Genomic DNA, 65,254 nt, shown 5'->3' on the forward strand with positions numbered 1-65,254 from the left:
AACTAGAGAGCAGTCCTGAACTACTATCTACCTCATTGGGGAGCCTAGGACTATCGTTGATCGGACTTTACTGGCTTTATCTTGCACTAAATGTTATTCCCTATCATGTATCTGTACATTGTGAATGGCTGGATTGTAATCATGTATTGTCTTTCCACTGGCTGGTTAGCATGCAACAAAAGCTTTTCACTGTACTTTGGTTCACATGACAATAAACTAAACTAAACCAAACTGAAACTAAACAATATGCATCTGTCTGAAGAAGGGTTTCGACCCGAAACTTTGCCTCTTTCCTTCTGTCCGTAGATGCTGCCTCACCCGCTGAGTTTCTCCAGCATGTTTGTCTACCTTCGAGACTTTAAGACTTTTGCCTTCCATCACAGTGAGGAGGTGCCTGGTGAACTCACTGTGGTGGATGTTAAACTTGTGTTTATTGTGTGTTTTTGTCATTTTTATTATATGTATGACTGCAAGGCACGAAATTTCGTTCAGAGCGGAAGGTCTGAATGACAATAAAGGATACTTTGACTTTGACTTTTAAACAATATGCATCTGGCCCTTTTATAGAACTACTGATCCACCTGGCTCCAGTAAATATCCCTTCACCATCAAAGAACTTACTTCTGTTCTCAAAGAGGCACTTGAGGCTAGATTCTGGTTGGCTGTGCTCATCGAATTTACCATCCTGTTCCCATTTAATATCTGTCCTTAAGCAATTTTAAACATACTGTCAGGCTGCTTTGTAGTTAATTAAAGATAGACACAATGAGTAGTGGGCCGAGACACACTCGGCATGCAGCGGTATGTAAAAACAAAGAATTTCACTGCACCTAGCTGGGTACAAGTAACAATAAATTATTATCATCATCAAGTACTGCAATAACTCAGAGGGTCAGACAGCATCTCTGGAGAAAAAACGAGAGGTGTTCTTAGACGTTAGAGATACAGGCCCTTCGGCCCACAAAGCCTGTGCTGACCAGCGATCACCTCGTACACGAGCACCATCCTACACTCTAGGAATAATTTACAATTTTCACCAAAGCCAATTAACCAACCAACCTGTACGTCTTTGGAGTGTGGGAGAAAATCGGAGAAAACCCACGGGGTCACAGGGAGAATGTACAAACTCCACAGTCAGAATCAAACCTGGGTCTCTGGCACTGTAAGATAGCAACTCTACTGCTGGAGCTTGCTCATCGACTGAAGGAACCTGAGGACATTATCAGAAAAAGCTGATGATTTTTCCTGTCTTTACCGTATCCTAGTCTCCATTGGATTCTGTGGAAGGGATCGAGGCTCCGCTGTGGGAAATGCACTACCTCAAACCCCTCTTGGTGCCCCTCCCAGCTGCTGTGATTCTATAAATGAGGCTATTACATTCTCAAGGCAGCGCCCAGACATCTGTCTTAAACATTTCAGAGGTGATGATGAGGAGAAACCCGACTCGCGAGAAATCTCCTAGTATAGCTCCATATTTAGAATGCAGGACATAGCAGCTGCTTTTTTTACGCGTTGCTTCAGCAGGCGAATGTTTGTTAATTTTCAATCACACAAATTTATGTCACAATTAAGTCTGCTGCAAACATTTTGGCCATTAAGGAGTCGGCTCATGTTGGACAGAGTGGTATACAGATGGCAGTGCCCGTTACTAACTGGATTTTTCCTCACCACTTCATCTTCTGGACTGGCAATGGCAGTGGAATGACACTGGTGGCCCTATGAATACCGCCAACCTTCTCCTCTCCAGTAACGGCATGTCTGATATTCTGTAGCAATGGGGAGTACACATCCCGCTGAGGTGCCAGGGTTAGATTTCCAAACATCTATCTCATAAGTTAGAATTAGGCCATTCGGCCCATCGCATCTAACCCGCTATTCAACCATGGCTGATCTATCTTTCCCTCTCAACCCCATTCTCCTGCCTTCTCCCCATAACCGCTGACATCCTTACTCATCAAGAACTTGTCAGTTTCCACTTAAAGAAAACCCAATGACTTGTCCTCTACAGTCGTGTGTGGCAATGAATTCCACAGATTCACCACTACCTGACTAAAGTAATTCCTCCTCATGCCCATTCTAAAGGTACGTCCTTTTATTCTGAGGCTGTGCCCTCTGGTCCGAGACTCTCCACTCCTGGAAACATCCTCTCCATATCCATCTCTCTACCTCCTCTGTCAGTTCAGCACAATAAAAGGAGGACTCGATGACGTTATGATTCTAAAATAAAGGCCTGTTTTGACTGTGAGAAGTTTTGGATACCGACATATTAGCCTTGAAAGGGATACAGGGACCAATCAACCTACAAGCCTGCATATACTTGTAATGTAAGGACACCCGGAGAAAACCCGTGCGATCACAGGGAGATTCCACACAAATTCCAATCAGACAGTAACCAAGGTCAAGATCAAACCTGGGTCTCTGCTGCTGTGATGCAACAGCTCTAACAGCTCTAACAGCTGCGCCTCTGTGCCATCTGAGAAATATTTTTAAACAAGGAAATTTTGAATGAATTTCCAGAAGGAGTAACGGATGCAAGTGTGATATTGATGAGTTTGATTATCAAAGGAATTAAAGGATATAAGGTGAAGCCTGGTATAAAGAAATAGATCACAGATCAGGCACAATCTCAGTTAATGACAGAATGTGCTGAATGGGATGAATAATCGATGTCTTTTGGAAGCCCATATAAACAATAACCATAGGCATTCTCTTCAGTATTTACTAATAATCTAAAAAAACTGCTAGGTTTTGGAAACATGACGTACTTTACAAAGTCATAAAGGGTCTCTGTGATCAGTCAAAGTATATACCGCAATGTTACTAATCTCCCGAAAGTAAAATCACTAAAACATCTCAATTTATTTTCCGTTTTTCTAACTTTTCTTAATTGCTACTTTTCTGACATTGTAACTTCCTCCCTTTGGGTTATTATTCATCTTCCAGGCATTTTGCATCTTGAAAAAGTAAGCAAGTTGCATGAAAACATCCAGTTCCAGAGTACAAAGACATATTTATTTCCAAAAGAGGTTAGCGTGTTTGCACATTTACTTTCAGAAAGTTACCTGCATTCTTTCTGAATGCACGTCTTCATTGAGATGAAGGGAAGTGATGCTGGGAAAATGATTTTCTCCTGCCATTTGGACCAGCACAAAATGGACCACATATCAATCAGAGCTTCCGCGGTAACATATCCCCTGGCAACGCAAGAAGGAGTGTCTATGTATAATGCAGTCCAACCTTACGCCACGAGGAATGAGGCTACTGGATTAGTGCCAACCTACTCTTACCAGGTTTGCCCTGTAAGCTTCTCTGTAGACTTCAGACTTTAAAAATACAGCACGGAAACAGGCCCTTCGGCCCACTGAGTCCGCACCGACCAGTGATCACCCCATACACTAGCACTATCATACGCACTAGGGACAATTTACAATTTTTACCCAAGCTAATTAACCTAGAAACCTAGAAAGTAAGTGCAGAGATTGGTGTCATGGCTCCTCTAAAACATGTTTTAAAAAGAAGTTCTGTATGTCAAAACTGTGTAGGAAATAACTCCTATCATTTTTAGGTTTTAAAATCTGAGATCGCTCTGAGAACATAAATCTGCTGGTCTCTTCCATCTTTAGGAAATATGAAAAGATATATATCCTATATTTAAAGTCTACTTTCCTCAGACCAAGTGAAGTGGTACAATATACACATGAGATTGCAAGCTGATAAATGAGGCTTTGAGTTAACTTTAATGATAATTCCAGTTCAAAAGCTACTGTTCTTAGGAACCATTGTGCCAGCCTCTGCTAATGCCAGTCTGTGCTTTTCATTGTTCAATGCATTTCTTATGCCTCTGGTATGATCAATGAACACTTGGAAAAAGCTTTTGGCTGGAGGATAAATCAAAAACTTTGCAAGTCATTGTGGAGATGGGGAGGGACCACAGATGGGCCGAATGGCACTTATTGTCTATTGTCTATGATTTGAGTAGCACGCCTCATTTGTCATCCTGCATTGATCTACTCAAGTCATTTGAGATATAAAAGACAGGAGCAAGGCAAATAGCTGTATATAGTCACCCAATTAACCCAGTCTAGTTTGCAACAGTTCAAGCTAACGTACTACGAAAATAAAAAACAGAAACTGTCAGAGATGCTCAGAGAATAGACACAAAGTGCTGGAGTAATTCAGTGGGTCAGGCAGCATCTATGGAGAAAAGAAATGGGTAACGTTATGGATCAGGAGCCTTCTTCTGACCCCATCCTTTTTCTCTGGAGATGCTGCCTGACCTGCTGAGTTACTCCAGCCCTTTGTGTCCATATTCGGCATCTGCAGCTCCTTTCTACACAGAGATACTCAGAGGTCAGGTTGATTTCAGATTTCCAGCATCTGCATGTCTTGTTTCTCAGTGACGTGTTCTTGAGCAGGCTTTTGTTCTTTCCCCTTTTGATTGTTTGTTCTCCAAATGCTAGATATTTTAGATACCTCCAAACCAAACTCAAGGAACATTGTTCCGGCTGAAGTAGTGGATTTAATTATTTTCCTTGTGCTGTCGAAGAGCTTGTAGGAAGACCTGCTTCACCTGGCTCAACATGTCGTGGTACAATTTCAGATCTTCTTCTTTGGCTTGTAAGCTGCTTTGCAAACCCATCTTTAAGGCCTTGTTCTCATCCATCTGTATGGCGAGTCTGAAATCAAACAGATGCCACAGTTTTAAGTTGGTGGATTCATTTGAAAGCATTATTTTGTATAGATGATTCTCCACACTGGTGCTCCACAAGGATGCGTTCTCAGCCCCCTTCTTTAATCCTTATACACCCACAACTGTGCAGTCAATTACAAATCCAACTCAATTTACCAATTTGTGGACAACACCACCATTGTGGGCCAGATATCAAATAATGGCGAGTACAGGAAGGAGTATAAGAACCTCGTAACCTGGTGTGAAGACAACAACTTTTCTCTGAATGTCAGCAAGATAAAGCAGATAGTAATTGACCTCAGGAAGTGAAGCAGTACATGTCTACATTGATGGCACTGAAGTAGAGTTAGTTGAAAGCTTCAGATTCCTGGGAATAAATATCACCTTCTCCTGGAATAGGCATATTGAAGCAATGGCCAAGAAAACACACCAATGCCCCTACTTCCTTAGACGGCTCAGGAAGTTTGGTGTATCCTTAACAACACACACCAACTTCTACAGGTGCGGCGTAGAAATAATTTTATCAGGATGCATCACAGCATGGTTTGCGAAAAGCTCCATCCAAGACCGCAGGATATTGTGGAGAATTGTGGATGCAGCCTAGACCATCACACAAACTAACCTCCCTGTAGAGAAGGGTGGACCCAGCTTGGCCCATCATGGACACAGCCCTTCCCAACATCGAAAACATCTACATTAGGTGATATGTCAGGAAGGTGGCATTTATCATCATGGATCCCCACTGTCCGGGCCATGCTCTCTTCGCTCTGCCACAGAAGCCTGAAGTCCCACACTACCAGGTTCAGGAGCAGCTACTTTCCTACAACCATCTAATTCTATCTTGACGACGGAACACCATGAAACACTTCTTGCACTATCGTGGTCTTATTTTCTTTTCTAATTGAGTTTTGCACGACTGTCTTGTTTTTTGCAGACTTTTTTCTTTTTTACTGACTTGCAAATTTTTTTTGCAATTTATGTATTATTTATGTATATTTATGTTTTGGTGTGCTGTCTGAGTCTAAATGCCTGGGATGCTGTTACAAGCAAGACTTTCGTTGTACCTCAGCTTCACCGGACTTTGTGCATATGATAATTATTCATTCTATCATTCCATTTGTTGGGTATTGGCCAAAACTCCGAGGCAGCCTCTACTTCCTGTGTGTGATTATTGCTTGGCTCCATCAAGGTATCAGGCAATCAAACCTCGCATTCTTCCTTGAGTTTCTATCAGTACGAACAGATCAAAGATTTGAAGGGCCAAACTTCCACCCTAAATCAAACCCCATTATCATCACCAGAACAGTTAAAAGCACCAGACTCTGCAATTGAAAACATCTATTACAAATCTTTGAATCACACAAAATCCCTTTTGTTGATCCAGTGATGGAACACTTGCCCCTTGCTGAGTGCCATACACTGCATAAAATGAAATGATGCGGTCCTGTGCTATTCTTATCGGTATGTTTTGAGTAAAATACTTGTTTTAATTGTTTTGTACATTGTTTAAACATATAAACAACAAATTATATATTGAACAATTTTGTTTTAAAGTAAATATAATATACAGTTCTGTATATTAATTGCTGTATTCTAAATTGCAAAACACTTTAGAATGGGTTGTTGGTAAATGTAGAGTGAAGGGCAGCTGCAGAGCTGAGTAGGGTTCCTTTATTAACTTCTGAACAAAGGAATCTGTGAACATTAGATACATTGACTTGCATTGTCACATTGCCAAACTAATTCAGCAATAAAAAAATATTTCAAATTTTATTTTTTATCATATATATATTTATATTTTAAAGTTAAATAGATTTTCCACATAAGGTGAGGGTTATTATCATCAAATAGAATACAGGTCCACCACAGATTTTCAGCCAACAGGTGGTCCGGTGCCTCCTTTAATCCAGGCAAAATTATGAGAATGCATTTGAAACCCCCTCCCCCAGATGTCGCCCCCGTAAATGTGGCGCCTAGGCCGGGTGAGGGGGCTAATCTCGACCTCATTGGAATTTTCCCCAGTTGTATTTTCCTCATGCAGCTAGGGCTCTGGAACCAGCCGAGCTGGAGCCGGCAGATTAGTTCCTATAGCCGACCTTCAGTGGCTGATCGACAGGTCGAATTTGCTCCCTGCAGCCGGGGCTCTAGAACTTCAGCACAGCCAGAGCCGGCTGATCCGTTCCCATTGCCGAATTATGAGGCCAACTTTGAGGGCTGGTATATCTCAGCTCATCGGCAGCCTAGGTGGATCGTTCCAGTACCTTTGAACTCCTCTCAGAGGCTGTGACCTCTGTTAGTCCGCCAAAACTCTGGAACCGAATACTGGAAAATCAGTGGTGTACCTGTACTATTTAAAAACAACTCCGTTTGATATGTACCTAATCATGTGTAACATCGAAAGAAGTAAAAAACATCTAATTGTTCTGACATAGCCACCATGCAAAAGGATTTAAACACCCCAAGAGAACAGTGCAGATCAGCAAGAATGAAGCATCTTATAGTCAGCCACTGGTCGCCATGGATCTCTCATGGTTCACATCGATTTTCCCAATGCTGTCCAACATGACAATGGGACAGAAGGTTCACTATCCATCCACATCTCCTGATTGCAACTCACTTGATTTATGAATTGGAGATCTGGAAATATGCCTCATCACTTAAACTTTTAATACTATCTTTGAAAAAAAAGTGTCAAACAAATCTTAAAACTGTAAGATATTACCAGCATGAATTAAATAATTTTAACTATGCACAATGCCTTAGTGAAGTAGTAATTTCAACAGTGCATAGACCTTAAGTGAAGACTTCAACATGTAACCATTTTTTTCTGTCCACAGATGCTGCTTAGGTTTTCCAGCATTTTCCATTTTCTGTTTATATCTTGTAGGTAAATTTTTTTGTATCCAACTTGTTTACAACTTTAGACTTTAGATATACATCGCGGAATCAGGCACTTTGGCCCAACGAGTCCACGCTGACTTACAATCACCCCATACACTAATACTATCCTACACACTAGGGACAATTTACACTTTAAAATAGGTAAATTAACCTACCAACCTGTACATCTTTGGAGTGTGTGAGGAAATCCTCTGGTGCTGTGAGGCAGCAGCTCTACCAGCTCGGGTCCTGTCTGTGCAGAGTTTGCACGTTCTCTCTGTGACCGTGTTTCCTCCTGCTGCTCCGGTTTCCTCCCACAACTGGGAGAAAACCCATGTGGTCACAGGGAGAATGTACAAACTCCCGACAGCCAGTACCAGTAGTCAGGATCGAACCGGGGTCTCTGGCGCTGTAAGGCAGCAGCTCTACTGCTACGCCACTGTGCCACCTCCAAGTCTCGTCTGCCAGGCAGGTAATCATGGTTTGCCCACCACCCAATCATTAATAACTCATTGCACAACCGAGAAGCTTAATGTGGAAGTGACTGCTGCCATTAAGTCATTTGGACTCTTAAAAGTTAAACAACTTCTTACCTTATATTCAGTTCTTCCAGTTGTGTCTCCAAACTTAAGGCTGAAGATTTCCCTGGAGACAGGTCACCACTGCCACATAGAAGGCTGGTATTGATGGACAAACCTTCATTTAGTGAAACAGAGAGCTGTATGAGTTTTAGTTTTTAGAATCATTGGCAACATTTGACAGATCACCTGTTAATCCTGCTCACAGATTTAAAACAAATCAATACAAAACAACATAAATTACATCTATGCTCAAGGCAAAACCATTATTCTACTATGGGGTCCTGACCATGATTGGTCGGAGCATTGAATACAAGAGCAGGGAGTTAATGGTCCAATTATACACAACGTTAATCAGACTTTATTCATCATCAGCGGGCATAGCTGGTAGAGCCGCTGCCTCACAGCACCAGAGACCCGGGTGGTTCAATCCTCTGGTGCTGTGCGACAGCAGCTCTACCAGCTCAGGTCCTGTCTGCAGAGTTTGCACATTCTTACTGTGACCAGGTTTCCTCCTGCTGCTCCGGTTTCCTCCCACATCCCAAAGACGTACAGTTTTTGGGGGTTAGCATATAAGAAAGTTGTAGAGGAGCGCTTGAAACAATTAGACGTAGAAGGCTATGGAATTGCTGGAAGATGGGATTAATATAGATGGGAGTCAATTAACCAATGGATGTAGCTAGCCGAATGGCCCGTCTCCATGATGTATGACTTGTACAACTTGATGAGATAAACCCAAGCTTCTCTGAACACAGAAGAGGTGCCAGGTGACTGAATTTATTCAAAGGAACAGCAAGGAATAAGCAGGAATTTACAAGCTAATATGGACGGTAGGGAAATTATTGAAATCTTTTTAGATCAACCTGCATCTGGACAGGCAGAGATTGTTGGAAAAGCTGTAGAGAAGATTGGTTGGCAGACAGGTAGGCAGAAAGAGTAGGGATATGCCAACGCTTAAGGGCCTGAGCTATAGGGAGAGGTTGAGCAGGCTAGGACTTTATTCCTTGGAGTGCAGGAAGATGATGGATAATCTTACACAGTTAATAGACAATAGACAATAGGTGCAGGAGTAGGTCATTCGGCCCTTCGATCCAGCACCGCCATTTAATGTGATCATCGCTGATCTTCCCCAATCAGTACCCCGTTCCTGCCTTCTCCTCATATCCCCTGAGTCCGCTATCTTTAAGAGCCCTATCTAGCTCTCTCTTGAAAGTATGCAGAGAACCGGCCTCCACCGCCCTCCGAGGCAGAGAATTCCACACACTCACAACTATCTGTGAGAAAAAGTGTTTCCTCGTCTCCGTTCTAAATGGCTTACCCCTTATTCTGAAACTGTGGCCCCTGGTTCTGGACTCCCCCAACATCGGGAACATGTTTTCTGCCTCTAGCGTGTCCAAACCCTTAATAATCTTATATGTTTCAATAAGATCCTCTCTCATCCTTCTAAACTCCAGGGTATACAAGCCCAGCCGCTCCATTCTCTGAGCATATGACAGTCCCGCCATCCCAGGAATTAACCTTGTAAACCTTGTCACTACATCCACTGGCTCTCCATTGTCCATTTACATCCTCAAAAAATTCCAGAAGATTAGTCAAGCATGATTTCCCCTTCGTAAATCCATGCTGACTCGGGCCAATCCTGTTACTGTAATCCAAATGTGCCGCTATTTCATCTTTTATAATTGACTCCTGCGTCTTCCCCACCACCGATGTCAGGCTAACTGGTCTATAATTCCCTGTTTTCTCTCTCCCGCCTTTCTTAAAATGTGGGATAACATTAGCTACCCTCCAATCCACCGGAACTGATCCTGAATCTATAGAACATTGGAAAATTATCACCAATGCATCCACGATTTCTGGAGCCACTTCCTTAAGTACCCTGGGATGCAGAACATCAGGCCCTGGGGATTTATCAGCCTTCAGTTTACCCAACACCATTTCCTGCCTAATGTGGATTTCTTTCAGTTCATCCGTCACCCCAGATCCTCAGGCCACGGGTATATCAGGAAGATTGTTTGTGTCCTCCTTAGTGAAGACGGATCCAAATTACCTGTTCAACTCATCTGCCATTTCTTTGTTCCCCATAATAAATTCACCTTTTTCAGTCTTCAAGGGTCCAGCTTTGGTCTTAACTAATTTTTTCCTCTTCACATACCTAAAGAAGCTTTTACTATCCTCCTTTATATTCTTGGCCAGCTTACCTTCGTACCTCATCTTTTCTCCCCGTATTGCTTTTAGTTATCTTCTGTTGGTCTTTAAACATTATCCAATCCTCTTGCTTCCCGCTCATATTTGCTACGTTGTACTTCTTCTTTTTTATTTTTATACTGTCCCTGACATCCCTTATCAGCCACGGTCACCCCTTACTGTATAAGATCTTGAGAGGAATAGTTCAAAGTGATGTTCAAAGGAAAGACTCTGAACTCTTGAAGTGTTCCCAACACACCTGACACTTGCGTCGGCTCCGCACTCGATTCAGGTCCAGAGCCGGGCTCCTTATTTATTTGTAAACTCTGTAAACGCACAGAGACTCTTGCCCAGAGTAGGGGAATTATGAACCAGAGGACACAGGTTTAAGGTGAGAGGGGAAACATTTAATAGGAACCTGAGGAGCGACTTTTTTTTTTTACACATAGCATGGTAGGTATATGGAACGAGCTGCCAAATGAGGTGGTTGAGGCAGCTACTATCACAACATTTAGAAAACATTTGGACAGGCACATGGATAGAATAGCTTTAGAGGGATAGGGGCCAACACAGACAGGTGAGACTGGTGTAGATGGGGTATGTTGGTCGGTGTAGGCAAGTTGGACCGAAGGATCTGTTTCCACACTGTATGACTCTGTGACTCTATCCAAATGAACTAGCTACTCAGACAATAACAATGCACTTAACTTGTTTTGTTCTTGTTGGTGAGTTTGTTAACGTCATGACTCTTTCCCATATCGAGCTTGGCTTTTCCAAGTTGTTGCTCTAAAGTCACAGACCACCGTCGCTGTTCTTGAAACTTCTGCTCAACGTCCAAAATCTTGTCATTATTATCTTTTAACCTAAAACATAGTCAGTGATATTGGCATCGTCCCTTTAAAGCTACACAGAATTCACAAATTAATCTTGGATTCAAAACAACTACAACGATAAACACCAGTGCCTGTAAAGTGGTAAAAGGCACTTCACAATAACCATCGCCAACATAACCTCAAACCAATACACATTACAGCAGATAAATGTGTTGTCTGGCAAAAAGCTTGGTTATGGGCAGGGCAGCATTTGTAGTCAGAAGTATGAACTGTGATACACTGGGTGAGATAAATACGATAACAAATGGAGAATTATAGGATTAGCATCTTTGAAATTAGATACTGTAAATTGCTAGGTACAGATGATATATATTCTAGGCTGCTAAAAGAAGTGAGAGAGCAATTTGCACAGAATGACAATCATTCTTAATCTATTTTTTTTCTAAACTGTGTGAAAGGTCACTGATCTGAATCACAAAGTCTGATTCAACCTCCACAGATCCTGCCTGACTTTCAGAGTATTTCCAATAATCAATATTAGAAGTTCACCAATAATATTAGACACCTATTTCCACTCATCCATGCAGCTGCCGATGACAAGGCCACATTTATTGGCCATCTCTGAATGCCATTGTGAAGGTTGTGGTGTGCCATCTCCCCGAATCATTGTAGTCCTTCTTGTGAAGGCAGCCCTCATTGTTGGGCAGGGAGTTCCAGGATTTAGACACAGTGACGGTGACAGAACCACAATATGCTACCAACTCAAGATAGTATGCAACTTGGAGGGAAACCTGCAGATTGTGGTGTTCCCTTGCACCTGCTGTCCTTCCTCTTGGTATTGGGAATTGATGTTGGAGTCACCTAGGCAAGTAGCTGCAATGCCGTTTTTAGGTGGTATGTACTTTGAAAACATTGCACTGGTGGTGCAGGAAATTCATGTCAGGGTGATGGATTGGTGATACTTTGTCTTGGATCGTATTGAATTTCTTGAGTGCTGGACAGCCAAGCAAATGGATAATATTCCATTAGTTTAGTTTAGTTTACATTCCTGATTTGTAGATTGTGGATTGAGGAGTCAGCAGGTGAGTCACCCAGTGTAGGTTATTTAGCCTTTGATCTGAACCTATTTTATAGCCCTGGTATAGATGTGCTGTCCCAGTTGGTTTCCTGGTCAAATGTGCCCCCCCAGGATGTTGATGTGAGACATTTGGCAATAGTAATGCTATTGAATTTACAGGGCAAGTAGTTATATTCTCTCTTACTGGAGCTGGTCATGCTGGATTGGGATATTTGTGGTCTTGATCTTACCTCTTCTGCAGGATAGTTACTAGCTCTGTTAGTTTATCCTTTTCCACTTCTGCAGTGTGATATAAAGCCTTGTACTCTGTGCACTGTAACTGCAGAGGTTTCACATCAATCTGACTCACACTGTGGAGGAAAAGTAACACGTTAAAAAAAACATCGTTTCATTTGCTTTAAATTCATACTATTCTATTTAAATTCGGACAGCTCATTTGATGTTTCTACCTAGTAATAGTATGGTAAAACTAAATGGAGAGTTGAACATCTCTGCATATTGTCCTAACAATTGACCTAAACATCTCCTTCTATGAAGTCTCATGTTGAACAAATCTCAATGTAGTACTCCAAGATGCTCTTTCACCTTTGCCAGGACTTGAGGGCCTAAGCTATAGGGAGAAGTTGAACAGGCTAGGACTTTATTCCTTGGAGCACAGGACGATGAGGGATGATCTTATAGAGGTGTATAAGATCATGAGATTGTAGGCAAGTTGGGCTGAAGGGCCTGTTTCTACATTGTATGACACTATAACTCTTTCTCAATCCAGCCTAGTCACAGAATCAGCAGCAATGCCTTATTTTTCAGCTCCCACAATTATCTTTGGAGTCCCTCAAGCATCTTTTCACAATTCCATCATTTGTAGCAGCTACTTGTAGGCTGCATTTGTCATATTACACATACATTGTGGGCTGAATGGCCCTTATTATGCTGTACTTTTCTATGTTCCACAAAAGCAGCAGTTGTAAGAATAGCCAAGATTTTCCTGAGTGCTGAAAAAGACTCAAGCGACCAAATATCTTACTGCCCCCTTTCCTTGTGTTCTAATTTTCAAAAAATATTAATTGACTGTAATCAGTCAATGCACAAGTTATTTTCATCCCATGCCTTGATGAGCATACCACTCTGTTGGTCCTAGCACTTATATAGTAACAAGCTTGACATTTCAGATCTTTATAATCAAAGCACAAAACTCTTTGTTAAAGAAAGTGAATAAACCTGTTAGTTCTTCCTATAGGAGTTCCTGAGCGTGATCGCATAGCAGCAGACTCGATCAGGATGTGACCCATTTTGGATACCGAACTGGTTGGATTAAGAAAATAATAATAAATTCAGTTGGGGCATGACAATCTCAATTGGATATTTGTCAAAAGACAATGGAAGCACCCGAAAGGGCATAGCAAAATTTTAAAAGGATGATAAGAGAAATGAGACTGCCTCCCTATCAGCAAGACTGGGTCCCTCACCCTTTGTGAAGAGAAGATTGGGGCTGATCTAAAAGTGGTCTTTGAATTTATGAGAGGTTTTCAAAGAAAGGATACAGGGACAATGTTTCCAAATATGGAAATGTATAACTACAGGCCATCAATATAAGATAATCACCAAGAAACCCAGGGGGAATTCTGATGAAACAGAGTTAGTTCCCATCGTGCAGAAGTGGTAAGACAGAGAACACAGAACTGCCTGGCAATTATACCTTTCTCAAGAGAGAATATAATCACGTTCCTTTGATATTCAACGGCATTACTAATACTGAGTCCGCCACCATCAATATCTTGAGGGGCAGCCATTGACCAGAAATTCAACTGGACCAGCTGGCATAAGTACTATGGCTAAAATACCAACTCAGAGACTGAATAAATGGCTCGTCTCCTGACCAAAGACAGTGTTGAGAATGTAGAGCTCATTACCATAGCAAAGCAAAGACTTTAGATGCATTTACGCAAAGGTTGGATATAGACATGAGACAGAAGGGACAGAGGAGTACACTGATACATCTCAATGAGGAAAGTTGAAGAGTTGAAATAGAGCATAGACACTATGGAGGTTCCTGTGCCATAAATCCTATGTAGTCTCAGAAACAATTACTAGATTTTCAACTTGAAGGATCCTAACCTGAAACGTCACCTAACCTTGTTCTCCATGAATGCTGACCTGTTAAATTATCCAGCACTGTATCTATCTTTGTAAACCTGCATCTGCAGTTTATACATTTTTAATTTTATTGATGCTGAGCCTCCCTCCCAACTTTACTCTTTTTCACCTTGTCATAGGCTTCATTTTATGTAGACACAGTAAGTCAAAACCTCCTTTTCACTGACTCTCTACTTCTACTGTGAGGCACATGACCTGAACCGAGAAAGAAGTGTTTGTCTAATCCGAAGATCACCCAAGGCTACGATTTCACCCTCAGTTAGTTAAGTCCAATTATCCACTTCATTCTGGGCACTTAAGGACAGACTCAGCAGGAAACCACTGATGATGGGCGGCTGTAATTTGAGTTACTTGACCTGGGCTCTCAGCTGGAAGCACTGACGTATACTCTTTACGGGTTTGATAACAATGTAAGTATTATCTTCATAAAATAAACACAGGTCAATACTTCTAATCTATCTTTAAGCCTGGGGACATGGTGCTCTTGTTCTTGGTCCTCCAAAATATTCCAAATGGAATTTAAACTGGAGGTGGCAGAGGGTGGACAAGCAAAAAAGAATTCTTGGAGAAGAAGAGCTACCTTAAATTTAGTTGCGTCTGGTTGAGTAACTATGGTAGGGTGAAGACTATTCCATGCTGTAATTGTGCGGGGGGAAAATAAATTGCTGTACACATCTGTCTTGGTAGCTGGTATCTCAAATTGGATCGATTGCCCTTGTCTGCTCCTAATAGGTTTGGGTTTGGTATAGGTTTGGTAATCTATGTCGAGCTGACCATTTAACATGCTGCCTGACCTGGAGTAACTCAGATGCTGCCTGACCTGGAGGAACTCAGCAGGTCAGGCAGCATCTCTGCAGAACATGGATAGGTGATGTTTCGGGTCAAGACCCTTCTTTGGGGTGTAGCAGGAGTCTGGTGAGCTGGGCTGCACCATCAGGTTGTGGGATTCACATTCAATTGCACACTCCCATCATGTTTCCAGCCGCGAGAGACTGTGTAACATAATAAGAGAAATGCGACCAAATATCTTACTGCCCCCTTTCCTTGTGTGAATCAGCCACTCTAGTATTATAAACCCCTGTTTCCCTCCTACACGAAAAACTACAGAACGTAAATTGCAATAGTGGAGAACTCCTTTAAGTAAATAGTTCAGATGAACAATAGGAGTAACAAGAATGGAGTAACAATTTTAACGTTACTTCAGGTGTTAAAAAATGAAAATTTACAAATCTCACAAGGAGGTAAAGGGATTTCAAGGGATGCTGGCAAAAATCACAGCAAAAAGAAATGAATTCGAGAAAATGTGAAAAGCTTAAGAGATGCAAAGTATACTCAAACCCAATAGCAAGCAGAAGGTGAATGACCACTTCCTCCATATACCCACAGGGAAGGCATGAGCACTTATAGATTTATTTATTGTCATTGTTGGTCACTCTATTCAAGAATGATTTTTGTGCATATTTACTTAGGGTTCTTGAGATGACTCAGGAGTCTGATACTGGGACACAAAGACACATCCACAGAAGGTAAAGACACTTTCATGTAGAATAGGTGGCATTTTTCAGCTTCCCAGATGGAGCACTTCACCACTGCCTGGTGATGGATGGGGCAATTATGCAAATGATTGATCAAAAAGTTCTGGAGGAACTCAGCAGTCCAGGCAGCATCTGTGGTTGGAAATGGACAGACGATGTTTCAGGTCAGGACCCTCCTTCAGACTCACTTCTCTCCAGAGATGTTGCCAGTTGCCATGGTAGGATTTGAACCTGGGTCACTGAATTGTTAGCCCATGCCTCAGGATTTATAGTCCAGCAGTGTAACCATAGTTATTCACTTGAGGACCAAGAAAACCAAGAAGGAAATCTACGAAATATTCAGGTCGTTTTGCAGAAGTCATTCAATGGGAAGACCTCAGAAGATTGGTAACAGATTAGCTGATGCTAGTATTTAAAGAAGCAGTGTTGAAACAAAGAATGCAGATGCTGATTAATACACAAAAGGACACAAAGTGCTGGAATAATTCAGCAGGTCAGGCAACATCTCCGGAGAACATGGATAGGTGACGTTTCGGGTTGAGATCCTTCTTCAGACTGATTGTAGGGGCGGGGGGGTGAGAAGAAAGCTGGAAAAGCATGCTAGAAAGACAAATTAAACTAAAAATCTATTAGTTTAACTGAATTTATGAATTTGAGCATCAGGAGCAAACATACACAGCATCTAAAACAACACAAACGTTATTAACAGCATTGGTTCTAATCACATCCTTAACTTTGAGGTGTGACGGCACTAGTGAATTGCATTGAGTCCTAAGAGGTCTGTCTTGTACTTCAAATGGTCTTAACAAGGTGAAAGTTTATGACTTCAACTCTGATCATGGCAATTCAGGGTAAAATACAGGGCCCTATTATGGTCTGGTTACAAAGTATTACTGATAACTTATTGCATTATTGATTATTGTATATGTAGCTGTTGTATAATTATGTTAATGGACCTGTAAAGCTGCTGCAAGCAAGAACTTTCATTGTCAGTTCCCAGTAGATATCGTAATTAAACACTCTTGACTCTATATCCCATTAACAGTTAAGAAACTGGCTGAAGGAAAGGTGGGGTCATTTGAGAAGTTATGTCAGAGAGAAATGTGTCCAATTACCTAAAGCTAGATCCCCTTGCCTCTCTTGATAGTTTGGAACTCATACGTCTCATTCATAATAGTCTTGGTCTAAGATGCTCTTGGTCTAAGTAGGTAGAGATAATCTTGGTCTGTCCTTAAACTGGTAAGAGTTCTCAATATGGATAAAATATTGAGGTTGATACATTTTGTATAATATGCCAAATTTTGTTCAGTTTGAGCTTGATGGAGTTTTTTCAATGCTTAATTTTTTTTAATTGTCTTACCAGGCAGATATTGGTCTTCCTGAGAGTTCACCATCAGCCGTCAGAGAATCCGGTACTGGCAAGTCACTGTCAGTGTCCAGTTGAGCTGAGGAAGGGTGGGAATGAGTGGGATTTACCACTGACTGATCAGCTAACACTTTCTTCTCCTGCTGTTGCTGTGTAACAAAGTATATGAATCTCATTATGACCATCATGTGGGAACAAACATGATGCATAAATCAATGCCTTAAAATGGAGGCCAGATGGACAAGTTACCTGCTGGGGGGAGGTGTCAAACTGTTTAGTTCATCTACCTGCCAGACAACGTTGAAATGACCAGTATGGCCAGTATGGCCTTCTTGATCCACCCTTAGTCGGATACAAGTCATTTGTGGTTACTTGGCTGCATAAATATTTTATATTTAAAGGCTATTAATATAATCAATGACCAAATGTAATTCCCTCTTCACCTCTCTCCCATCGAGCAGAAGATACAAAAGCTTACAAAAGCAACGTACCATTAAATTCAGGAACAGTTTCTTCCCTGCTGTTGTCAGACTACTGAACGATCCTCCCATAAACTAGGGTGTAATCCCGATCTCCCAACCTACCTCTTTGTAGGTCTTGCACTAACTGCACTGACTCTTTTTTTATTTGCTCTTTCTCTGTAGCTGTAATGTTATATCATTATATTCTCCCCTATAGTTGTTTTCTCTTTGTATTATCTGTTGTATTTGTGTATGGCTTGATTGTACTCGTGTTTGATTTGACTGGATTGCATGCAAAATAACATTTTTTTCTCTATATCTCGGTACACTTGACAACAGTAAAGCAATATTTTAGAATCTTTCTCAGTGTAAATGACCATTTGGAAGAGTTTCTATCTTTCGACAAAAAGTGTGAGGCAAACTGTAGTTGAATTGCCAAGGCAAAGAAGCCTACAGACCTAATACTGGTAAATGGGATTAATGATGGTAGGTACCACATGCAGAAAGGACATGGTGGTCCAAAGGATCTGTATCTGTGCTGTCCAATTCTAAGACTATACTGACTAAAAGCAGAAAAATGCCCTGGAGCTTATGACTAGATGAAGACAAGGCAAATGTTTTGCTGAACACCTGGAGCCCAACAACATAAAGGTCAATATAGGAATGGAAAGGGGAGTTAAAATAGTAAGCAACTGGGAGCTCCAGCAGGCCTCGGCAGGCAGAGCGCAAGCCTTCAGCAAAACCTAGTCTATAGATAACCTACACTTGGTCTTGCCAATGTGGATACCACATCAGAGCAATGAATGCAATAGGCGAGGTTGGAAGAGATGCAAGTGAACATATGTCTTAGCTTGAAGGTTTGATGGGGTCCATGGATGGAAGTGAGAGAGGATGTAGAGGGGCAGATGTGATCATTCCTGCTGTTTCAGAAGAAGGAGGCAAGATTGGGAGAGGAGGGATGAGGAACTAAGGAGTTGCAGAGAATGGTCTCTGCAGAAAGCAGATGTGCCCTGTGATGGTGGTGATCCTCGTTCTGTCTGGGGAGGGGAGTGGGGGGTGGAGGGAGAAAGAGCAGAACTGCTGGAAATAGAGGAGACATAGGTGAGGGCTTCATCACAGCAGCAGGAGCGAACTGTGCTCACTGAAGAAAGGGATCTTGGGAGCAGATTCAATGGAGACAGAGAAATTGACAGTGAGGGATGTCATCCTTACAAGAAGGTATAGCCAAAGTAGTAGTGGGAGACAATAGCTTTGTGGTAGATCAGTTTATAGTCTGTCACCTGCGATGGAGTCAGATAGTTCAAGAAATGGTGTGCACAGTGTCAGAGTGAATTTGAGCACAGGGTGGAAGTTCATGATGAAACTGATAAAATCAATGAGTTTTCCAGTTTAGCCAGAAGATACAAAAGCTTGAACACACATACGACCAGATTCAGGAACAGCTTCTTCCCTACTGTTATCAGACTACTGAACAATCCTCTCATAAGCTAAGTGTGTAGTCTCGATCAGTCAACCTACCCTCTTGCATCCGTTGCACTTCTTTAAAAAAATGGCACTTTTCACTATAGCTGTAATGCTACAATGCTGTAACTACAATTCTGCATTCTGTTTATTTATCTCTCTGCACTCTCTGTTGTACTTGTGTTGGCTTGATTGTACTCATGTATGGTATGATTTGACTGGATTGCATGCTGTATCTTGGTACACATAACAATAATAAACAGTAATAACAATATCTATATTTTTGCAAAAGATTCATTTCATATATATGTTGGGTTTTAGTGAGCCTCAGTTCGTTAATTGGGAACAATTCCCCAAATTAAATGTCCCAGCAGAATTAGAGTGAGAGATTGCTTCAGACACTAAATATTGTCTGTGGTTTAAAAATATATCTAATGCTGGACTGCTGAAGTCTTATTTCACTGAAGCATTGTAAACAGTGCAAAGACAACATCATGTTCTGGGATGAGTCGTGACCCGAAACGTCACCTATCCATGTTCTCCAGAGATGCTGCCCGACCCAATTTCCTGGGATGAGCAACAGCCTTTTGCATACCTTTAGCAGTAGCTGTCTGATCTCTTTCTCAAGATCGTTCACCTTGGCTTCCCGCTCAGTTACCAACTGTTTCAGCTCTCCAATCAGGAAGTCCTGCTTCTGAGCTTCAACGTTCAGATGCTGGCTCGTATTTTCCTTGCTCTTCGAACCCTGTTCATTCGCATGAGCTAGAAGTTCCTGCATTTGCTTCTGCTGTTTCTGTAAGAGATCCGATATACGAGAAAGTCTACTGTCAATAACATTGTGCTTCTTGCTCTTTGCAATGGATGGTTAAAGGGTTGATTTAAACCCTCTCTCCCCAGTAAGAACAATACATGTGTGGTCAGCAGAGGAGAGGGGAATATCAAACCTTGTCCTGGCACCTACCATTTTTATATTGAAGCAATGATTTATAGAGCTGTACAGCTCAGAATCAGGTCTTCAGCCTACCTTTTCGGCATTGGCCCATAGCCCTCTAAACCCTCCCTATCCATATATCTACCAAATGTCCTTTAAAATTCATAATTTTAACTGTCAGGAGAATGTCACCCTCCATAAAGAAGCAGTGTTCCAGCCCAAAAGAACTGGGCTAAGTCCATATCAATGGCATGGTTAGAAAATGAACAACGTTTTTACCCCATACTTAACTTTGATCCTCACAATCCCTCTCATCTGTGTGGAGAGAGAAGGGCCACCAATGACCACCATTGTTAATTCATGCAGCAGGCAACCTGTGTCCCAAAATAACAAATAAATAAGTACCAGTGTTCTGTTTTTATCTGAGTTAGTCTAGGTTGAGTTGTAAATGAACAGGTTGCAGTGGTTGAGTGGTAGAATTTTCACATGCCATGGGATAAGCCTACGTTCCACTCATCAACAATGCTTAGCCTTGCTCTAGAGGAAGCAAAAAATGAACTGAATGGCCAGTTTCAGGGAGGCTGACATGATGCAATGGCATCCATAACTGTAGAAACAAGGAACTGCAGATGCTGGTTTATACCAAAGATACACACAAACTGATGGAGTAACTCAGCAGGTCAGGCAGCATCTCTGGAGAAAAAGCACCCATCCTTTTTCTCCAGAAATGCTGCCTGTCCCACTGAGTTACACCAATTCAATTCAATTCAATTCAATTCAACTTTATTGTCATTGCACAGATACAAGTATGGGTACAACGAAATGCAGTTTAGCGTCTGTTCGTAGTAATAGTGCAATATAGAAATAAAAATACAGAATAAGCAAACAATATGGACGGAGAGACTGGAGAAATCTATCGGCGGGACTCCGAGTTCAGCAATGTGATAGTGTTGTTGAAGAAGCTATTCCTCATCCTACTTGTACGAGACCTGAGGCTCCTGTACCGCCTCCCTGATGGGAGGAGGGCAAACAGTCCATGGTTAGGGTGGGAGGGGTCCTTGATGATCTTCCCGGCCCGTCTCAGACACCGTTTTCGGTGGAGGGCATCCAGCACCTTGTGTCTATCTTTAGCAGGAAAATTGTTCGTTTTATTCATTCTACTCAAACTAGCAACACTAAAACAATTAATCTCTCCACACATACGCTGTCTGACCTACTTAATATTGTGCACCAAACCAGCCAGCTTTTTTGAAACATGGTGCTTCACACCCTTCATTTTTATCTTAAGTAAATATGATTTCTCACCAGCAATGCATCAACAAGTTCGTCATCATGCTTTCCTTTCTGGAGAAGTGTTACCACTTGACTCTTTAGAGTTTTCAGCTCCATGGACAGAACCTGGATTCTTGCTTTTGATCCATCGAATTTGCTCTTGAGATCCTCGTGATCTTTTTTCAGCTTCTCATAGTCACCAGTCATTCTCTAAGAAAATGAATAAAGCACAGCTTGTATAAATATTCATAGATGACATAATTGGCTTTGCTGCTAGAGAGTCAATCAGTTGGTGTCCATTGACATAGTACTGACACCACCTTTCGGAAACGATGGTCTGCCTACAAGGATGTGCTCCTGTCCTGATGCCCCTTTTACTCTCTCTTTCTCCACTATAATTTTTTTATTCAGCTATTGATTATGGGTGTCTCAGGCAAATACAGCCTTTATTCCCCATCCTTAACTGTCCTTGGGAAAGGTCCCGACACAAAACGCTGTTAATATTGACCAAATTAAAGACACTATAAAATGGAGGAACCCTGCATCTGCAAGACTTGCTTGGCCTCTGTCTGTGGAAAATCACAGGCTGTGAATGGCGCCAGCTAGTCTGAGCCCGAGATTGATATGCAAGATGGGGAAAGATCCAGATGTCCTCTGCTATTGTTAAAATGTATGAGGACTCTGCAGAGAAACTCAATGGTGTTGCAGATGCACTGCCATGATTGGCTGGCTGCAAAGGGATTGTAAATACTGTTAATAATGTTGCAAAGTGTTTGTGGTGCTGTTGGCTGAAGTGTGAAGCCTTGTTTGAATTGTCTACATTACTCGGGAGAATGTTGCGTTATTTGATTCATTTACTTCTTTCTAGAAGATTCTATAGAAACATTGTAATGGGACGCTTTGTAATTGGGTTGGGGAACGGTCAATAACACTTTAATGTAATCGATATGTGTGACTGGCTTGTAGGGGCGCTACCCCCATGTAGTTTGGCCCCGCAGGGTTCGATGACCTATAAAAGGTAGCTCCCACGAGGTTCGTTGTCGATCTTCTGGAAGGGCGCTAGGGACTGCGTGACCTTTCGAAGGTGTCTGCATGCACGAGGCTGAAGGGCTTGGACAGGCAGAGACAAGGATCGAACCCACGGTGGTTTAGGTATTGTATAGGGGATTCGTTGTTCGTTCAAAAAATAAAGTTTAGTGGTCCAGTGCTTGACTCCGTGTTTGACTGAACTAGACTAAGAGGGATAAGCTTTAGGCGCTTATTTACAACGCCGCCTATCCATGTTCGCCAGAGATGTGCGGTCTGACCCGCTGAGATACTCTAGCACTTTGTGTCTTCTTTTGTGAACCAGCAACTGCATTCCCTGTTTCTACTCTTGAGAAGGTGAATGTAAGTAGCCTTCTTTAATTGCTACAGTCACTCGGGTGAAAGACATCTCTAGTGGGTTAAATGAATTTCAGAACTTAGACCATATGACAGCAATATATTGCCCAGTTAGAATTTATACAAAGAACTGCAAATGCTGGTTTACAAACAAAATCAAAGTGTTGGAGTAACTCAGAGGATCAGGCAGGATTTCTGGAGGAAATGGATAGTCAATGTTTTGGTTCGGGGCCCTTCTTCAGACTGATTGTAGTGGGGGGTGAAAGCTGGAAAAGAGATGGGAGTGGGACAAACTCTTTCAAGTCTGAAGAAGGGTCTCGACCCGAAACGCCACCCATTCCTTATCTCCAGAGATGCTGCCTGTCCCGCTGAATTACTCCAGCTTTTTGTGTCTATCTTGGGAGTGGGGCAAAGCCTGGTAAATGACAGGTGGAGAGGGCGGTTTGATTGCAGACGTGCGGACAAAAGCTAGAGATGAAAGGGAGATAGAAGGTGTCAGATTAGGAGAGAGGAGTGAATTATAAACCCAGAGGAGGGGATATAGATGGAAGGGGATGGGGGGGTGGGAGGGAAAAAGGGGGCAGGATAGTGGGAGCTTGGTGCACACCACTGTGGGACAGGGGAAAGAGAGGCTGGAAAAAGGGGGGAAATCATACAAGAAGGGCTACTTTTAAGTTAATGCAATGATCATCAAACAGCCACAGAGAAGCTTTATTTTCCTTTACCAAAATGTTTTTATTCTTTATATCTGCATCTAATCCTTCCCCTTAAGGTCTTACCTCAAAAGTTTCCTTTCTTTCTCTCTCCATTGCCCGAATGTGCGCAACATTTTTCTCCTGGTTCGAGAGACGTCGGATACCAGAAGAACCCAGCATTTCCTCTTCAACACTGCGTTCAGATGATTGCTCCTTATGCGTATTTGACCCGAATTGACTTTCCAAATCTCTAATCTACTTAAACAGAAAATTATTAGTTAGATATAATTAGAATATGTCATCTCTACTTTTCATAATTCTTAAAAACACTAGTTTCTATGCAGAAAACATGGATAGTTGGCTGAAACATCTCCCATCCATGTTCTCCAGAGATGCTGCCTGACCTGCTGAGTTACTCAAGCATTTCATGTCTTTTTTTTCAAACCAAAATCTGCAGTTCCTTGTGTTTACAGTTTCTATGCAGCATTGATAAAAAGAGGAATGAAGCATTGTGCTCGTGTTACTAAACTATTAATCCAGAGGTTTGTCCCAAAGATTCAGAGATATAAATTATATAAATTCCCAACAGCCAGGGAATATTTAATCATGAAAAAACAAATCTAGAATCAGTAATGACACCCATGTAATACCACGTCATTATCAGGAAAATGCATCCTGTTCTCTAAGGAAACTTGCTGTTCCTACTCATTCTGACTTATATGTGTTGCATTTCTATAACAATGCCCTCTGAAATGATGAAGCAAGCCAGACAGTTGCAACAAACTATGAATGGTTCGAGATTTGAGGAAAGGGCTGAGAGAGGCTGGAGGCCTAAGACTGAGAGGATTTGTAATTTGGAGAAACAAGGAACTATAGATGCTGAAATCTTGAGCAAAACACAAAATGCTGGAGTAACTCAGCGCATCAGGCATCATCTAAGGAGGATTGGGATAGGTGACGTTTCGGGTCAGAAGGGTCCCAGCCAGAAACATCGCCTATCCATGTCCTCCAGAGACGCTGCCTGACCCCCTGAATTACTCCAGCTTTTTGTGTTTTGGACTTCTGGATTAGCTATCTGTGGACAGTATCCTGAGTATTATCAGGACTGCTGTTATAGTTGGACCACGTGACTGGAAGACTGGTAGCCCAGAGCTTCAGTCACAAGTCCTAAAGTGGCCTGTTTACAATGTATGGATTCCTGTTTATGCTAATAATTAGTGACCAGCTCAAATCCAAATGGGATGACAGGTAAACAATCGCTAAAGATAGACCCATGAGCGCTCAGGTTTCTGTTTACAAGATTTGACAAAGATATACTCAACAAACAGCTGATAGATATGGGTTTTTAGAGCTCCTTCAAAGGTTGTGGAGATGAGCAGGGTATTCAACACAGCACATTGAGGACTGAACACTGAGCATAAGGAGGATGTGAAGATGAGAAGAATCAGTAGAGAAAAACAGCAGGAGAACGTAAACAGTCAACAGACATAAAATGGACTCAGACAGAAGATCTATAGGTGTGAGAAGGAACTGCAGATGCTGGATAAAATTGAAGATCGACACAAAATGCTGGAGTAACTCAGCAGTTGAGGCAGCATCTATGGAGAGAAGGAATGGGTGACGTTTCGGGTCGAGACCCTTCTTCAGACTGATGTCGGGGGGGGGGCGGGAAAAAGATAGAAAGTGGGCGGAGACAGTAGGACTTGTAGGAGAGCTGGGAAGGGGGAAGGGAAGGAGGGAGAAAGCAAGGGCTATCTGAAATTAGAGATGTCATTGTTCATACCGCTGGGGTGTAAACTACCCAAGCGAAATATGAGGCGCAGTTCCTCCAATTTGTGCTGGGCCTCACTCTGACAATGGATGGGGACTGTCCTTGTTACGAATAGGGGGAGGGGGAGTAAGAGCGGTGTTGCGGGATATAGAGGAGACCCTTGTGAGAGCCTCATCTATAATGAAGAGGTAACCCCCATTCCCTAAAGAATGAGGACATCTCTGATGCCCTAGTGTGGAACACCTCATCCTGGGCGCAGATACGGCGTAGATGGAGGAATTGAGAGTAGAGGGTAGAGTCTTTACAGGAAGCAGGGTGGGAAGGAGTGTAGTCCAGATAGCTATGGGTGTCAATGGGTTTGTAGTAGATGTCGGTCAGTAGTAACCTGCGATGGAAACGGTGAGATCCTCTTGTAAAGACTCTATCCCATACTCCCAATTCCTCCGTCTACGCCGCATCTGTGCCCAGGATGAGGTGTTCCATACTAGGGCATCGGAGATGTCCTCATTCTTTAGGGAACGAGGGTTCCATTATAGGGTGATTTCACGAAAGGTCACTGGAGCGTAAATCCCCACTCACGTGACCGAAAATTTTAACTGGGGGACAAGCGTCACTTCCGGTACATGTTAGTGGATGGGAAAACACGCACTTTCACACCCGTTAAAAACATCGAAAATGGCCAGTTTTTGAGCTGTGATTAAGTGAGCCAGTCGGGGTGACCGTGAGGAACAGCTACCTAAATTTACAGTCCAAAAAAAAGATAGAAACTAAGGTAAATACAAGAGCGAGCTGAAGGTGTAAACAAGGCGGAAGTGCTAGCGGACTTTTTTCTTGGAGATTTAAAGATCCAAAATATCGGGAATTATCGCGTTTGCTCGCTGCGTTTCATCAAAAGTGGCATTATTGACTTTTTATCTTTATTCATTTGTTATATGAAAAGTATTAAAAGTTAGAAACCCGTCAGTAAAATTGCAAAATCGCCCATGGTTCTCAGGTGGGTTTTAACATGCAAAATGAAAACACTTCTGAAGCTCCATTTACCATTTAAATAATCGTAAACTCTCAATGCGTTTGGAAATCAATTTTACTGAGATGCAAGCTTACGATTATTTAAATGGTAAATGGAGCTTCAGAAGCGTTTTCATTTTGCATGTTAAAACCCACCCGAGATCCATGGGCGATTTTGCAATTTTACTGACGGGTTTCTAACTTTTAATACTTTTCATATAACAAATGAATAAAGATAAAAAGTCAATAATGCCACTTTTGATGAAATGCAGCGAGCAAACGCGATAATTCCCGATATTTTGGATCTTTAAATCTCCAAGAAAAAAGTCCGCTAGCACTTCCGCCTTGTTTACACCTTCAGCTCGCTCTTGTATTTACCTTAGTTTCTATCTTTTTTTTGGACTGTAAATTTAGGTAGATGTTCCTCACGGTCACCCCGACTGGCTCCGTAAATTGCAGCTCAAAACCTGGCCGTTTTCGATGTTTTTAACGGGTGTGAAAGTGCGTGTTTTCCCATCCACTAACATGTACCGGAAGTGACGCTTGTCCCCCAGTTAAAATTTTCGGTCACGTGAGTGGGGATTTACGCTCCAGTGACCTTTCGTGAAATCACCCTATAGATTAGGCTCTCACTAGGGTCTCCTCTATATCCCACAGCTCCGCTCTCACTCCCCCCCCCCCCCCACCCACCCCCCTATTCGTAACAAGGACAGAGTCCCCCTTGTTTGTATGGTGAGGCGGAGGTTCACTTGCACCTCTTCCAACCTCATCTATTGCATCCGCTGTTCCAGGTGTCACCTTCTCTACATCGGCGAGACCAAGCTCAGGCTCGGCGGTCGTTTCACTGAACATCTCCGCTCAATCCGTGTGAGTATATGTAGAATTGGGGATACTTTAGGACTAAGGTTTAAGTATTCCGAGTTAAGTTTTAATTTCTTTATTTTTACATCATTTAGTTAAGTTTCATTATCCTTGCTGTGTCATAATTATTCCTGGAAAACATGTGATGCTTAATGCTATTATAATTGGCTAAGATGTATTATGCTGTTTATGATTGTAATTGGATAGAAAGATTGTCCCCACCATGTGGTGCTGTAGTTATTGCTCTAGAATCACCACCCTTTGTAAGTTACCTCCCACTGTATCAACCATAAATATATGCTAATTCATTTGTTTGAGCACATGTGTTTCTCCGTGACCCAATGGGAGAGCTTCCCAGGGCGGTACAGAGAAACCTGGTCACCATGGTGAAATAATGGATGATTTAAAGTATTCTAGTCGGTGTTTTCACTGAACGGACTAAGGGATATAAATACCGGAATTATCACGAGTAACCAGTTCAATCCTACAGGTGCTTTCTGCAGGTAGTTTGTATGATCTCCCCGTGATCATTATTGTTTTATTATTATTAATGTTTAGTGTATTCTGAGTCATTCATAACTGTCACTGTATGTCATGTTGTTACTTGTGGGCGGAGCACCAAGGCAAATTCCTTGTATGTGAATACATGGCCAATATACTTACTTTCTTACTTACTTACTTACTGTGACCACATAGGTATTCTCCGGGTGATCTGGTTTCCTCTCACATTCCAAAGATGTGCTGGGTTGTCAATTGATCGGCTTTTGTTAATTATCCCTGGTGTGTAAGTTAGAACTAGGATAATACAAGTGATCATTGGACGGCATGGACTCGGTGGGCCGTTTCCATGCTACATCTCTAAACTAAACTAATCACTGTATCTCGGTGCACATGAACATAATAAACTAATACCAATACCTTCTTCTGCAAGGTGAGGATCTGCTGGGCTCGGCCACGCCAAGAGCCCTTGTTATTCAGCAAATGTTGTATGTTCACTTCGTCACCCACTTCATTAGTCAAAATCTGGAAAAAGTTTTAAAAATCTTCAGTTCTTAAAGAAAACATCAAAATTATCTGAGTCCTAGTTGCTGTCTTCTGTGAAAGCTGCATTCCTGCACGTATCTCTGCAAGGCTCATCAACATCTACCACCTCTGGCAAAGTAGCACCCTCATCAGCTTTGCACAGAATTATCCCCAGATATAATGGAGCTAACCTTAGCTTAAACAGCAATAATTGATTGCATCCCCACCACACTGACAGAGAAATGAAGGGATCAAGTTTTGCAACCCACCTGATTTTCCACTTAAACAATGAATAGCAATATTAGACCTGGTGTGAAACCAGTAGTCCACATCTTCCGTGAGGAAAGTCATTATATTATATTTACTCAACCCACACCTGATGGGCTGAATTGCCTAATTCTGCTCCTTTGTCTTCTGATCTATGACCCCTTTATGTTCAATTTTGTGTAACATTAAGTCCACTAATAGTTTGTTTGTGGGAAGAGGGTGGCGTGGTGCAGCCAGTTGCTATTGTATTTACATTAAATTTTACTAGCTTTAGACTAGTTAGTGAGTACCTTGTGTGCCACTTTCAGCTCTTGTTTAACACTCAGCATTTGGTTCCGGGATTCAACCAGCTTAAGGTTAACTGCTGAAAGTTTATCTTGAAGAGTTTTCACGTCAATACTGTCAAACTATGGACAACAATAATCAGAATGCAAACATAAGTTACGGGGAAAAAAACAAAAGAAACAATTGATTAAGATAATTTTAAATGTGTACTTCATAATAGGGTACAAAGATACCTAACACAGAACAAAATATTGTAGACAATAGAAATCTGAAATGAAGTAGAAAATGCTGTAAATTCTCAGCCAGTCAGGTAGCATCTGTAGAGAGATAACAGGTAATGTTTCCTGATGGTGACCATGAATTAAATCAGTACAAGGCTACCTCATACTTCCACAGGCGCTGCCTGTTAATGGAAAAGATTGCTAAGAATCATGTGAAAATAAATAGCTTGAAATATTGATTTAGGAGACATAAGGAAAAGAGGAAATGAAGGAGAGGAACAGAGAAGACAACTTTGTCCCGGGCTGCATCTGTTCCACCACTCTTTGTAATTTGAACATGGTGGCTGCCAAACTCTGTCAGAAAATAAATTGGGTTGAATTACTGCTGAGCAAGTTCACACAGTAAGTGGAGTAGCATCGATACAACTAAAAGGAGGCCTAACCTTTTTTTGGAGATAACTGTCATATAATAGAAAAAGATGCCTCAAAGTATAAACACAAGGGAAAAGTATTTAGAACAGGATGCTAACAAGTAACTCCAAACTGAGTAAAGGGCCTCTGGAAATAAAGGGAAAGGAAAAGGAGCATTATGGGAAAAATAAAAAAATAAGAGAGAGTCAGATAACTGAAGATACAAAGATGCATGAAGGAAATAGAGAAGTAAACAGAAAGCACAAAAATAACACAAAGACAGAGAATACTGAGAGAAACGGAAGGGGATTACAGTTCATTCTTTCTACTGACCAACGATTCATTCTGTATCTTGGGAGATGACTTCTTGTTGGTTTGTCCAGATGCTTCATTGACACTGAGTGTTTGGTTGCCCGTTAGATACGTTTGAAGCTACAAAAACATACATTACATTATGGAGGTATCAGAATGATGAAGCCATCAACTTAAAGTTCACAGTAGGTCAGTCACAATGCTCCATTCCTTCTCATGGTATTTATGTATAATTTATATTTGTGTGTATGGTCTAAGTCCATGTGCCTGTGATGCATGTACCTCACCATACTTGTGCATATGACAATAAACTCAACTTGATTTGGCTTGACTTGAAGAGGTTATAGTACATTGTCGTATACCCTACATTCACCGAGTTGTGAACACTGCCCAGTCCATCACTGGATCTGACCTCCCCATCATTGATGGGATTTATCGGAGTCGCTGCCTCAAAAAGGCAGCCAGCATCATCAGAGACCCACACCATCCTGGCCACACACTCATTTCACCCCTGCCATCGGGAAGAAGGAACAGGAGCCTGAAAACTGTAATGTCCAGGTTCAGGAACAGCTTCTTCCCTACTGCCACCAGGCTATTAAATACTACAACCTCAAATAAGCTCTGAACTACAATAGACAATTATTATTATTATTATTATTATTATTGCACAACTATTGTTTGTTTTTTGTGTGTACACATGGGTGCGTATATTTATTTGTGCGCGCGCGCGCGTGTGTGTGTGTGTGTGTACTTGTGAGTATGTATATATACACACACTGAACTTTTTTTTCCTCTTGTTTATTATAATGTTTACAGTGTATTATGTTTACATATTCTGTTGTGCTGCAGCAAGTAAGAATTTCATTGTTCTATCTGGGACATATGACAATAAAACACTCTTGACTCTTGAGGTGCTAGAAAACTTATTCTCATAAATCTTTCACTAGCTGGGTGCAGTGCCAGATCCAAGTTGTTATATTTATTGTTCTTCTAAAAGTATGCTTTAATCACTCCAGGTGTAAACAATGTTATTAGCACAAGTTTTCCACTTTTGGTTGACTGCTTACTTTATAGGAATGTAAATCTATCAAACTACATTGAAATCTCCCATTGAAGCAACTATAAATCCACAGGGTCATAGAGTCATACAGCACAGAAACTGGCCCTTCAGCCCAACTTGCCCATGCCAACCAAAATGTCCATCTATGTTAGTCCCAGCTGCCCATGTTTGGCCCATATCCTTCTAAACCTTTCTTATCATGTACCTGTCCAAATGTCCTTTAAATGCTGTTATAATACCTGCCTCAATTACCTCCTCTGGCAGCTCATCCCATATATCCACCACCCTATGTCTGAAAAGGTTGTCTCTTGGGTTTTCTATCACATCTTTCTCATCTTAAACCTGTCGTCTGGTTCTTAACTCACCAACTCTGGGTCTGGATTCCTCAACTCTGGGTTCAATCCTGACCTAGGGTGCTGTCTGGGTGGAGTTTGCACGTTCTCCTTGTGATCCTGGGTTTCCTTCAGATGCTGCGGTTTCCCCCACATCCCAAAGATAAGTGGTTTAGTAGATTAATCAGCCACTGTAAATTGCTCCTAGTGTATAGGTGAGTGTTAGAATCTGAGGGAAATCGATGACAATATGGAAAGAATAAAGCTGAAAGTTGGTTTAGATTGTTTTGCCAACTCAAACCAAACCACTTGCTAAGTTTAAACATGTGGATATCTCACCCCACTGTTGCTCGCCAAGTCAGAGCCATGTTTAGTTTAGTTTAGTTTAGTTTAAGGATAAGCGTGGGAACAGGCCCTTCAGCCCACCGACTCCATGATGACCACCAATCTTGTGCACTAATTCTACACTGACCACTAAGGACAATTTACAGAAGCACCCATAGTCAGGATGAACCCAGGGTTCTGGCGCTACAAGGTAGCAACTCTACTGCTGCACTGCTGTGCCGCCCCATATCCTGCAAGATTTCCTGAGTTAAAACAATGGTTTCCTGCCCACTGTCACAGGACAGTCCCACTAACATCTGGATCCCCTTATAGTCAAGGTTAATCCTCTACACTATGCTGGAGTACTGCAACCTTGGTCTAATCTTACAATCTCCCTGGGAATTTTCATGCCAAAATTATTTAGAGAAGATGTACACTTCCAGAATTTTTTTTTCAAACAATGCATTTAATCTTGAAGTACTCTAACTATGGTTATGAAGGTAATTTCTTTTTCGACAACTAAAAAAAACAACTTATTTGCTAACTCATTTCAGAGGTGCCTTTGCTGAAAATAATAACATTATTTTTCTTGCAAAGGATTGGGCAGAGATTGGCGCTGGCAACATGGTGACTCTTTGTGTACTGCCTACTATTCTTATATTACAATCTTGCACTTTTGTACTCATCTATGACTGTGCTTATATATAGTATGATTTTACCAGAGTGTATGCAAAACAAAGAATTTCACTGTACCTCGGTGCATGTGACAATAAAATATCATTGAATTATTGATACCAGAGGATGAAAGATGGAACATATTTGTTGTGACATTTGTAAACTCTCAACTGCACCCCAAATATCTACAACTGGATTGCGACAGCACCTCCTTTTCCAGCTCTTGCAGTTTGTTGCTCAGTTGCTTGACCTTTGATTTATGGCTTTCGTTCTCCACAGTCAGCTCACGGTTCCTCTTTGACAACTCGACCATTTTGCTTGCAGCTACATCGCTTGTCATGCCAACAGTCTCTGCAATGTAACACAGGTTGGTAAATGCGATGATTTAAAGAGCCTATGTAGGTGATATTTATTTCATCGGCAGCAAAGAATATAGAAGATAGAACAGTACAGCACAAGAACAGACCCTTTGGCCTATCAAGCCTCCGCCAACCATGATGCCAATCTAACTAATCCCATCTCCGCAACCCTCTTCCCTTCAGACGTCTGTCTAAACACCTCTAAACGGTTCTGACAGTACAGTACTTCCCACCCAGGAAGAGCTGAAATATTGTATACTTTTCCTTTTCCTGGAAATTCCCACGAACATATTATGCTGCACTTCATTTAGTTTACTTTAATTTAGTTTCAAGATACAGCATGGAAACAGGTCCTTCGGCCCACCAAGTCCACGCCGACCGGCGATCAACCCATACACTAGCACTATCCTACACACTAGAACCAATTTATATATTACAGAAGCCAATTAACTTACAAACCTGAACATCCTTGGGATATGGGAGGCAACCGGAGCACCCGGAGAAAACCCATGCGGTCTCAGGGAGAACGTACAAACTCCATACAGACAGCACCCGTAGTCAGGATTGAACTCGGGTCTCTGGCACTGTAAGGCAGCAGCTCTCCTGCTGCCCCACTGTGCCGCCCTTGAACATAGAATAAGAGGTCAGAGGGAAAAACAATGTCCCTCTCACATTAGAATAAATACATTAAAAAAAACACACAGATTGCGACACATGCCAATTTAGATTATTATTTTTATAACTCTTTTAACTAATGCTCTGACAAAGCCTGCTGTGAGTCTTGCCAAAATGTTAAATTTGACAAAGATGAACCATTGACCATCTGCCTGATTCGAGCATCTATCCCTGCTATTAATTGTTTAATAAAATGCACAATCAGCTCGCCCCTTCTCACCACGCATGCACACAATCATACAAACCCTCAGGGTGGGAATGCAAATTGGGGAATGACCCTCTCCTATTTGTCTCCTCAAGTCATTTCCCTCCAAAATCTATGGGCTATCATTTCTGCTTGGCGCTACTCTTGTGCCAAAATCTTCCAGACAAACTTTGTTCTTTTACACCAACTTGCACTATTCAATACAGACATTATTTTGGAGGGAGGCTCCAACAGTATCTACTGGAATCAGAGTGACTCACATGCTAGAAAGCTGCCTGCCATTCTATTTACCTGCCAGGGCAAGTCGTTCTTCTTCCCTTTTTTTCTTCAGGTATTTGATTTCGTAATCCCTCTCACTGAGGAGTTTGTAGAGCCGGCCGTTCTCATTCCTCAGTTCCAGGATCTGTTCCTGCAGCTGTTCGTTCTCATTTTCCAACAAGCTAGAAAATTCAGGGATTCACACCATTGCACACTACAAACACAGAAACAATGACAAGACAGGAAAAGATCCTGTATCAACTCAAACCCTTTTTATTGCCACAATTAAACAACCCAGTTATTTCCACAAATGCTGCCAGAACCACTGTGTTACAGCATTATGCATCGTTGCACCAAATTAATCTACACTTCTCAAAAGTGTGGAGTTTTAGCTTATTTAGCTCTCCACTGTACCTATTAATTGGACAAACTGATATATGTGCCTGTAAAATATAAACACAAAGAACTGCAGATGCTGGAATATTACATAGAACACAAAGTACTGCAGCAACTCACCAGGCCAGGCAATATCTCTGGAGGATGTGGAAACGTGACGTTTCACATGGGGATCTTTCTTCGGTCTGAAAAAGAGTCCTGCTCTGAAACATCACCTATCCATATCCACCAGAGATGCTGCCTGATCCACTGAGTTGCTTCAACACTTTGTATTCTATATAGTTTTATGATACATGATGTTTCCTAATCTGTGATTATCACTCCCAGTTCTCATATTCTCCTGAGACAACGATCCTGTCCTATTTGTCTCTTCTTGACAACCCCCTCCAAAATCTAGGTATACTAGGGCTAATATTTCTGCATGGCACTGTTCCTGTACAAATGCTGAACTTGCTCCTTTTAAACTAACATGCACTGTTCAATGCAGATTTAATTTGAGTAAATGAATGAGTTCATGGGATGTAATGTTAAAATTGTACGAGGCATTGGTGAGACCAATTCTGGAGTATGGTGTACAATTTTGGCCGCCCAATTATAGGAAGGATGTCAACAAAATAGAGAGAGTACAGAGGAGATTTACTAGAATGTTGCCTGGGTTTCAGCAACTAAGTTACAGAGAAAGGTTGAACAAGTTAGGTCTTTATTCTTTGGAGCGCAGAAGGTTAAGGGGGGACTTGATAGAGGTCTTTTAAGTGATGAGAGGGATAGACAGAGTTGACGTGGATAAGCTTTTCCCATTGAGAGTAGGGAAGATTCAAACAAGAGGACATTACTTCAGAATTAAGGGACAGAGTTTAGGGGTAACATGAGGGGGAACTTCTTTACTCAGAGAGTGGTAGCTCTCTGGAAGCTCATTGTGTGGAATGAGCTTCCAGTGGAAGTGGTGGAGGCAGGTTCGATTTTATCATTTAAAAATAAATTGGATAGGTATATGGATGGGAAAGGAATGGAGGGTTATGGTCTGAGTGCAGCTAGATGGGATTAGAGGAAAATAAGTGTTCGGCATGGACTTGTAGGGCTGAGATGGCCTGTTTCCGTGCTGTAATTGTTATATGGTTATATGAGTTCAATATACCAAAGTGAAATGTAATGCAACAAGAAATTGTACAATTTATACATTCTTTAATGTAGTGAAACATACTAGATGCTTCACAGGTGCAAAATCAGACAGACTATGATAGTGTACTGGAGGAAGCATTAGGATAGATAACCAAACCCTTGTACAAAGAGACGGTTTTTGAACATTGGGCAAGGATGGTGGCAGCAGAGTTTTGGATAAACTCAAGATTAGGGAGAATGAAAGGTCAGAGGTCACCCAAGAAAGAACTGGAAGAGTAAAAGCAGGCCCAGTTGTGAGTTCCTCATTGTACACACATTTGTCAATCAAGGCCTTTATTAACTTACTTGGAAATTTTAACTGTGAAGATAGAAATGTATAACTTCCATCACACTACCAAAGGTAACTGTTAAGTGCTTTGAGACATCTCAAGTCAAGTCAAGTCAAGAGAGTATATTGTCATGTGTCCCAGATAGGACAATGAAATTCTTGCTTTGCTTCAGCACAACAGAATATAGTAGGCATGAATACAGAACATATCAGTGTGTCCATATACCATTATATAAATATATACACACATCAATAAATAAGCAGATAAAGTGCAAATAAACAGATAATGGCCTATTAATGTTCAGAGATTTGTTTCAGTTGAGTTTAATAGCCCGATGGCTGTGGGGAAGTAGCTATTTCTGAACCTGGACGTTGCAGTCTTAAAGCTGCTATATATAAAGCCACGTTTTTTTCTCACACATAGGCTCTGATCATTACAGGAATCACGAGATTTCGTTTCCCCACATCTTCTCTGCCAACAGGGGCAGCACGGTGGCACAGCAGTAGATTGTGTAGGAAACAACTGCAGATGTTGGTTTAAATCGAAGGTAGACACAAAATGCTGGAGTAACTCAGTGGGACAGGCAACATCTCTGGAGAGAAGGAATGGGTAACGTTTTGGGTCGAGACCCTTCTTCAGACAGCGTTCCTTTCTGACAGTGCCAGAGAGTCGGGTTCGATCCTGACTATGGGTGCTGACTGGATGGAGTTTGTACATTCTCCCCGTGGCCAGTGTGTTATTCCCAGATGCTCCGGTTTCCTTCCCCATTCCAAAGACTTGTAGGATGTAGGTTAATTGGCTTTGGTAAAAATAGTAAATTGTCCCTTGGGTATAGGTTAGTGTTAGTTTACGGGGATCGCTGGTCGGCGCAGACTCAGTGGGCCGAAAGCCCCGTTTCTGCGCTGTATCTCTAAACTAAACTAAACATCCACTGTGCTCCAAATCATGCTGTACTGCTCACAATCATCTTATTTTTATTGCTATAGAAATTATTGCACAGGTCAATTGAATTTGTCTCGAATATTAACACATATCTGGTATGAGTGCTAAATAAGGAAGGATTAAAAATTGAAATGAAACCTGCCTGTGGAAAGATTTGAGACCATACCTAAGCTACTTTTCCAATATGTGGAATATTCTGACTACATTGCTAAATTTTGTCTGCACAATCTAACACTGTATTGATAATAATAATTTCCACTTCCAAGATTTTTTTTGGCCCAGACACAAAGCTTCTCTGCTCATCTTCAGAATAGTGCCATTGATCTTTCATGTTCTTCTTCTTTATAATCACTCTCTAGTAAAACATCAAAATTATTTTATTTGATAGTGAGCAAAAAACAAATTGTTGGAGGAACCAGCAGGTCAGGCAACTGCGGAGGAAACTGGACAGATGACATTTTGGGTCAGAATGCTTCTCTAATCTAAAAAAGAACTTCAATTAATACTAAACGCCTTCTTTGGACTGAAGAAGTATCCCAAATCTAACGAGGCCATCGAACTGACTATGTAGTAATTGAGTTACCTATCAAGCAAAACAGAAACATCCCAAGGTGGTTCAGAGAAGTGTTAATGAATAATTTTTTTTAAGTGGCAAGCCTCAAAGGACATACTTGAGTCATCCTTTAACTGAAACAAGGTTAAAGAGATGGAATGTAAGGCAAAGATAAAGATCAAAGGCAAGATGGGTGACGTCTGGAACTCAAGATTGTGATGATTTGGCAGCTTAAGATGTGAGTTCCATTATATTCATTGACACATAAGTCAGACTGGAAAAGTACTGAATTTTCTGGAGATTTTTAAGACGGGAGGTGATTACATAGATAGGGAAGGATGAGACCACCAAGAGACATGAAAACAAAGAAGAACATTTTAAAATCAAAACATTGGTTAACTAAGATCCAAAAGCCATAATAGAAACAGTATCTATAATGATTTTCACTATAGGAATAAATTATTAAAAATGCATAGGAGAAGGAATAGAGCTTCAAAAAACATAGTAAATGTAAAATATCAAGGCTACAAAGAGTATGAGGGAGAAGGCAAGGCATTCATGTAATGGTTATATGAATTTCAAATCACAGTTCAATGTTCAATGGTGCAAACCCACAGTGAAATTTGTTTCTTACATATGGTCCAGTAAAGTATTGCCATACCCGATTAACAAGTCAAGTCACGTCAAGTTTATTCGTCACATATACATACGAGATGTGCAGTGAAATGAAAAGTGGCAATGCTCGCGGACTTCGTGCAAAAAGACAAACAAACAAACAACCAAACAAACTACAAACAGAATGGAACAGAATCAACAAAGTTACAGAAATAGTCTATTGAGCCCGCATGCAAGAGGCGCCATGTTTTTGTGCCATTTTCAAAGTCCTGTCCGCGCTCTAGTTCTTATGAGCGGTGCTCGATCCAGGCGACTCCCAGTCTGCAGCGGGCCTCAAGCCATCGCCTTCCTTGGATTGTACAAACAATATAAGACTTTGAGTGTTAAGCAATTTTAGGAATATGAGAATGGGAGACGACATACAATCACAATGATTCAGGAAAGTTGATAGGAAGGGATCACTTACAAAGATGTGAATAAGCTAAAGTGTGGAGAGTAGGAAGGAAATGCAGATTCTGGTTTAAACCGAAGATAAGACACAAAATGCTGGAGTAACTCAGCGGAACAGGCAGCATCTCTGGAGAGAAGGAATGGGTGATGTTTTGGGTCAAGACCCTTCTTCAGACCTTCGTACAGCAAAGTACAGCTAATGGTAATAATCCGAAGTTTAAATGCAGAGTAGGAAGAGGTGAAACATCTTCAATGGAAAGCGCAACAAAACTAATTCTTCCAAATCTGGTCTCTATCACAACTGGAAACAGTTATGATTAAAGAAGGGTTCATTCTTAGGGCCTGAACTACTATAATCCCTTGAGGATATTTTGCTTTTATAAATATTTCAACATGGACGGCACAATGGTGCAGCTGGTAGAGCTTCTGCATCACAGCTTCCGAAACCTGAGTTTGATCCTGATCTCAAGTGCTGTCCGTGTGGAGTTTGCACGTTCTCCCTGTGACCAAGTGGGTTTCACTCAGGTGCTTCGGTTTCCTCCCACATCCTAAGACGTGCGGGTTTGTGGGTTAATTGGCCTTTGTAAAAAAATTGTTCCAAATGTGTATGGAGTTGATGAGAAATGGGATAACATAGAGCTAGTGTGAATAGATGATTAACAGTCAGCATGGACTTGTTGGGCCAAAGGGCCTGTTTCCATGCTGCATCTCTAAAAAAAATCTTTTTAGGAATTGTAATGTCTCTATATGTCCACCAGGTAGCGCTCCATGTACGTTATACAGGACAGTCTAAAAAGAAATAGCGAAATGCAGTTTCATTACATAGATGCTGTCAATGTTGACCTCAAAAAAGATAGATTGCTGGAGCAGCCCAGCGTGTCAGACAGCATCTCCAGAGAACATAGATTGGTAATGCTTTGGGTTCGGGACCCTTCTTCAAACATCACATATCCACTTTCCCCAGAGATGCTGCCTGTCCCGCAGAGTTATTCCAGTTCATTGTGTCGGGTTTTTTTTGTACATGAGCATCTGCAGTTGTTTGTATATCGAAGTTGTCCTGGTGTGCAATAAAAGACTACCTGATCAATTTTCACCATTAATTCTGTGATCCCCACCAGCAAAGCGTAATACTCAAAGTTTGAAATCACCCACTTACTCACTATTTTTTTAGTTTATGTGAATAATTGGAGACAGGTGGAATTTTCAACCCACTGCCTATCTAATAGAAATACCACAAATGATTATAACAAATACATATAAATTTTCCACACTTCGACACCCCAAAGTCCTTCACAGGCAATGGCGGTTTTAGTTTTATTAAAATATCAGTGATAATATGCCAGAAATCAGAATGAGACAATAATCAGGGAATATTTTGTGGTTTATCCGAGCGATTCTTTCCTTCTTTTAGTGATCACACCATTTGTAAACTATATTGTCATTACAAATGTGCCATTTTTTGTTTGACATTTCCTCATGAAGTTCCTATGTATAACTGAAAGCTGTTAATATGTCAAGTATCAGCCAAGAGAACAGCACAAATTCCTTTATCCTTCATTCTTCTCCTTCTTTTCGTGTCTTTGAAGCTGGTTGGTTATATGACAGTTTCCCATTCCTTTACACAGTCCTTTGCGTTTTTATTGAACACTGCAAGATGCGTTGGGCTGCACTGGTTGGGTAGTAGGGGGCAGGCAAGGCAGTGCTGCATTGTATGGTCCTCTTCTCCACATTCACAGGTGGTTTGGCCAGTTTCATAGCCCCATCTGGCCATGGCAGCTTTTGATCGCCCTGTTCCTGTTCTCAGGCGGTTGAGCGTCTTCCACTGGACTCATGGTGCTTCTGAGCCCGGAGGGAGGGCTTCAGAAGGAGGGATACCCATGTCAGTAAGAGGGGGGTCGTCCTCAAACCTTTTTGTCCATAGTTGGAGTCTGGTTTCTTCCCGTGATGCTATTAGGGGCTGGACATGGCTGAGAAAGCTTCTCCTGGACTTCAGCCGTTGGGCCGGGGGTACACGTCCGTAGAGGAGGTGGCGTTCATCACTGGTGAACGCCTTGCTTCATTAAAAAGGCACCAAGGGAATTTCCCCATCCAACTGACAGGCAAGGGAGATCACTTAAAGTCACAATCAATAAAAACTTCATGAAAGAGCAACATTACAAAGGAGGTATCACGCTGCGTTTTATGTTCTTATCTGGCAATTAGACTCAAGACTTCTACTTCACAGCACCAGAGACCTGGGTTCGATCCTGACCTCGGGTACTGTCTGTGTAGAGTTTGCACCTTCTCCCTGTGACCCCGCGCGGGGGTTCCTCCGTGTGCTCCAAGCTACAGAGGGAGATAGGGCCATCGGGATGATGGGGGAAATGGGAGAGGGCAGAACGGGAGGATAGAGAGAGGAGGAATCAGGAGGATGGAAAGAGAGGAAATGTGGAAATGTGTGTGTGTGTGTGGGGGGGGGGGGGGGATATCAGGAGGATGTTGGGGTGGAACTGAGAGGATGGCGAGATGGGAATTGGGAGAACAGGAAGAGAGGAATCGGGTGTATGATGAGGGGGACAAGGAGGTGCAGGGGGGGGGAAACTGTGTGATGGGAAAAGTGGGATTGGGGGCAATGGAGGGAGCGGGATAATGGAAGTCAGAGAGGGGCATTGGGGATGGAGGAATGGGGTTAGGGCAGAGAGGGAAGGGAATTGGTGGGGACGGAAGGAGGAGTTGGGGAAGAGGAGGGGAGGAGAAGAGGAGAAGCAAGCTGCATCCACCATGTGTGTAACTACCTGGTAGCAACGTGGATGCTGGCCGGCTGGGGAGCCACCAGATGCAGCTTCAAGTCATCGTGATCCTGGCGGTCAGGTGCAGCTTGGCTGGCAGCCTGCTCCTTCTTGGCGGCCAGCATCTTCTCCAGCCTTCTCTGCTGCTGCTCCTGCAGGGCTTGGAACTGCTGCCTCAGGCCCCGGGTCACCTCTTCGTCCGCGTCCACGTCTCCCTCCATCCTCAGACTAACCCCGGGGGACGGGCCTGGCGTGAGGCTCGTTCCCTGGGCCGCAGGCCGCCGTATCATAGCAACGGTAGCCGGGGAGACGCAGCGCCCGGGCCCGGGCCGGCGGTGACCACAAACCCGGGCTATTCTGGGATTCTCTCTCAGGTACAATCCAGCATTCCCACAATACAATTATTATTTTTTTAAATGTTTTTGCAACCCAATGATCTCACTCTTGCAGCTAAAAAAAAAACATTTTTTGATTTACCAGAGTGAGATTTCAACTTTTTGAGTACATTCCCTTTGCTACTCGGGTACGTGTGCAGTGAAATAGCTGGAATATCACTTTTCCACATAAGTGAGATTTCAACTTTTTCGCTGCATTCCCTTTATTACCCAGGACAAGTTTGTAGTGGCTGCCAAATGCCATCTACTGGGAAAATGCATATAACAAGCAAACTTAAAAACTAGTTTAAAACTTGTTGCAAATGCCTCTACATTCTCATTTTCTCTTTCCCAATAGCAACTCTAGGACTTTTTATTTTCAGCGGAGATTTGACACAATGCTCAGAGTTTCGCCTAGTTTATGCATCGGCAACAGTAGAGACTTTATTCATACACATCTGTCTCCAACTTCTCCTCGTTCTCATCAGTTTTACCTCCTGTCTCCGATCATTTGTAAAATTACGCTCTTGCATATATTTGTTTGTAGTAGATACCGAATACTGGAAAATGCCTTAAAAACAATATGTTTAAATATTTTATTCCTTAAACATGCCACATAGAAGGTTAGTTGTGCAAAAATTCAGATTGAATTCCCAGTATCTATTTCTAAGAGTTTGGAAATGGATGTTATATGTAATACCACGATAACGGCAGCAATGACTGCTTCGGAAATTGGTTATGTTGAGACAATAATACCTTTTTATAATAAACCACTTACTAGAGCGGTGCGGATTGACCCTAGATTAAACTCATTAAACCAGACCTGCAATTTGATGCTACCGGAACCGAAGCTGGAGTAACTCAGCGGGACAGGCAGCATCTCTGGAGAGAAGGAATGGGTGACGTTTCGGGTCGAAACCCTTCAGACTGGTTGGGATAAGGGAAACGAGAGATATAGACGGTGATGTGGAGAGATAAAGAACAATGAATGAAATATATGCAAAAAAGTGACGATGATAAAGGAAACATGCCATAGTAAGCTGTTTGTAGGGTGAAAATGAGAAGCTAGTGCGACTTGGATGGGGTATGGATAGAGAGAGAGAGAGAGAGAATGTACACAAAAATGCTGGAGAAACTCAGCGGGTGCAGCAGCATCTATGAAGCGTAGAAAGAGGCAACGTTTCAGGCCGAAACCCTTCTTCAGACTGATGGGGTTGGGGGGGCGGGGAGAAGAAAGGAAAAAGGAAGAGGAGGCGCCCGAGGGCTGAGGGAAAGCTGGGAAGGGGAGGAGACAGCAAGGGCTAACAGAATTGTGAGAATTGAATGTTCATGCCACCAGGATGCAGACTCCCCAAACGGAATATGAGGTGCTGTTCCTCCAATTTCCGGTGGTTCCTCCAATTTCCATGGAGGAGACCCAGGACAGAGAGGTCGGATACAGAATGGGAGGGGGAGTTGAAGTGCTGAGCCACAGGGAAATCAGGTTGGTTAATGCGGACCGAGCGGAAGTGTTCGGCGAAACTATCGCCAAGCCTATGCTTGGTCTCACCGATGTAGATCAGCTGACATCTAGAGCAGCGGATGCAATAGATGAGGTTGGAGGAGGTGCAGGTGAACCTCTGCCGCACCTGGAACGACTGCTTGGGACCTTGAATGGAGTCGAGGGGGGAGGTAAAGCGACAAGTGTAGCATTTCTTGCGGTTGCAAGGGAAAGTGCCCAGGGAGGGGGTGATGCGGGAGGGAAGGGGAGAATTGACAAGGGAGTTACGGAGGGAGCGGTCTTTGCGGAAGGCAGACGGGGGGGAGATGGGAAGGTGTGGCGAGTGGTGGGGTCACGTTGGAGGTGGCGAAACTGAGAGGACTATTCATTGTATGTGACGGCTAGTGGGGTGAAAGGTTCAAGTTCAAGTTCAAGTGAGTTTATTGTCATGTGTCCCTGTATAGGACAATGAAATTCTTGCTTTGCTTAAGCACACAGAAAATAGTAGGCATTTACTACAAAACAGATAAATGTGTCCATATACCATGATATAAATATATACACACATGAATAAATAAACTGGTAGTGCAAATAACAGAAAGTGGTTGCTAATAATCAGTTTTGTCCGAGCCAGGTTTAATAGCCTGATGGCTGAGTAGCTATTCCTGAACCTGGTTGTTGCAGTCTTCAGGCTCCTGTACCTTCTACCTGAAGGTAGCAGGGAGATGAGTGTGTGGCCAGTATGGTGTGGGTCTTTGATGATACTGCCAGCCTTTTTGAGGCAGCGACTGCGATAAATCCCCTCGATGGAAGGAAGGTCAGAGCCGATGATGGACTGGGCAGTGTTTACTACTTTTTGTAGTCTTTTCCTCTCCAGGGCGCTCAAATTTCCGAACCAAGCCACGATGCAACCGGTCAGCATGCTCTCGACTGTGCACCTGTAGAAGTTAGAGAGAGTCTTCCTTGACAATCCGACTCTCCATAATCTTCTCAGGAAGTAGAGGCGCTGATGAGCTGTTTTGATAATTGCGTTAGTGTTCTCGGACCAGGAAAGATCTTCAGAGATGTGCACCCCCAGGAATTTGAAGTTCTTGACCCTTTCAACTATCGACCCGTTGATATAAATGGGGCTGTGGGTCCCCCTCCTACTCCTTCCAAAGTCCACAATCAGTTCCTTGGTTTTGCTGGTGTTGAGGGCCAGGTTATTGCGCTGGAACCATATGGACAGTTGCTCGATCTCTCTTCTGTACTCTGACTCATCCCCATCAGTGATACGCCCCACAATAGTGTCGTCAGCGAACTTGATGATGGAGTTCGCACTGTGGTTCGCTACGCAGTCATGGGTATAGAGTAAGTACAGCAGGGGGCTGAGCACGCAGCCTTGAGGTGCTCCCGTGCTAATTGTTATTGAGGCTGACACATTTCCACCAATACGAACAGACTGTGGTCTGTGGACGAGGAAGTCGAGGATCCAGTTGCAGAGGGATGCGCAGAGACCCAGTTCTGCGAGTTTGGTAACCAGTTTGGAGGGGATGATTGCGTTAAATGCCGAGCTGTAATCAATGAATAACAGCCTGACATATGAGTTTTTGTTGTCCAAGTGGTCCAGTGCGGAGTGGAGGGCCAGCGAGATCGCATCCACCGTTGATCTGTTGTGGACTAGGGGGACTCTGCCTTTGTTGCGAGTGGGGGGATGGGGAGAGAGAGCAGTGTTACGGGGTATGGAAGAGACCCTGGTGCGAGCCTCATCTATAGTAGGGGGGGGGAAACCCCCGTTCCCTGAAGAATGAGGATATTTCTGATGCCCTGGTGTGGAACACCTCATCCTGGGAGTAGATGCGGTGTAGACGGAGGAATTGGGAGTAAGGGATGGAGTCCTTACGGGAAGCAGGGTGGGAAGAAGAGGGAATGCCGGGGCTACCTGAAGTGAGAGAAATCCATATTCATACCACTGGGCTGTAAGCTGCTCCAGCGAAATATGAGATGCTGTTCCTCCAATTTGCATTTAGCCGCACTCTGACTATGGAGCAGACCGAGGACAGAATGGTCTGTGTAAGAATGGGAAGGAGAATTAAAAGCAACCGGGAGATCAGGTTGGTTCACACTGGCTGAGCGAAGGTGTTCCACGAAACGATCGCCCAGTCTGCGTTTGGTCTCGCCAATGTATAAGAGTCCACGTCTTGAACAACGGATGCAGTAGATGAGGTTGGAGAAGGTGCAAGTGAACCTCTGCCTAACCTGAAAGGACTGTCGGGGCCCTTGGACAGTCGAGGGAGGAGGTATAGCGACGGGTGTTGCATCTTCTGCAGTTGCAGGGGAAGGTACCTGGGGAGGTGGTGGTTTGGGTGGGAAGGAATGAGTTAGGGGTGGAAGGCAAGGACAAGGGGGACTCGGTCTCTATTGCGACTAGGGTGAGGGGGAGCAATGGCAAAGCGCCAAAGAGACACGAGTGAGGGCCTCATCTATGATGGGAGAGGGAAACCCCCGTTCCCTAAAGAAAGAGGACATCCCGGATGTTCTAGCAGGAAGCAGGGTGGGATGAAGTGTAGTCGAGATAGTTGTGGGAGTAATGCGTTTGTAATAGACGTCGGTCAATAGTCTATTTCTTGTGATGGAGACTGAGATCAAGAAAGGGGAGGGAGGTTTCGGAGATGGTCTAAGTAGATTTGAGTGCTGGATAAAAATTGGTGGTGAAGTTGAAGAAGTCCATGAGTTCTGCATGGGTGCAGTATACACCGATGCAGTCATCAATGTAATGGAGATAGAGTTTGGGGATAGGGCCAGTGTGGGGAAAAGTGGAAATGGGCACTTGGCCCCTCCATTTGCTCCACCATGTGTGAACATTGTGCCTGATCTTTCATCTTGGTACAATTTTCTTGCACAAATTACATGTCTTTTATTTCCTTAAATTTCCAAACATCTATTGAATTTTGCCTTGAATAAACAAAACTCTACATTTTTTTGGGGTGGAGTATGGCAAGGATTCATCATCCTCTTGGGGGGGGGGGGGGAGATTTATGATGCCAATTTTGAATGGAAATGTTCTTATTTTGGGACAGCCATCACGAGGCATCACTGTATTGTTGTACCCATTATGTCTAGTCCTGTTCATAAATGTATGCTTGAATAACATCACACACTTCAAAACTGGTCTAGGCCAAGTCTGCTTCTTATAATTAATAATACAATACAAATTTATTGTCATTTGAGCCCCAGTGAGACTCAAACAAAATTTTGTTTCCACAGCCATACAAACAAAAACAATGTCCTACAGACATACACACAATTAAATTCACACAAACATCCATCACAGTGAACCCACTGTGATGGAAGGCAAAAGTCTTTTCTCTCCCCTGTTCTCCATGTCTCTCCCGATGTCCAAGCCCCAGGCGGGTGATGATAAGTCCCACGGCCATTTTAGGCCGTGCCGGGCGATTTACGGCCCCGCTCCCGGTCTAGAAGTCTTGAAGCTGGAGCCCCCAGCGGGCGCTGGAATGTCCCACGGCCATGAAGCCGTGCCGGGCGATGTACTTCCCCGCTCCGGGTCGTTCCAAACCCCGCGACACGGGCTGGAGAAGTCGCGTTGCGGGAGCTCCGGGAAGCGGTCTCTCTCTCCCCCCGGACCCGCGAGCTCCCGATGTCCCAGTCCACCGGACCTGCGGCTGTGTTGCTGGAGCCTCCGAGCCCCAGGAGTCGAGTCGCAGCAGCGAGTCACCACCGCTCCCCGCGTTCCGAGGCCGACAAGCCCCACGATGGTGAATAGTCCGCAGCGCAGTCTCCCGAGCCCCCGGGTCGTTCAGGTTGGAGGCCGCTCCACGGTGCTAGGCCCCAACGACAACGGAGACCCGACAGGGAAAAGGTCGGGTCTCCCGGACAGGGAAGAGATTTTAAACGGTTTCCCCCCCCCGCCCCCCACATATACACATTTAAAAACCAGTATTTAAAAAACACCAAACACTACATTTAACTAGACAAAAATAAAAAAAGACAGACAGGCTGTAGGAGCCGCTGCAACGAGTCGCGCCGCCACCAGAATTCATGCCTTATCGCAGTTGTGTGAACTTTTGTAAATTCTTAAATTTGCTAACTTGCACTTCCTTGTCAAACACAAATTACTGTCTTATGATGTGTTTTTTCTATAAATGGGGTTCTTTCCATTAGCATAAAACAGAGGATATAACAAAAGCAACATCAAGGGATTTTGATGCATAAGACCACAGAAGATATTTTCAATTTATTCTCTTTATTATATATAAAAATAACACAACAGTATGAGACATTGTTTTAACTGGGGAGATTTTATAATACATAAATAACTAAAATACAACCTTAAATCAGGCATTTAAAAAATAAGATTTCTGCTACAATAAATCTATAATTCATCTTTATGTTTATTCTTTAATTTGCATACTTAAAAGAGGTAGTCAAGTCACACTATAACTTGCTAGGGGAGTAAAATGCCACTGCATGTGCTGACATCTTCGATCTTGTGTGATAACCACTGCTTTAATACTAATTACACTGAAAAACAAGACCACTTTTCAAAAACCTATCTATAGTTTTCTCTCTCATACATTAACAATATTCAAGTATTTTGTACTCAAATTTAATCTAAGCGTGTTAAATTTACCATAGAGATTAAAAATCTAGGTGCAAGGTTTAACACATCAAAGCACTGCGTCAATGTCAAAATGAAAGCCCAGTTCTGATACTGTTTCCCATTCAACTCATGTGCTTTAAAACCGTATTCAGCCTTCTTGGAAAATCAGTAGAGATGCTGAAAATATAATGTACTGGAGATTAGAATTTTCCAAAATAAAAAACAAAGCATGAAAATAACTCTATCAACTGGAGTCTTTTTACATAGCTAGAAATGTGCAAATATGTAAAAGTTAATGTAAATTAAATTTTGCCACCTATTCTATTTCTAAAGAAATGCAAGAATACTCCCAAAGTGCTGGAGTAACTCAGCAAGTTAGGCAGCATCTCTACAGAACATTGACAGGTGATGTTTCAGCCGAGACCCTTCCAATTGGAGAAGGGTCTCGATCTGAAACATCACATCCATGTTCTCTGGAGATGCTGCCTGATCTGCTGAGTCATTCCAGCATGAACATTTGTGCATTAAGCAGCAGTTCTTTGTTTCAACTACTCCCAAAGTGTTAACCCACCAGAGCTTTACAGATAGTAATGCAAATAACTGGGTATTTGTAGCAAATTTGCAAGTACCGTGATATGACCTGAAACTTCCAAGATTACATAAATATTTATGGTGCAGATTCTATGAACCTAATCACACCAAATATAACAAGAATCGTTGAATAGATAAAAGGCAATGTTTGTACTTAAACTACACGAAAGGGCCTGTCCCACTTCGGCAACTGCCAGGGACTAGTTTTACTGGAATTCACCTCCGACACGTGGGACAGGCCCTTAACCCTCTAACCAGTACACAAGTGCACACTGTAACTGTTGTGTATTGGAGAACTGGAGCCTAACCAGCAGCATAACTAGAATGTTTTGAAGTTAAAAAAAAAAAAAAAAAATTAGAAAAGGGCAGTCAAGTTATGGTGGAAAAAAAGCAACTTATCAATTCAGATCCCAGTAACCTTGTAATACCAGGACATTGTTGCTGCACGTTATTTATACTAATAATGTTACAAGGGAAACATTCAAAATTATACAATACTATGATTCAAAGGTAGCTCTGGTTGCATTTTCTTAGCTCCGTACATGTTCAAAAATCTCATACCACAACAAGCATTTAAGAGTAGCCATGTTGGAAAACAAAAAAAAATCGTAAAAGTGATCCAAAATAGTGCAGATCATCATAACAAGTTAAATAATGGGGATAGTTACCCAGAGAGCAACTCCAGAGAGTTGGTGTTGTACAGCAAAGAACTATATCCTTTGACCCAACTCCTCCATACTAACCAGGATGCCCATCTATGCTAGTACTGTTTGCCCATGTTTGATCCATACCCCTCTAAATCTTTCAGATCAAAGTACGTATCCATTGAATGTTATTACTGCACCTGCCTCAACCACTTCCTCCGGCTACTTGTTCCATATATAATCCACCCCTTGCATGAAATAGTTGCTCCCTCAGGTTTCTATTACATTTTACCTCTCACCTTAAACATATGGCCTCTGGTTCTTGATTTCTCCAACTGCAGGAAATCAAATGTGCACATTCACCCTCTCCATTTTATAACACACCTACAAATCAGTCCCCCTAAACTCCAAGCCAATATGAAACACGGGCTTGAAACTTTAAAACTTAAGGTCCAATCATATTTTGCTAACAAATTAATCAGTTCTTTTTTACATAGGTATCAAGTATAATCATTGCGAGGAACACATCAATAGCACTTGTTTGTTTTAAAAAGACATTTGATAAAATGATGACACTTTGCAGCACACAACAGCAATCACCTCATGGAAAATCACCTACGTGTAAGATCAGTATACTTCGAGAAAAATCAAATCTAAAAACCTAGCACATATTCTACAAATATTTAAAACAAGAAAAATTCTAATCTCCTCAGTGTGCGGTATACTTAAGAGCCAAAAATTAAGTTATTGGAGATACTGTAGAAATCTCAATTCATTTATGAAGGAGAGCATTTTTCTCTTCTCTGGGCTTCACAACATATTCTTTGTACATAGAGTACAGAACTCCTGCAAAAGAAAAACATTGTATGAATAATTATTAGACAATTTATATGACAAGTGTGAAGTGATGCAGTTTTGTAAGTTAAAGCAGCAGATATACAACGAATGACAGATCCCTGGGGAGTGTAGAGCAGATATCTATGGGCACAAGTATATGGTTCCCTGAAAGTGGCCAAACAAGTAGACATGGTTGCAAAGATTGTGCCAGACAGACTTTCCTTCAGGCAGGGCATCGAGTACCAGAATTGGGACATCAGTTTACAACGATATGGGATGGTGGCGAGACCATACCTTGAATATTGTGCGCAGTTCTGATCGCCATACTATAGGATGTGATTAACTAGCAAGAGTGCTGAAAAGATTCACCAGTATGCTGTCAGAACTGGAGCACTTACAGTGGCTTGCAAAAGTATTCATACCCCTTGAACTTTTCCACATTTTGTCACGTTACAACCACAAACGTAAATGTATTTTATTGGGATTTTATGTGATAGACCAGCACAAAGTGGTGCATAATTGTGAAGTGGAAGGAAAATGATACAAGGTTTTCACATTTTTTTTACAAATAAAAAAACTGAAAAGTGTGGCGTGCAAAAGTGTTCAGCCACACGGATTTCCCCTTTATCCTTAAACTGTGACCCCTTGTTCTGGACTTCCCCAACATCGGGTACAATCTTCCTGCATCTAGCCTGTCCAACCCCTTAAGAATTTTGTAAGTTTCTATAAGATCCCCCCTCAATCTTCTAAATTCTAGCGAGTACAAACTGAGTCTATCCAGTCTTTCTTCATATGAAAGTCCTGACATCCCAGGAATCAGTCTGGTGAACCTTCTCTGTACTCCCTCTATGGCAAGAATGTCTTTCCTCAGATTAGGAGACCAAAACTGTACGCAATACTCCAGGTGTGATCTCACCAAGACCCTGTACAACTGCAGTAGAACCTCCCTGCTCCTATACTCAAATCCTTTTGCTATGAATGCTAACATACCATTCGCCTTCTTCACTGCCTGCTGCACCTGCATGCCTACTTTTAATGACTGGTGTACCATGACACCCAGGTCTCGTTGCATCTCCCCCTTTCCTAATCGGCCACCATTCAGATAATAATCTACTTTCCTGTTTTTGCCACCAAAGTGGATAACCTCACATTTATCCACATTATACTGCATCTGCCATGCATTTGCCCACTCACCCAGCCTATCCAAGTCACCTTGCAGTCTCCTAGCATCCTCCTCACAGCTAACACTGCCCCCCAGCTTCGTGTCATCCGCAAACTTGGAGATGTTGCATTCAATTCCCTCATCCAAATCATTAATATATATCGTAAATAGCTGGGGTCCCAGAACTGAGCCTTGCTGTACCCCACTAGTCACTGCCTGCCATTGTGAAAAGGACCCGTTTACTCCTACTCTTTGCTTCCTGTCTGCCAGCCAGTTCTCTATCCACATCAATACTGAACCCCCAATACCGTGTGCTTTAAATTTGTATACTAATCTCTTATGTGGGACCTTGTCGAAAGCCTTCTGAAAGTCCAGATATAACACATCCACTGGTTCTCCCTTATCCACTCTACCAGTTACATCCTCGAAAAATTCTATAAGATTCGTCAGACATGATTTACCTTTCATAAATCCATGCTGACTTTGTCTGGGGCTTCATGATGCTGTTTGTTCACTAATGTTCTCTAACAAACCTCCGAGGCCTTCACAGAACAGCTGTATTTATACTGAGATTAGATTACACACGAGTGGACTCTATTTACTAATTAGGTGACTTCTGAAGGCAATTGTTTACACTGGATTTTATTTAGGGGTATCAGAGTAAAGGGGGCTGAAAACTTTTGCACGCCACACTTTTCAGTTTTTTTATTTGTAAAAAAAATTAAAAACCATGTATCATTTTCCTTCCACTTCACAATTATGCGCCACTTTGTGTTGGTCTATCACATAAAATCCGAATAAAAAACATTTACGTTTGTGGTTGTAACGTGACAAAATGTTGAAAAGTTCAAGGGGTATGAATACTTTTGCAAGCCACTGTAAGTTACAAGGAGAGACTGGGAATGTTTTCCCTGAAGCAAAGGAGGCTGAGAGGTGACCTTAGAGGATCATAAAATCATGAGCGGAATGAATAAGATGGATGATTATTTTTTTCCCCCAGGGTAGGGTAGTCTAAAACTAAAGGGCATATGTCCAAGGTGAGAGGGCAAAGATATAAAGGGGACTAGAGGTGCAGGTTTTTTCCCCATACAGAATGCGGTATATATATGGGATAAACTGCCAGATTACGTGGTAGGAACATTTGATAAAGATCATAGATAGGGAAGGTTTGAAGAGAAATGGGCCAAATTGCAGGCAAAAAATGCTGGGATCCGGTGCAAAGAAACAGGCAGTTTTTGCCAGCTATCAAACAGTTTGCTTCTTTACTACAGGTGACCGGCTCAGAGGCACCTTGGTCAGCATGGAAGAGTTGTGTCAAAGGGCCCGTTTCCAAGCTGTATAACTGACCAAGACTAATTACTTCATAAATTCTAGCAGCAGAATTAAGCCACTTGGCCCATCAGGTCTACTCCGTCATTCCATCATGGCCAATCTATCTTTCCCTCCCAACCCCATATGCCTGCCTTCACCCCCGACACCCTTACTAATCAAGAATCTATCAATCTCTGCCATAAAAATATCCATTGACTTGGCCTCCACAGAAGTCTGACTAAAGAAATTCTGCCTCACCACCTTCTGATTAAAGAAATTCCTTCTCATCTCCTTCCTAAAGAAATGTCGTTTTATTCTGAGGCTATGGCCTCTGGTCCTAGACTCTCCCATTAGACATGCTTCTATACTTAATAAACCAAAGAAACTTCAAAAGGAATGCAGTGCGGTGCACAAAAGTGACCTGGGCTGAGTACAAGTTGAGCTGCAGAGGAATGTGCAATCCAACATCTTGGGCTTTCCTTTCCCCACTCAAATAACTCCACTGAGGCCAATGTACAATTGTTAGCTGCTCCAGAATCAAACCCCGACCAATGATCTGCACCCTCTTGAGAGCAAAGTGTTGGACAAGTTGTAGCTTTTGCCCTCATCCACAAAGTCATCAGCATTCAAACATCAAGGTTTTAAAATAGTTTGTGATTAACATGTCGCATTCACGAATTGCCAATAACATTGAAAAATTGCTATTTCTGCAGGAAACATGAACTGGCAAACAGAAACCAGAAGTGTCAGCAAGACTGTGAACTGCCAAAGATGACTTCTAAGAGGTGCAATTGATAGGGTCTGTTTATTTAGCACCAACCTCAGAGGTTCAGAAATTTTCCAACTGAACGATTGTTTTCAACAAGACAATTACCTATAGTCATTGCTCCCACAACACATCCTTGGGCTGCCACACGCATGTGGATAAAATGCACTGACATTTTTTTGTTCCCTCTGGTCTTCAGTTTGTAGAGTCCATAGGCTACCACTGATGCAAACCCAGCAATACCTGAAACAAAGATAAACAATATATTTTTTCTGAAAGCTGGAAACTATTCAGAATATTGTCCAAACCATGTCATACTTTTAATCAGGAATTATAGTTTGCTCACACAGTAGAGTCAGATAAAATTTAATTCCATTGTTCGCCATCTGATGTGTCAGGATGACTAAGCAAAAAAATGTGTACTTACTTTCTAAAGGAAACCAATTCTATTTAAACTGTTCATAAATTCCAGAATCTAAAGGAAATGTCTCGGATGGAAAACAAAACCCCAGACATTAACTATTTCTCTCCCTGACTTGCTATTACCAGCATTTTCTGCTTGTATTTCAGCGTCTCCAATATTTTCCTTTGCGAGGCCTCTGATTTCTCTACTCGTGACATTTAATGTACTCAATGTACAAAGATAAGTGCCCACCCACCGTAACAACTTTCTGGTCACTCATGCTTTAATTGTTATTGAATTGTCTGGACATTGAGATGCTGCATCCACAAATACCCAACCACTGTGCTCTGGGTTTCTAGCTGCAATATTATTTGAATGTGGACTTATATGGATCATAGAACACATTCCTAATTATTGAATGAACAGTACAAAGGTTCACTCAACTGCAAATTCAGCAAAATGCAGTCAATGAGCCACATTGCAAACTCAGGCCCAGAATAAAGGATTGAAGCTGACCACAGCTCAAATTTCATAAATTGGTTCAATATACAATAAACCTGTTCCTCTAATCCCAACCATAAATACTTTTTATTTTGACAAATAATTTGGAATATAATAGTGTCTGCAACATTAGAAACGTTAGAATTATGGCTTGGCGATCTGGTAACCAACTTACCGATAGGAACAAATGGGGACTCCTTGGATTTTTGAAGAAGTTTAGAAGTGTGATCACCTTCTTGGCCAAGTGTAGGAAGCAAGCTTACATTACTTGAAGACATGATGGCTGCAGGAATAAAGATATTAAAGTTAATAACACCAGTTAAATGTTAAGTGAGAATTGCTACAAGATGCTAGCCATGAACACGAGACAGTTGCCCCCAAGGTAAAAGTCATATTTCTATGAACAAAGTGAGAAAATGTATATTAGATCACAGCAGAAGTTCTTCAGAGCAGTATCTTCAGCCCAAACACCGTCAACAGTTTTAATGTCTACACTTTTATCACATTATCAGAAGTGGAGAGTGTGGTTACTGATGATTACATGATGTTCAATTCTATTCAACTCCTCATCAAATGTGAGGCCATTCCCCACATGCAGCGGGGAACTAGACAAAGGCTGAATGATGGCAAGTAACATTGGGGCTACATTCACAGCAACAGCAATCCCCAACATGAAATTGGACATCCTACCCCTATAATCCAATCAAATTACCATCATTGGGATGGGATGAGGCATCCTCAGACTGATTACCGAGGGTGGTGGGGGGGGGGGGGGAGAAGAGAAGAAGAGAATAAAGCTGGAAGAGAGGATGGGCAGGGCCAAGGTATCCACTTGGTCCTACACATCCATATCCCACCTGCTGTCCTGTTTCAGGTTGTCTTTTATATCCAGGAAATGGAAAATTACATCAGATTGGAGTAAGTTTTCTAATTGCATTCATCCCAGAGGTCAATAAAAAACTGATCCACCCATTACATAACACTACGAAAAAGTAAAATATGATTTAAGACTAATACACTGGTAGAGGAGGGTACAATTACAAGATTTAAAATACATTTAAACAGATAGGAAAGGTTTCAAAGGGTATGGGCTAAACATAGGCAAATGGATCGGATTCAGGTAAGTGCCTTAGTTGGCACTAATGAGTGGGCCAGGGCACCCGTTTCTGGAGGTTTACTGTTGTTGCTCATGAGCACCTTCAGGGATGGGCAAAGAATGCTGGCCCTGCCAGCGATAGCCAGATCCAAGTCAAAACTGAATATAACTGCCTCTCTTTTATAGCAACATGGCCATGATTAGTACCGCAACTTCCTGAACGAAAATAAACTCCATTTTAGTTTCATAGGCTGAAGTGATTTACATAGTTGAGTAAACCAGGCTTAAAGTATTTCCACATACTTCCTCATAAACATGTTTTGCCTTAAGACTTTGTGGCTTGAGGCCATCTGCTTGGTTTACAGGAAACCCTCGTCATTTACAAGAAAGAGTCATGAATCACTTTCTGGCAACTCACAATGACATTGCAAAATTGCTTGACGGTTCATTAGAGAAGAGTGAATTATAAAACTGGGGTTTTCAGCATATTTGCTAATTGGCAAAAGTGATGAATTGATGGTTTAATTACAACTGGAGGTCTCCATTTAATGTCATCTCAAATATTTTTCTGGATGGCTGCTTTATTCCTACCAAATGTAGATAAATCAAATGGAAGCTGACTGCCACACAAGGGATACAAATACAGAATCTCACAGCTGCTAGCTCAGTGAATATCAAAGTTGATCTGTTACTTCTCTTCGTCCTTTGATTCTCTTGCTTCAAAGATCTGCTCGTCACATTCACAGATCTTCGAAGAAATGCCATGTTGGTAGGAGTGAGAGAGTAGTTTTGACCCCGGTGACCAGTGTCATGCATCGGGGATTTGTGCTTGGTCCCCTGCTGCTTGTTATCTATGTAAATAGGGTGATTTCACAAAAGGTCACTGGATCATAGATCCTCACCCACGTGGACGCAAAATTTAACTGGGGTACAAACGTCACTTCCGGTACATGTTATTGATGCTGGAAACGCGAACTTTCACACCCGTTAAAAACCGCGAAAACGGCCCGTTTTTGAGCTGTAAATAACTGTGCCAGCCGGGGTGACCGTGAGGCAGTTATCTTACTTTACAGTCCAGAAGATAAAGAAAAACGAAGGTAAAGACAAGAGGGAGCTGAAGGGGCAACAACAGCGGAAGTGGTTAGCAAACATTGGCCGTGGAGATATAAACATAGAAGATATCGGGAATTATCGCGTTTGCTCACTGCATTTCATCAAAAGTAAGGCATTATGTTTTATCTTTATTAATTTGTTATATAAAAAGTTTTAAAAGTGAAAAATCCATCATTAAAATTGCAAAATCTTCCATGGTTCTCAGGTGGGTTTTAACATGCAAAAAGAAAATGCTTCTGAAGCTACATTTACCATTTAAATAATCGTAAACCATAAATGCGTTTTGAAATGAATTTTACTCAGATGCAAGCTAAGGAATGGGATAATTGTCAGCTGTTAATTGGATAATAATAATAAAATGTCCTGATTTTGTCCAATTAACAGCTGACAATTATCCCATTCCTTAGCTTGCATCTGAGTAAAATTCATTTCAAAACGCATTTATGGTTTACGATTATTTAAATAGTAAATGTAGCTTCAGAAGCATTTTCTTTTTGCATGTTAAAACCCACCTGAGAACCATGGAAGATTTTGCAATTTTAATGATGGATTTTTCACTTTTAAAACTTTTTATATAACAAATTAATAAAGATAAAACATAATGCCTTACTTTTGATGAAATGCAGTGAGCAAACGCGATAATTCCCGATATTTTCTATCTTTATATCTCCACGGCCAAAGTTAGCTGAGACAAATGTCAGCCAGGTCTGGTACAAAATCTTCTGGGCACCTTGAAGATTGTGTCATAAAACATTTTAAATCCACTTTTCCAGTAAGGCAAGATGTTTTCCCGAAATGTTATGTTTAAATCTCTGATATGTGACTCAATAATCAAGCCTCTACTTGAGCAAATGTACAAACAGAATCACAGGTTAAGCTTAAACACCCCAAAATCAATTGACAGTACACTGAAATCCTAAAGAATAGCAAGTCATGCAAGTATTGCTCATTGCTTTCAAGATCTACTCCCTATTTACATGCAAATTCTTTACAGGAATGGACTTAAAACCCAGTTAATACAGGAAACTCCCTTCTCGTACACCTGCAACCTGAAGCAAAAAGACTTTAAGATAACGTTAGCAACTACAAAGGGAAAGAAATATAAAATTGCAATTAATTTTCTTGTGACAATCAATTTCAGGATTGTAAAGAGGGCTAAAAAATATTGCAACTCGGAAATACAACTAATTTTTGTAAGTGAAATTCCAGGGGACAATAATTAGGCTAATTTAAACAATTTCATTGGTCTGTCTGGTGATTGGAACCAGACAATTCTGGGTTCTCTGACAGTGTTCCTGCAAAGCCCTGTGTGACTTTGAGCAACAGCGCCTCATTTTCAGTCAAGGCACTTTGCAGGGACTTACTATCATATGTGTTCCAAACCAGGGCATCGGAGATTCCTCATTCTTTAGGGAATGGGGTACCCCTCTTCGACTATAGATGAGGCTCTCACTAGGGTCTCCTCTATATCGCGCAGCTCCGCTCTCACTCCCTATCCCTCCCACTCGTAACAAGGACAGAGTTCCACCCTACCAGCTGTCACATACAACAGATAATCCTCCGACATTTTCGCCACCTCCAACGGGATCCCACTACTGGCCACATCTTCCCATCTCCTCCCCTTTTAGCTTTCCACAGAGACCGTTCCCTCCGTAACTCCATGGTCAATTCATCCCTTCCCATTCCAAACCACCCCCTTTCCTGGCATTTTCCTTTGCAACCCCAGGAAATGCCACACTTGTCGCTTTACTTCCCCCCTAGATTCCATCCAAGGACCCAAGCAGTCTTTCCAGGCGAGGCAGAGATTCACCTGCACCTCCTCCAATCTCATCTATTGCATCCGCTGTTCCAGGTGTCAACTGCTCTACATTGGTGAGACCAAGCGCAGGCTTGCCGATCGCTTCGCCCAACACCTCCGCTCAGTTCGCAATAACCAACCTGATCTCCCGGTGGCTCAGCACTTCAATTCCCCCTCCCATTCCAAATCTAAACCTTTCTGTCCTGGGCCTCCTCCAGGGCCGGAATGAGTCCCAAATTGGAGGAGCAGCACCTCATATTTCGCTTGGGTAGTTTACACCCCAACGGTATGAACATTGACCTCCAATTTCAGGTAGTCCTTGCTTTCTCCCTCCTTCCCTTCCCGAGCTCATCCACAGCCTACTGTCTCCGCCTCTTCCTTTCTTTTTCCCGCCCCCCCCCTCACATCAATCTGAAGAAGGGCCTCGACCCGAAACGTCGCCTATTCATTCACTCCATAGATGCTGTCTCACCCACTGAGTTTCCCCAGCATTTTTGTCTACCTTCGATTTTTCCAGCATCTGCAGTTCTTTCTTAAACATCACATTCAATATCATCAGTTAACTAGCTTTTACTCATACCAGAACTGGCTGTCCCTCCTGCACAGTTGTTTACCCGTAATTAAACTTGTTTCCCCTCTCTTCACAAACATTATCAGATCTGTTGGGCATTTACAACATTCTCTTTTAATTTTAGGTTTCAACAATAGTTCCATACCTGTATTTCACAACTTTAGCATGTCCTTTAAATTTTGTCTCCCCCCTCTAACCTTCTTTATTATGTCAACCATAGAGCCCCATAAACTGTGTGATCAGCCAAGCAAACCTGCACTATTGATATCCAAAGAAAGCCACAAAATGCTGGAGTTTCTCAGCGGGTCAGGCAGCATCTCTGGAAAACAGAGATGTGACGTTTCGGGTCGGGATGCTTCGTCTAATTGATTGCTGAGGGCGGTTGGGGGGGGTGAGAGGAGAGAAGAGAATGAGGCTGGACGAGAGGATGGGCAGGGCCAAGGTATCCACTTGGTCCTACACATCCATATCCCACCTGCTGTCCTGTTTCAGGTTGTCTTTTATATCCAGGAAATGGGAAATGACATCAGATTGGAGTAAGTTTTCTAATTGCATTAATTCCAGAGGTCAATAAAAAACTGATCCACCCATTTGGGAAGGCAACATTTCACATCAGGGCCCTACTTCAGTCTACAGAAGTTTTCAGATTGACCACAAAAGCAGGACCTTCAGCCCACTGTTCATTACTAACCCTAAACTACCGGTAGTTACATCACTATTTTATTCTCAAACATTCCCATTAACTCCCACCAGATTTTATCACCCATCAACAGTGGGTGAAAATGATCAGAGCCAAGGTCAATCAAGGCTATCAGGCAGACATCAGCCTAATTAACCGACATAGATTTGTGATGTGGGAGGAAACCAGGTAAACTCTCCACAGTGCATACAAACTCCAGACAGTGAGCACCCAAGGTCAGGGTCACAGCAACCCTAAAGATAGACATAAAATTGGAGGACTCAGCAGGACAAGCAGCATCTCTGGAGAGAAGGAATGGATCAGAACCCTTCTTCAGACCGAGACAGGGGAGAGAGGACCGAGATATAGCCAGTGGTGTAAGGGGAGATATAGACGGTAATATTTATAAAGGGGAGCTTTAGACGGTGAAATAAAGGGAGATATAGACGGTGGTATAAAGGGAGATATAGACAGTGGTATAAGGGAAATATTAACATAGTATAGCTCAGCGGTAGACACAAATTGCTGGAGTAACTCAGCGGGACAGGCAGCATCTCTGGAGAGAAGGAGGGTGACGTTTCGGGTCGAGACCCTTCTTCAGACCCAGCGGGTCGTTGCCCAGCACATGAGTTCGGTAGGAAAGAGCCGAGGTGATTACCAAAGATTATAGAGGAGCTATAAGATCTTTGCCGATTACATCGGCAACAGGTATCGATCTGATCCGCAGTTGGGGAGAGGGGGCTTTACCTGACAGTAACGACCGCTGCGACACACGTCCTGCTCCGAGCTCTTCACGCCAGCAACTGGCATCCGGCCCCCATAGGATCTGACGTCACCGCCGCGGGCGGAAATGACGCGCATCCCCACCCCAGGCAACTCGGGACGATCTGCGGAGACACTCAGCCCGAAATACGGTATAACTGCTCCCTGAGCTAATCATACTTATCGAATTAGTTGATCTAATGCACGTATGCCCTAGCAAAATATGTTAGATTTGGAACCGGGAAGGAATAGAGCCTGGTTACTATGGTAACGCGGGTGGGAACCGCCCTCCCAGTCTTCAGACCGAGCACCATACGTCATGGAAAGGCAGCCTGATTGACGTGCGGGTACTCCAATCAAATCATCGGGTGGAGGGCGTGCTGACGTCATAGAGGGGCGTTTCCCTGTCGAGACTGGTTGTGAGTCATTAGATTGATGCAATTTGGAGGGGAAATTCTGCTATTGGGAAACTGAGGAACTGGATAGCGGGAACATGCACAACTTGTTACTCAACTTACTCAACTTCCAGAGTAAGTGTACACATCCGTCTTATTTGTAGCAGCCACACCCGAGCTCACTATCCATTACTGATCTAAAAACCTAATGTCAGAAATCAAATGTTGTCCCTCTTTTAATAATTCACTGTGATAGATGTTTGTGTAAATTGTGTTGTTTGTGTGTCTTGGTTCTTTCCTTGTTGCAGAAACAGAATTTCGTTTGAACTTCTTTTGAGGTTCAAATGACAATAAATTTGTATCGTAATTGTAAATGCTGTAACAAAGCACAAGACCATGGGCAGTTTCTTTCCAGCTGTTATCAGGCAACTGAACCATTCTATCAACAACTTTGGAGTGGGCCTAACTTACCATCTTTAATCAGACTTTACTGGACTTTATCTTGCACTAGCCCAGATAATCACACAAACTAACCTCCCTTCCATTGACTCCATCTACACTTAACGCTGCCTCGGCAAGGCCACCATCTTAATCAATATAAGCTCACCCCGGTCACTCCCTCTTCGCCCCACTCCCATCAGGCAGGAAGTGCAGGTGTGAAAGTGCTACAGTTTCTTCACAGCTATGATCAGGCAATGAATCATTCTAACAACAACCAGAGAGTGTCCTGCCCTCCCAAAGGACTATATTTAATCAGACTTTATTAGACTTTATCTTGCACTAAATGCAATTCCCTTTATTCTGTATCTGTACACTGCTAGAATGTAATCATTCCACTGTCTTTCCACTGACTGGATAACACAAAACAAGAAGTTTTCCACTGTACCTCGGTACACATAACAATAAACTAAACTAAACAACATAGGAGCAGAATTAGGCCATTCAGCCCATTGAATCCACTCCAACATTCGATCCGCCTACCTTCTCCCAGGAACCTTTCACACCCTTACTAATCAAATCAAAGAAAAACATTCACAAAGAACTCAACATCGAGGATATCTAGAGAATCAGAAATTGGAGGTCTTTATGTCCCCTACACAAGAGACTATTTGAATGAATAAGTTTATTGGCCAAGTATTCACATGGAAGGAATTTGCCTTGGTGCTCCACCCGCAAGTGACAATGACATACAGTGACAGTTAGGAATGACACATAAAGCATTAAACATTAATAATAAAACATTATTGATTAAACATGTGAATTTGGTCTATTGAATCCATGCTAGCTCCAGCAGTGCAATTACCTTAGATCCATTCCTCATCCCTATTTCTCTACAGGCTATGCTCTCTTAAATTCCATAATTTCCCATTCGATTTTGTTATCTTTGCCTATACTAATGACTAATTTACAGTTGCCAAATAACCCTCAATGGATGATACCAATTTAAGTAGGGTGAAGAGATTTGTAGGTTCTACTCAGGAGGGTTCAAACTAGATTTGAGGGAGGGAAAGCGAAGAGTAGAAAAGAGACAAATGAGAAATTGGGTGCAAAACCATAGTGAAAGAGAAAAAAAAGACAGCCAAGAGCACAGCAAAGAGGGAAAGGCAATTTTAAAAAGATACAAAGTGCTGGAGTAAATCAGTGAGTTAGGCAGCATCTCTGAAGAACATGGATAGATGATGGTACACAAAAATGCTGGAGAAACTCAGCGGGTGCAGCATCATCTATGGAGCAAAGGAAATAGGCGACGTTTCGGGCCGAAACCCTTCTTCAGACTGAGTGCAGAAGTGTGAAAGTGCATACCTTCAGTTCAGAGAGATGATGTTTTGGGTTGCAAGCATTCCTCAGACTGAAAGACCAATAACTTAAACAGCATTTACTTCAATATAAGAGCCTCAACAGGTAGGATGGACAAACTCGGGACGTTGATTTGCTCAGGCAACAGGTCATAACAGAAGGTAGACACAAAACTCAGCAGGTGAGGCAGCATCTATGGAGAGAAGGAATGGGTGTCGTTTCGGGTCGAGACCCTTCTTCAGACTGGTGTCAGGGGGGGTGGTCTTCAGACTGATGTCGGGAAATAACAGAAACTTGGCTTAGGGCAGAGTAGGACTAGCAACTCAATGTTCCAGGATACAAATGCTACAGGCATGATCACGGTACAGGTGGAACTGTATTATAGGCCACCCAATAGTCAGCGGGAATTAGAGGAACAGATATACAGGGAGATTGCAGATTGCTACAAAAATAAGAGTGTTATATTAGTGGAAGATTTTAATTTTCTGAATTTTGACTGTATGCCACCCATAGTGCAAAGGGCTTGGACATGGGTGGAATTTGTAAAATGTGTTCAAGAAAAAGTTTCCTTCATCGATTATATACAAGGCACATTAGGCCTACTCTTGGAGAAAGAGGTAGGGCAAATGAGGAAGAGTCTCAACTCAAAACGGCACCTATCCATGTTCTCCACAGATGCTGCCTGACCTGCTAGGTTACTTCAACACTTTGTCTTCTTTTGATTCTACAGGGCAAATGAAAGAAGTATCATTAGGGGAGCACTATGGAACAAATTATCATAATGTTCTTATTTTTAAAGTAGCTATGGAGAAGGATAAGACTGATCCACAAGTTAAGGCCACTTCAACCTGGGCTTCCACTGTTACGCCGATGACACCAAGATCAACCTCGGCACCAAATCCCCCCACAACCCCCCCCCCACAACCCCCCCCCACCCCCCCCCCCCCCCCCCCCCCCTCTCCCATCAACTCCTGTTTGTCAGCTATAAAAACCTGGATGCAACATAACTTCCTCAAACTCAACAGTGATAAAACAGAATTCCTCCTCATAGGCTCCAAATCCACACTCAGCAAAATCAATAACCCCACTCTCACCATCGACGGCACCACTGTCTCTCCATCTCCCCAGGCCCGCAACCTTGGCGTGATCTTTGATTCCACCCTCTCCCTTGAGCCTCACATCTGCCATGTCATTAAAACCTCCTTCTTTCACCTCTGCAATATCGCCAAACTCAGACCCTCTCTCACACCTCCCGCTGCTGAAAGACTCATCCATGCCTTCATCTCCTCCCGACTGGACTACTGCAACTCACTTCTCCTTGGCATCAGCTCCACCTACATCAACCGACTCCAACTGGTCCAGAACGCAGCCGCCCGACTCATCACCCACACCAAATCCTGGCATCACATCACTCCAGTCCTCAAACAACTTCACTGGCTTCCCATCTCCCACCGGATCACCTACAAAATCCTGGTCCTCACCTACAAAGCCCTCCACCATCTGCCCCCCCCCATATCTCACTGACCTCCTCTCCCCCTACTAACCCTCACGGTCCCTCAGATCCACATCAGCCTGTCTCCTCTCCATCCACAAGTCCAACCTCCGCAGTTTTGGGGACAGAGCCTTCTCCAGGGCAGCTCCCAGGCTCTGGAACTCCCTCCCCCAACTGATCCTCAATTCCGTGTCCCTCACCATCTTCCAGTCCCGCCTCAAGACCCATCTCTTCACCTCTGCCAATCCTTAGCCCCACGTCCCCCTCCCTTTTCATCTGTGCTTGAATTGCCTCATATTGTGTTTTGAATTGAATTCTGTCTTTAATTTGTGTACTAGTCATGTCTCTACTATTTATTTCATTCCCCTTACATGTATTTATGGGTCTTGAATAATAGCAAAAATGCCCGCATCATAATGGAGATACAAGAAACTGCAGATGCGGAAATCTTTGTTCAGCCTCAAGGGTCTTGAGTCGAAACATATGTTCTCCATTCCCTCCACAGATGCTGCCTGACCCGCTGAGTTCCTCCAACACTTTGTGTTTTGCTCATATTGCTTTGCTCCTTGTAAATTTTGAATGTATTAGAATAACACTCATGCACAAAACGTTATTCCCTTTATCCTGTATTTGTACACTTGTGGACGATTTGATTGTAATAATGTATAGTCTTTCCACCGACTGGATAGCATGAAACAAAAAAGCTTTTCACTGTATCTCAGTACATGTGACAATAAAACTAAAGTACCAACTACTGGGAGACAACTTTCTGCGTCACATCATGCTCATCAGACTTTCCAGGATGTATAAACTGCCAATACTAAAATATTTATTTCAACATGGTGGGATAATTTATGGAATTGGAGAACCAATATTCAAATACATTTTATATCACATGCTGAAATTCTTATTATTGCACAATACCTTATTTGGTTAATTTTAACTGCTATTTGTACTTGGGAAAAGAAAAGGAAAAGTTACGTGTAACCTTTGTTACTTAAACCCATTCCTAAATCTTTCACTGAAGGTATGTCTGTTAATGATTCCACAATACAATTACTCGTTGCTTATGTTTAGATTTGTCTACCTGGATAAGTGGAGATCCTTTAATCGTGTTGATCAGGAATCAAAAAAGGACAGACAAGAGACAAAAAAAGCAGTCAGTAGAAGATTTGGAAACAAAGAGACCTGGTCAGTGTGAAGAGGATCTGCGTGACGTGGGGTTACCCTGACACTTGGACCTCTGGTTTGTGTCAGTGTGGGAGCATAGCTGAGGCAGCTTCTCAGCTGACATGACTGTTACAGTGCTCGAGGACATCCCCACTAACCCTAACCACGCACGCAAACAGGCAAGTGTACAAGTCTAAACACCAATCATTACAGACCAGGTGGCTAGGTGGGTACCAGCAATTTGAAAGAATTAATGGGGAAAAAAGTATGTAAGAAAAGTATTGGTTTTATGGCTAATTGGCTGTAAAAATCTAAGGAATGACTTGAAGGTACACAAAGCAATGTGCAAAGCTGACTCATGAAATGGCCAAACGCAATAACTCTGCAGATCAACAATCACAAAAGACCCCAAGTCCCTGACTTTGAGGAGAACTTGCCACATTGAACTCATTTGTGTGAGTATTATCTAGATACAAGTAGTAAGCTCTAGATGTTGTGGAAATAACTAAAGAATTGTGTAACCAAAGAGTCTTGTTTTAAACTATGCAGTGAACCTTTGAATTACAGTATTTAAAATCATTGAGATTAATAAAGTACAAATATTGGGCAAAATCATTGTCTGGTATGGTTTATCAGCTGCAAAATGTAACTGGTAACAGGAGATTAAACCAGTAATACTTGTACAACACAGAAATAGGCCCTTCGGCACTCCATGGCAACTGTACAGTTCCATTTACAAGCACTTAGTCCGCAGTCGACTATGCCACGGCAATTCAATTGCCCGTCCAAACGCTTCTGAAATGTGGAGTCTTTACGTCAACCTCCAGATTGCCACAAACATTTGGGTGTAGACAGTCTTCCTCATATCTATATATTGTGGTAGCTCCCATGGGTCGGGCCATCCCAATCGAGGTCGAGGGACCGGCGGGAGGACAGGTGGAGTGACAGGCGGAGGGAGCCACGAAGGGGGGCGCCCTCGAGGCTGAGGT

General features: G+C 42.4%; 2 protein-coding genes and 1 long non-coding RNA gene across 5 annotated transcripts; 1 reads left to right on the forward strand and 2 right to left on the reverse strand.

Annotated features, from left to right (window-relative positions):
* Positions 1–2,989: 2,989 nt before the first annotated feature.
* On the reverse strand, positions 2,990–41,303 carry ccdc13 (coiled-coil domain containing 13). Of its 3 annotated transcripts, none has more exons than XM_033043431.1 (15): positions 40,730–41,303; positions 33,585–33,733; positions 32,305–32,405; positions 29,685–29,783; positions 28,725–28,841; positions 28,063–28,167; positions 23,589–23,759; positions 21,460–21,636; positions 19,819–20,016; positions 17,296–17,450; positions 13,465–13,548; positions 12,477–12,596; positions 11,044–11,198; positions 8,164–8,266; positions 4,295–4,676 (listed from the first exon to the last, which is right to left on the reverse strand). In XM_033043431.1, exons 1-15 carry the CDS (start codon positions 41,011–41,013, stop codon positions 4,520–4,522), a joined length of 2,175 nt encoding a protein of 724 aa, XP_032899322.1. In that variant the 5' UTR covers positions 41,014–41,303; the 3' UTR covers positions 4,295–4,519. The 3 variants fall into 3 exon arrangements, with proteins under 3 accessions (XP_032899332.1, XP_032899322.1, XP_032899313.1); XM_033043422.1 differs by having other exon boundaries at positions 32,263–32,405; positions 40,730–41,302; XM_033043441.1 differs by lacking the exon at positions 13,465–13,548 and having other exon boundaries at positions 2,990–4,676; positions 32,263–32,405; positions 40,730–41,300.
* A 5,498-nt stretch (positions 41,304–46,801) lies between these two features.
* higd1a (HIG1 hypoxia inducible domain family member 1A) lies at positions 46,802–59,516 on the reverse strand. Its single transcript, XM_033043454.1, has 4 exons — positions 59,397–59,516; positions 53,568–53,675; positions 52,597–52,731; positions 46,802–49,258 (listed from the first exon to the last, which is right to left on the reverse strand). Exons 2-4 carry the CDS (start codon positions 53,668–53,670, stop codon positions 49,185–49,187), a joined length of 312 nt encoding a protein of 103 aa, XP_032899345.1. The 5' UTR covers positions 53,671–53,675; positions 59,397–59,516; the 3' UTR covers positions 46,802–49,184.
* LOC116987426 lies at positions 59,509–64,523 on the forward strand. The gene is made up of 2 exons (XR_004415712.1): positions 59,509–59,563; positions 64,173–64,523. It is a non-coding gene; the product is annotated as an uncharacterized LOC116987426 (long non-coding RNA).
* The last annotated feature ends 731 nt before the right edge of the window (positions 64,524–65,254 follow it).

Source organism: Amblyraja radiata, chromosome 2 (assembly GCF_010909765.2).
Source record: "Amblyraja radiata isolate CabotCenter1 chromosome 2, sAmbRad1.1.pri, whole genome shotgun sequence".
Classification (NCBI taxonomy): domain Eukaryota; kingdom Metazoa; phylum Chordata; class Chondrichthyes; order Rajiformes; family Rajidae; genus Amblyraja; species Amblyraja radiata.

Bases quoted from the DNA above. Each gene is read 5' to 3' on its own strand.
- ccdc13 (XM_033043422.1), bottom strand. From the start codon at position 41,013: ATGATACGGCGGCCTGCGGCCCAGGGAACGAGCCTCACGCCAGGCCCG. The intron at 33,734-40,729 runs GTAGTTACACAC...TGAATTTTCTAG, and splicing joins AGCATCCACGTTGCTACCAG to CTTGTTGGAAAATGAGAACG. The intron at 29,784-32,262 runs GTGCTGTCGCAA...ATGTTTTTGTAG, and splicing joins TGCAAGAGCTGGAAAAGGAG to CTTCAAACGTATCTAACGGG.
- higd1a (XM_033043454.1), bottom strand. From the start codon at position 53,670: ATGTCTTCAAGTAATGTAAGCTTGCTTCCTACACTTGGCCAAGAAGGT. The intron at 52,732-53,567 runs GTAAGTTGGTTA...TCTTTGTTTCAG, and splicing joins GTCCCCATTTGTTCCTATCG to GTATTGCTGGGTTTGCATCA. The intron at 49,259-52,596 runs GTAATTGTCTTG...TTTCTTTTGCAG, and splicing joins TGTGGGAGCAATGACTATAG to GAGTTCTGTACTCTATGTAC.